General features: G+C 36.5%; 2 protein-coding genes across 4 annotated transcripts; one reads left to right on the forward strand and one right to left on the reverse strand.

Moving 5' to 3' along the window:
* Positions 1-6953: 6953 nt before the first annotated feature.
* Positions 6954-58171, reverse strand: LOC115424719 (disintegrin and metalloproteinase domain-containing protein 11-like). Of its 3 annotated transcripts, none has more exons than XR_003936125.1 (26): positions 57603-58169; positions 56669-56847; positions 50545-50621; positions 48978-49044; positions 45067-45149; positions 43149-43212; positions 42979-43039; positions 41931-42109; positions 36104-36169; positions 35642-35808; positions 35450-35534; positions 31745-31835; positions 28269-28320; positions 27596-27695; positions 25461-25532; positions 25208-25300; positions 22955-23035; positions 21982-22032; positions 21837-21900; positions 18459-18564; positions 16799-16918; positions 16540-16708; positions 12639-12750; positions 12124-12249; positions 8283-8300; positions 6954-7016 (listed from the first exon to the last, which is right to left on the reverse strand). XR_003936125.1 is itself a non-coding variant. In XM_030142123.1 (26 exons), the coding sequence occupies exons 1-26, from the start codon at positions 57661-57663 to the stop codon at positions 7001-7003; spliced, it is 2325 nt and encodes a 774-aa protein (XP_029997983.1). In that variant the 5' UTR covers positions 57664-58171; the 3' UTR covers positions 6955-7000. The 3 variants fall into 3 exon arrangements, 1 of the variants encoding a protein (XP_029997983.1); XM_030142123.1 differs by lacking the exon at positions 12124-12249 and adding an exon at positions 11149-11239 and having other exon boundaries at positions 6955-7016; positions 57603-58171; XR_003936126.1 differs by lacking the exon at positions 6954-7016 and adding an exon at positions 11149-11239.
* A 7122-nt stretch (positions 58172-65293) lies between these two features.
* 42sp43 (P43 5S RNA-binding protein) lies at positions 65294-70767 on the forward strand. Its single transcript, XM_030142215.1, has 9 exons — positions 65294-65428; positions 66104-66204; positions 67631-67727; positions 67868-67956; positions 68142-68215; positions 68388-68468; positions 68547-68776; positions 70237-70290; positions 70504-70767. Exons 1-9 carry the CDS (start codon positions 65294-65296, stop codon positions 70765-70767), a joined length of 1125 nt encoding a protein of 374 aa, XP_029998075.1.
* The last annotated feature ends 1322 nt before the right edge of the window (positions 70768-72089 follow it).

The raw sequence follows: 72089 nt of genomic DNA on the forward strand, positions 1-72089 counted from the left end.
AGCGCAAAAGTGTCCACTGTGTTGGCTGATATGAAAGTATCAAGTAAGTACTTTCTATCATCAAGAGTCTTTAGATCAGGGCTGTCAAAGTCATTTAAGTTCGGGGACCACATTAAGCCAAATTTGATCTGATGTGGGCCGGACCAGTGAAATAATAACACAATAATATGGAAATAATGTCAACTCCAAACTTTCCTCTATGTTTTACAGCAAAAAAGTTAAATTATGCGATGAAAGTTTTACATCTATCAACTATTCTTTAAAACAATGTGAATAACATGAACAAACTGAATTTAAGAAAACTAAGTGCAATTTTAGCAATATTGTGTCTCAGTTTAGCCTCTGCCCCATAAGGTTTAATAGGGATGGTACGTCATAAACTGTTCCCTTCACCCATTAATCCGAAAAGTCCCACTGTGACTTTTATGTGAGTTCCCAAATTAATTTTTCCTCTTTTTAACCTTTCTTAAGTAATTTATCACTGTTTAATATAATATCATCCTCCGTATTTTATGTTTTTAAAGTGAAAATCGTGTATTTTCCTATATTTAATTCATTGATCACGTCGATGTTCTTAAAAACTCAGATTAAATTGAGGGTTATTTGCGGTGGCCCAGAGGTGCAACAGCCCAAAAAATGATCCATGTAAGAAAAGAAAAGAAAACAGCCCAAAAACTTATCCACTATAAGAAAAAAAAAACCCATCATCCACCCTCTCAATTAGGGGGGCGCTGTTTACCCAAAAGGTCTCTTGCTTTAAAATTAAGGCCACCAGAAGAAAATAAAAGCACAGGCTGAAAATTTTAAGGCCTTGAGCTAATGTGGCTAATGCTAACGAAGTAACCCACCGGAAGCGGAGGTCGGTGCACTAAAAATAAAGTTAATTTTAAAAATATATAGTGGATAATTTTTTGGGCTGTTGTCTTTTTTTTCATACAGTGGATATTTTTTGGGCTGTTGTCTGTTTTTTCTTACAGTGGATAATTATTTGAGCTGTTCTCTTTTTTTTCCTTAGAGTAGTTCATTTTTTGGGCTGTTGCACCTCTAGGCCACCATAGTTATTATATCAAAAACAGAGAAAAATGAAGAAAAAGTGACTTTTTCAACAAAGCAATTAATAACTTAAGTTAAAAAAAAAAAAAAAGTGTCTCCATCCACTGTCATTGATCCAACTCCATGGGTTTTACTGGTGAATCAATGTTGTAGAAGATGACGGTGTTTCCACGGTAACTACAGAGCCTCTGAACATCCAAATGGGTCATATCTGATGACCATAAAATGTGAATAACTGTATTTTACACCAATTATTGACATGGATTGATAGGATTAATGGGTCAACAGGTATTAAACAGTTACATTAGTAGACGGTTTTGGTTGCCGGTGGATGTTTGGGTCTTCAAATGGGAATGTAAAGAGACAACTATCAGCTCATTCTCATATGTACATATACTTACCTCTGCCCCTAAAAGGACATGCACTAAACATCGCATTTTTGTCCTGGAAATACAGTCTTACGTATTAAATAATTATAAATAGGCTGCCCCCAAGAGGAAATATTGTTGGAAAAAGCAGATTTTTTTTCTCCCTTGGGTCAAAAATGGTCCTTAAGTTTACAAAAGTAGGTTTAAAATAAGGCTGCAAAGTTTTTTTTTTGTGTCTGGATATGATACGTGTCCTAAATTGGGAACATCTAAGAGAAATCTCATATGGGGATTTAATTTTTGACATTTTCAAGGGGTTGCAACTGAACCACTTTCCCACACCCATCTCCAAGACTCATAAAATATAAAACTGTACACTACTTCTGACACGTGCAAAGTTTTATGACTTCTGAAGCATGTTTATCCCCTCAAAAATGAAACTCTTGGCAGCAGAACAAGAAGAATAACCCTTGTGTTTGTGTATAATTCATACCCTCTGTTATTTAACAGTGACATGATTATGATATTTTTAACAAACGCTTTCAGAAGCTGCAACCTGAGGCAGAAAAACTCTAACCATCTATTAAAAGCACAAAAAACAACAACACAGAAATACAGCGAGATGTGAGAGTAGGAGGTGTGTTTCATGTTTTTAGTATTTTATTTTCCCTTCGTTTCAATCCATCTACAAGCCTCTAGTCTGTTTCATCCGTCTCATTTTCAAAAAGATAGTGTCTAAAAATACGGGGTGGGATGCATCTCATTTTCACTTTTTTTTTCCCTTAATGATCAAACAGGCTGTATTTGATACCAACGCGGTACATATTGTAATAATAACAATAGTGCATCTGCCGTAGTGCAAAGCTCAAACAGACTGAACTGACCTCATACACACTTGCAGTATCATCATACACGGTGCCTCCTCGACCCCGGACTAGATCTCTTTAATCTCATTTACAGTGGGGGGGGGGTCATTACAAAGTCTCTGGGCTGAGGCGTTGGCCCAGGGCTCGGGGCTATCAACAAATGTACAAAAAAAAAAACAAAAAAAAAAAAAAAGACTCTGAACTCCTCAGTGACGCCTGGAATGGTAACAAGACGGCTATTACCCACATTGAAAAGATGCATGGACAGGAGAGAGGGTTCCAGATGCAACTCGTGTTAAGAGACGGATATCTATATGTTGTACTGAAACAGATAAACTCATTATTTTAACATAGCTTTTAAATAAATTCTCATACAGTGCATTTAACATTCAGTATATCTTGCACGTATTTACAAATAGGTGTGCATACAGTTGGCTAGTGCTCATTTTCTTGAAGATACATGACATTAAAAACTGTTGGATTCTTATTAATGTGCTGCTTTTGGTTGCCATGGCTACAGCACACACAGCTTTTGTAGAAAGAGATGATATTCTAGAGGTAAAAACCCGCCTATCTAACCCGTGATAGGAGGAATGTTAAGGTGTAGATGGGCTCCGGTTGCCCCTAGCACTAATGTAAACACATACATTCTCCTTTTCTTTAAAAATCTCCACACCCGTACATTCAACATCGTGAGCACACATTCGGACTAAAACCTCCTAAACGTACAAACTTTTGGCCTGAAAAGTGGTGAAACACACACACAACACATACACATACACACACACAGACGGATATCGTGGAATGTATGTTGTTGGTCTTTGGTTGAGAACACTAAGTTACGGTCGTTGCTGCTATCAAAGTTCGGTGTGTAAAATGATCCCAAAACCAAAACACCTAACTTCTCTTTTTTTTTTTTTTTTTTCCTCTTGTACCTGAAAACCTGTGGGGTGCAGGTAGATGCTTCAAGTTAAAAGAACAAATAACAATGAACTGAACTGGCTTATCAGTGGCACATACAAAAAGTCGTGGGTTTTTCCTCAGCATTTTTTCTCTTACCTTTACTGGAGAGTTATCATGTTAACTTATCATCAAATCAATGGCCAGAATACAAAACTCCTTTCTGAAAAAAATCACTTTTTCAGGAAACAAAAAAAAAGTTTATTTTTATTATAGTATGGTCTTTGTTAAAGATATCCAAGCATATTCTACTGTTCTCAGACTCTCTTTCTATATTATGTGTTGCTATATTATGTGGAGTCATCCTTGTTGTCACCATTTAATGTGAAAACTCAAAATCGAAAAACTTGCAGATAGGAGGTTTTGTTTTTTGGCCATCGAAATGTTTCTTTTACGTCATACACCAAATATACCTTTCAGCTGGGGTGTCAAACTCATTTTAGCTTAAGAGCCATATACAAACCCAATTTGATCTCAAGTGGGCCGGACCAGTAAAATAATGTAAAAAAACAAGTAAAATTTTTAGTAAAATTACATTATGAAAGTGTTTACATCTACAGAATTTCCTTAAAAATGTGAATAATTGGAACAACCTGAAATTTCAAGTGCAATTTTAACAATATTATGCCTCAGTTTATTACAACTTACAGATCACAGTGGATCTACAAATGCACAAAACATTTAGAAACAGGCAGAATATTGGTAAAATTCTATTAAATTTCTTTAAAATTTCCAGGTTTTTCATATTTGTCAGGTTATTCACATTTTTCATTGCAATCACGTGGGCCAGTAAATAATAACATAATCATCTATAAATAATGTCAAAAATGGGCAAAAATTTGATAAATGTGAACACAAAGAACCAAAAAAAAAATCAACAAATATGAACAAAATAAAAAACAATAACAAAACATGCTCAAAGACAATTACCTGGGTATCTGGATTGATGACAAACTGTCCTTTACACCCCATGTGGAACATCTGTTAAAAAAGCTTAAAGCACTACTAAGCTTTTTTTTTTACCGTCATAAATGCTGTTTGAAGATTGATGTTAGAAAAAAGCTTGTACAAACTACATTTCTAAGTGTGTTGGATTATGGGGACGTCATTTACAGGAATGCAGCTGCAACGACTCTCCACCATCTAGACACAGTTTATCACAGTGCTTTACGTTTTATTACAAATGCTGCATTCAGGACCCATCACTGTAAGCCACAGGTGTCAAACATGCGGCCCGGGGTCCAAATTCAGGAATTTGGGATGAATTTGTGAAATACAAAAATTACACTAAAATATTAACAATTATTTTAGTTCAGGTTCCACATTCAGACCAATTCAATCTCAAGTGGGCAGGACCAGTAAAATACTATAATAATAACATAGAAATAATGACAACTCCAATATTCTCTTAGTAAATGTAAATATTTCATGTATTTACACTAAAACAAAGTTTAATTTTGCAAAAAATGTGAATAACCTGACAAATATGAACAACCAGAAATGTCAATGTACAATATTCTGCCTGTTACTAAATGTTTTTGTGTATTTGTAGATCCACTGTGATCTGTAAGTTATAATGTGCATGTGGAAATGATAAACTGAGGCAGAATATTGTTAAAATAACACTTATTTTTTCAGTTTGTTCATGCTATTCACATCTTTTGAAAGGATAGTTTGTAGATGTAAACCATCTCATAATGTAAATTTACTTTTTTCGCTCTAAAACATAGAAAAAAGTTTGGAGTTGACATTATTTATATATTATTATTTTATTATTTACTGGTCCGGCCCACTTCAGATCAAATTTAGCTGAATGTGGCCCCTGAACTAAAATGTATTTGACATCCCTGCTGTGAGCTGTATGCTCTGGTCTCATGGCCTTCACTAAGGCTCAGGAGGCAGCACTATTGGCTTGGATTCATCTACAAGTCTGTATTGGACAAACTATCCCCCATATCTCTGTCGCCTCTTGTCTCCGTCCACCAGTGGATACAACTCTTGCTCATCACATCAGCTCCTCCTTAGAGTCCCCAGAACCCACTCAGAACTTAATAAAACAGCTTTTTCCTATGATGGGCCTTGGTCATGGAACAGTTTGTAAAACTCACTTCAGCTTCAGCATTTCATTATCTTGGGTGAATTCAAATCTGTTCTGTCAAACTGTCTGACAGAAGTGTGCAACTGCTATCCTTAAACTGGTTTTCAGCTTTCTCTGTTTTTAGCCATTTTATGCTGTCTTAATTGTATGTAAGTTTTATACGCTGTTAGTTCATTTGTATTGTACTGATGTGCTTCTTGGTCAGGTACCCCTTGAAAAAGAGATTTCATTTCAAAGGACGTCCTGGTTAAATAAAGGTTAAATAAAGCTGAAAAAAACCAAAACAAAAACAGCAAAACAAACATATTGTGACTGTAAGAAAGAGGATTAGGGTCACTGGAAAAAAAAAAAAAGTCCAATATTTTTTTACTACTAGCGGCATTGTACCCGTGGTTCCTTGTACGATAGCGCCCTCCCGTGGTGCAACGCCCTTCCGTGTTCTGTGTTTGCAACATCGATCGGACATCGATGGGATGGACACCGGACACGGGGCGGGGCTGAAACGTGCATTATATAGTAGGATTATTCTGAGGAAAAAAGTCAGAATTCTGAGGTTCAAGTTAAAATTCTGAGATTAAAGTCAGAATCCTAAGAAAAAGTCAAAATTCTGATTTTTTTCCCATAGTAATAACAAAAAAAATACATATATAGGACTTTAATTTTTTGTTGATTTTTTCCCCCAGTGGCCCTGATCCTCTTCCTGTATATCAACAGCTGAAAGGTATATTTGGTGTACAACAGAACAGAAACATTTGGTGAAAAGTTAACGTGATAAAACTCCGGTAAAGGTAAGAGAAAAAATGCTCAGGAAAACCTACAAAAACCCACTCTTAGTACACGCCCTCATCAGTCTGGGCTCTGGTAAGTAGTGACTGGTTTTAGAGCCTGATTATTTGTCCTCTTTCAGTCTCTCTTTGGAAAACATGCGAAAAACAGTCCATTTAAGTTTTTTTTTTCTCTCTCTTCAAATAAAACCATTTTGCCAAACTTTGAAACAAATCGTTGTCCGTTTTGAGATGCACCAAGTCAAGGCCTGGACTTAGAGGAACATCGGTCCTTTACTTTGTTAAAAAAACAAAACTAGTCAACTCCTTCCAGATCAGTCTCTTATTTGACCAGTCCAGTCCTTTATCTGTGGACTCAGTCGGTGGCCAGATACGTTTGTGTGCAGGCAGGCAGGCATTGGAAAGACGTGTCTCGTATTAAATTGGTCCACCGTTGATATGTTCTTTTCAGACTGTCTGAGATATGAGAGGACGGACACAGAACGGCACACACCGAAGCGCATTCGTGAAGCCACCGGACTGGAGGAAGACCCCGGCGTCCTCCCGTAGAGAGAACCACCTGCTCGCTCAAAGCGTGGCCCAGACGCGGTCCTCAGCGGCCAGCTGGCAGCAGCCGCAGGAACATGATTTGGCTGGTCATAATGGGAGGAGCTTCACGGGCCCCAGGGTGGGCGGGGCCAGGTAGGAGGACGGACGACAGGAGCACACGGAAGAAAAAAAAAAAAAATAGACGATCGGAAGAGGTTTGGAGAGATCTGGGACAGGAGTGGAAGACTTTTTGTTCCCCTGTTCTCCGATGTGAAAACGACACAGTGCGAGGAGGAGACGGGAAAAAGACAGGACACCGAGACAGAAAGACAGACAGACAGCTTATCCTCCGCCAGATCTGGAAGAAAAGGAGTAGAAGACAGAAAATCAGACACTAAAACAACACAAATTGATTTACAATATCACTTTACAAACCTCAAAAGTCCTGGATAAAAAAACAAAAACATTTTCATTTCATCACTGCAACATTTTAGCTAAAACCTATTTCCTGTCGGAATCATTTCAATGGGACACAAAATAATGGATTAGCCGATAACAGAAGCTTCATTTATATAAAACCAAGTTATGATAAAAAAAGGCAAAGGTAAAACAAAATTCACAATCATTACCTCATAATTCAACAACTTATATTTGCTCTTCTTTGCCTCGTTCATTGAGTTTTAGTGGTACAGAAATAATACTAGAACAGTTGGATCGGCAACGTTTGTCTTACTGGTTTTTGTTTTATTAAATTATCCATGACATACACTAGTCTCGGACTATCAGCTTGTTTCAGATATTTACTAATTTAAATGCTTATTGTTTGGATTGCGTTCTGTTGTCCGACCATGGCTGATGTTCTTCTGTTATGTGGATGTATAGAATGTGTATGTCGCTACTAGCTGTTGACCCGTGGTTCTGGGTTCTAAATCCTCTGATCCAGTTCATTCCTTTACTTTATTTATTTTCATGGTAAATTCCACTGGCATTTTCAGCTGAATAACTTCTCCACTGGCATGTCTGTTTCTAAACATGAAATTTGACACCATGGCAATGTGGCCCTATAGAGGGTATGCATGTGACGTCACCGCGGTTCCGCCCACTGAGTGGCAGAAAGAGGGAGATGAGTGGCAGCATTGGCTTCAATACCGTCTAAAACTTAAAACAATATTTAATAAAAAATGGGCAAGAGCTGTTGTGAGATTGATTGTATGAACAGGTTTGAAAAGCAGTCGGAGCTATCGTTTTACAGGCACTGAAAACAAAGAAAAGAGAAGTAGATGGAGAAACAAACTGAACCAAAAACAATACCCCTTGCCTAACCTTTGGGGGGGGGGGGGGGGTTAATTAGCATAATCACTATAATCTGGCATATTTCCATACATATCTTCATTAAGGTGCATTGTCCCTTCAAAGTAAACTAATAAATAGAAACATATTGATGCACAGACGATAACAGATGAAGACATTTAACGAGAGGGAATTCAATAGATTTGGGAAAACGGATAACCAATTTTTTTCCATGTAATTATAAGGGAATAAAATGATGACATGATGTTCTGACGGGATGAGACATGGGGTGATTTTCAGGTGAATGTGAGGGTGAATTTAGTGAAGTGTATACCTTCCTCTTCGAATGTTCCTGCATCCCAGGGGAAAACGCAAAGGAAAAGAGATAAAGATTTAGACATATCAGAGGCAGCAGCAAAAGTAACAACAAGCTTCAATAAAAATATAAGTTAATTAATTCTTAGTTTCAGTTACAAATGTTAAATCCTTCTATTTTATCAGGTTTTAATGGGCTGGATTAGTCTGAGAATCTGAGTTTGAATTTTTTTTTTTTTTTTGGGAGATTTACCCCCAAAATGTTACTTTTAACTGCAAAATGGGTTAAGCACAATTCAATTATTCAGACGATTACTCATTTATCTGTCATCTTGTAACTATTACACACATTTATGATTAAATATATGATATCACATGCAGCAGGACTACAGTTGTCATGGCCCCGACCCTCTGTCCCATAAGGTTTAACAGGGCTCCCCATTATAAACTGTACTTTTAAGCCAGAAATTGGAGTGTAAAGAGAAAACTAACAGCTCATGCACACATGCACGGACACTTACCTCTGACCCTGAAAGGACCTGCTATTAGATTTCAGCATTTTGTTTATAAATCACCACAGTATCATTGTCATTAACCATTTAACAACGGTCAGCAGGATATTTTTGATATGATATATAGCAGGTAACTAAGATAATTTTCTGTATTATAAATTCTAAAATGCAAAAAGTACTGTTGATTATTCAAGTAAATAAAAGAAATGTTGAAATATTTTAAGAGAAGGGTTTTTTCCTGTTTTATACACTATATGGACAAAAATATGTGGACACATCACACCTACATCTTGTAGAACTTCCCACTGTAATACTATTAAGATGAAAATACCAAATATATATGATACATTTTTAAATTAATATTTCTTTTAAGTTTAAAACCTGAATTTTCTTCCAGTGTGATGTGCAGAAATGGCCAGATACATTTAATACATAATAAAGAAATCTAGAGATAGAACATTTAAAACAATTACAATGATTAATTAAATAAAATATGAAATCAAAACATGTGTCATGATGATATTTAATGCAATATAAAATTCTAAAGTGACATGTGCCATTCTAGCCCATTGTTTGCAATGAAACACCTGAATTCAACAGGTCCCAATACTTTTTTCCATATAGTGTATATCCAACCTGTTCATATTATAATATTTGGATGTTTTACTTCCTAATAATTCTCTTTTTCTCATCAATTTTCCCTGAAACAATTCCTCGCTATTGCATTTTGTGTGTTAAGTAAACCTGAAAAAAAAATGAACTGTTTAACCCTCAAAGACTTAAAACAAATCTACTGATCTAAACATTTTATAACTATTTGACCACTAATTCTATCAATGCATGTAAATAATTTATGTAAAATACAGCTACTCAGGTTTTCAGTGGTATCATATATGACCCTCATAGGACGTTCAGAGCCTCCGTAGTGAACATCATCTTCTGTAACATTTTTTGACCAATTACTGTGAATAGAGATGCTTGTTTTCACGTTCAGTTAATGGAAAATTTTGCTGAAAAAGTCATTTTTTCTCCATTTTCTCTGTTTAGACACAATAACCCTTGCATTTACTCGCAGCTTTTATGAACATTTACATGATCAGTGAATCAATCATCAGAAAATACATGATTTTCACTGAAAAAAATGCAAAATACAGAGGATAATATTGTAATAAATGGTGATAAATCATGTAAGAAAGGTTAAATCTAGAGAAAAAAAAATAATTTGGGAACTGCCGCAAAATTATCACTGGGTTTTTACAAATTAAACTAAAATTCAAGCACTTATCTGAAAATGCAAAATGCAGAGGATAATATTTTTATCTTTTCCTTTTGTTTAATGTTTTAATATCTATGTTTTTAATGTAATTTTATGCTTTTGTAAAGCACTTTGAATTGCCATGTGTATGAATGGTGCTATCTAAATAAATTTGCCTTGCCTAATATAATAAATGGTGACAGTTCGCTTACAAAAGTAGAGAAAAATGTATTTGGAAGTTGCTGCAAAGATACCTCTAGATCTTAAAGGGTTAATAAAAAGTCCAGTTTGAAAAAATAAATGACTTGAAATGTTCCAAATCTTCCAAATAAAAAAAGAATATGAGGTTTGTTCCTAAAATAAACATTAGGTCATTGATTAAATCCTATAAATTCCTCATTTAAGCACATATGATAAAACTTATGTATATTTACTATATTTTCTGGTGATTTTCATAGTTTTTGCATGTTCGATTTAAATTAAAGCAGTCCTTTCAGGTCAGAGTATAAGGAGTGAACAATAGCAAACATGCACAGGTGGAACAGTGCAGAAGAAACACTTCAGCGAGGGCATATGGGATTAGGGTGCTGCCTATAGGAGAAAAACAGGAGAATGCAGGCTAAAATAGCACCAAAGGCAATGCATATTAATAGAATGTATGCTAAAGTAAATCCACTGTAACACTGCACTTATTTTTACTGTGAGGTCGGGGGAAACTTCAAGATGTGGCACCAGTGGAGGAACGTCTATGATACATGTGCTGCAGTGGTGGTTTTCCTGGCAGATTAGCGTCTCGGTCCTGCCCTATCGCTTACTATGAAAGGGGGGGAGGTGAAGGGAGAGAAAGAGATGCAGGATGGAGCTCGGAGGGGGGGTTTAATCAACGATTCGGTCAAAGAAAACAAAAGAACCGGTGTGATGTTTCATATGGAGCTTAACGCCAGAAGCAGTTCAAGCATTAGCACGGCTCAGGCTTGACTCCCCGTTTCCCCTCCCCGGGAAAGTTGGGCGATGAGTTGCATACGGGCATCTATTTTAGAGAGAGGTGAGAGTGGGAGGGGCAGGGGGTCCTTTAGGTAGAAGCAGACAGGTACACAAAGGCATGCCAGAACTCTTACTTAAATCCCCATCCTGTTCCCCCTAGGACTATAGCTGCCAGGAGAATAGCACCTGCGATGGACCCTATTATGATATTGGTGCCACTGGGACCTGCGCAGAGGAAGGAGGGGAAGGGGGGGAGGAAGGGTGCGGAGGAGGAGGAGGAGGAAGAGGAGGAAGAGGAGGAGGAGGAGGGGGCAGAAACAAAACAACACCACTAAAAAACACACGTCAGAGGACAGCCTCAACACTGTACATCAACGACATCAAGTAGAGAGAGGAAGAGAGAGGCAGATGGTGTAGAATACTGCAGACAGAACGAGAAAGAGATGAAGAAAGGGAGGATGAGAGTAAAGAAGAGGGAGAAAGAAGAAGAAGGGAAGAGGAAGAAGAAGAAGAGGAAGAAGAAGAACAACAAGAAGAAGAAGAGGAAGAAGAAAAAGAGGAAGAAGGAGAAGAGGAAGAAGAAAAAGAAGAAGAGGGAGATGAAGAAGAAGAAGGAGAAGAAGAAGAGGGAGAAGAAGAAGGAGAAGGAGAAGAAGAAGAAGAAGAAGAGGAAGAAGAAAAAGAAGAGAAAGAAGGAGAAGAGGGAGAAGAAGAAGAAGGAGAAGGAGAAGAGGAAGAAGAAGGAAAAGGAGAAGAGGAAGAGGAAGAAGAAGAAGAAGGAAAAGAAGAAGAAGAAGAAGAGGGAGAAGAAGAAGGAGAAGAAGGAGAAGAAGAAGAAGAAGGAGAAGGAAAAGAAGAAAAAGAAGAAGGAGAAGGAAAAGAAGAAGAAGAAGAAGAAGAAGAGGGAGAGGGAGAAGAAGAAGTAGAGGAAGAAGAAGAAGAGGGAGGAGAAGAAGAAGAAGAAGAAGAAGAAGAAGAAGAAACCAGTACGTGGGGTGGAGGTGGGAGGTGGGAGAACGGGCGGGTGAGCGCAGGAGGTCAGGGAGACAACGGTTACAGAGAAATAAACCAAAGAAAAACCAAACAGAAAAAGGAGAGTGTTGTATTACTTTGTTCTCATTGCCACTCTCCTGCTCTTTCAGCTGGACACCCTCTTGCTCAGGGTGGCTTTGGCTCTTTTGGCTCTTTTTGGCCCTATGAGAACAGCTGCTCAATTGCTCTGTGTCATTGGCAGACTGCAAGAAAGTAAGGAAGACACTTGAAGAAAGGCAGTGCCTGCAAGAAGTACACACACTGTCCACAAGCACCGCACGCACACACACGTACAATAATAACATACTACACATGCACATATGCTCTAATGGGTAAACATGTCTTAACACACACCCACACACTCCATACACTGAAACCAAGACTCCACAGGAAGGAAGAAAACACTGTGTGGTCTAAATACTGATGTTCTTAAAAAACAATCAGGTGAACTACTGTTTTTCTTGTGTGTGTTTTTTTCAGGGTTTTGTATCAGTACATAGAGAAGCTACAGTGGTGATGGGTGGAGACTATGAGGGGGATATGAGAGGCGGACAGAGAGAGAGGTATGGTCAGTCTGACAGGGGTTATGGACCTTTCTTCTCAGGACCCGGGGGGACCGTGGGCTCAGGGATGGGGTCAAAGACGCTGCAGTCCTTGCCGGTGTAGTCCCGGTCGCAGATGCACTTCACCTCGTTGCTGCAGGTCTGAGGAATAACGGAGAGGGTACATCAGACAAACAGACCATCAAACTGTCATAAAAGCATCCAGTAAAACACTGGTTCCCAACCTTTATGGCAGGGGTGTCAAACTCATTTTAGTTCAGGGGCCACATTCAGCTAAATTTGATCTCCAGTGGGCCGGACCAGAAAAATAATAACATAATAATGTATAAATAATATCAACTCCAAACTTTTTTCTATGTTTTAGAGCGAAAAAAGTAAATTTACATTATGAGATGGTTTACATCTACAAACTATCCTTTCAAAAGATGTGAATAACATGAACAAACTAAAAAAATAAGTGTAATTTTAACAATATTATGCCTCAGTTTATCATTTACACATGTATATTATAACTTACAGATCACAGTGGATCTACAAACACACAAAAAAATTTAGTAACAGACAGAATATTGGTAAACCTATATATAATGACAACTCCAAACTTCTTTGTTTTACTGTAAAAAAAACCATTAAATTATGAAAATATTTACTTTTATAAACTATCCAAAAAAAAAAAAAAAACACCCTGAAAAAACTGAAATTTAAATTAAAAAACGTAAGAAAATTTAGTGCAATTTTAACAATATTATTCCTCAATTTATCATTTCTACATGTGCATTATGGATCAGATCTACAAAGACACTAAATTCTGAGGAACAGGCAGAAAAATTGTTAAAATTGTGCTTAATTTTCTTTAGACATTTCAGGTTGTTCATTTTTGTTCAGGTTGTTCACATTTTAGTGTTTCAGGATAGTTTGTAAATGTAAATATTGTCATACTTTAATGTTATTTTTTGCACTAAAACAAAGAAAAAAAATTAAGTTGTTAATTCTAGATTTTTTTGGCTTAATTCAAGATTTTTTTACTTAATTAAAGATTTTTTTTTTTTTTTGCTTAATTCAAGATTTTTGTACTTAATTGAAGATTTTTTTTGGCTTAATTCAAGATTTTTTTTTACTTAACTGAAGATTTTTTTGGCTTTATTCAAGATTTTTTGCTAAATTTGAGATTTTTTTTTTGGCTTAATTGAAGATTTTTTTTACTTAATTGAAGATTTTTTTTTGCTTAATTCAAGATTTTTGTACTTAATTGAAGATTTTTTCTGGCTTAATTGAAGATTTTTTTGGCTTAATTCAAGATTTATTTATTTTTTTACTTAATTGAAGATTTTTTTGGCTTTATTCAAGATTTTTTGCTAAATTTTAGATTTTTTTGGCTTAATTGAAGATTTTTTTTACTTAATTGAAGATTTTTTTTTTTTTTGGCTTAATTCAAGATTTTTTTTCCTTAATTCAAGCTAAATTTTTTTGCTTAATTCAATTCAAGACTGTGGAATTTTTGCACTTGGCAAAAACATCCCAGGGGTAGAACTGGACCCTTATAGCGGCAGCCGCTACAGACACGATGTGGAAACGGCAGGAGCTCTCTTCCCTTTATGCATATTCCTCCAGCCATTTCCACATTTCAGCCATTTTTTGCGTCGTGTTTCATCCATATAATACCATATGGTTGTACTGCTGCTGTCAGGTGGCTGTGCGAACCTCCGTTTCCCACAATGCACGTTGTGACAAAATTCCAAAGTTACCTCCTGGCTCAGTTTGTAAACAAATGGTTTTGTTTATGGCGGATGGGACTTCGAAATTGTTCACCATATTGCAAGAGATTCAGGTGAGTAATCACAAAAAGATTTACAGATTCCTGATACTTAGGCTATGACTGAGGTTTTACAGATCTGATGAAAAATCGGTCATGAAAGTCTCCCGCACCTTTAAAAGAGGTGAAAATTATTACAATCACGTCTGTGTCAAATTCATAGAGAAATCCTCAGCAACTCTGACCAGAACACGGATGGAAAAAGCTACAAAGACATAACTTCAGGTGTGTAGTCTTAATATGCAGGTTTTGTCACAGTTTGATATTTCAGTTTTACCACACGCCTGACTTTAAAGTGAAGACCATCGCATGTGGAAAACGATGCATAATTCAAAGGGAATCAGTACATTTTTCTCTCACTATTGACTGTAATACAACTTTTTTCCTGAAATCAGGTCTCATGGAGAAAAACCTGAAGGGGCGGGACTTCAGCTGTTTATTACCACAACCACGTCATCAAAATAGTGCAGACTGATCTGAGAGCAGCTTTCTCAGCTGGTGGGCTTCACACATTCATTTGAACTGGGTTTACAAAGAGCAGTGTAATTGCTTCAGACGCTGCCTGATGTCTTTTATTTTGACAGATGCATCAGAGGTGTGCAGTATCTGACTGCTGTCACACAACGCAGACATGTGATTGACAGGTGACAGGTGAAGTTCAGGTTGTATGAGTGTGTGGGTTAAATAAGGATTCACCAACAGTAAAAATAAGATGGGACTGAAACCCAAGAGTGTGGCATGTCAGAACTGAATAAATGTTGTTTACACTCAAAACACACAGTTTTCACTTGATGTGCATTAAGTGAACACAGACAGTTCCATAAACCTGAGTTTTTCAGTTGCCCAATCGTTTAGTCAGTTTATTATAAGAATAATGCACTCAGTGAAAATCTGTATAATTTGGTTTAATAGCCCACATCTTACTAAATAAATCAGAAAAAGCTTCAGACACGTAACGATATACTGTGGTTATTAGAAGTACTGTTTCACATGCAGTTCAGTCTTTCCCACTTTTATTTGGTCTAAAAAATTTCTAATATCTCTATAGTTCCATATTAATAATAATAATAATAATAATAATAATAAAGCTGAAGGTTAAAGAGACTACCATAAATTGTCCAAAGCAGTTTTTACTTTTAATTTAATGTTAGATAACAAGCACACGATGTTCTACTTTTTAGCAAAATAAAGTTTTTGGGATTTATTGCATGGTTTTACACCCACATTACTCTTTTCCACTGTGGGTGCTTGTTAATTTAATGAATTACCTAAGTCCAAATGATGGTTTTTGATCTTTCTGGTCTCGTCAGCTTTATTTTACATCAGATCTTAATACTCTCAGGTCCCTTTCAGACCACGAATCCCTAGAAAAAAATAATCTATTCATGCCTGTCTGGACAAAGTAAGCTTCTTATTTACTTCAAAGACTTCTGTTTTAATCTACAGCTAAAAACGTGACTGGGTAAATTCTAAATGACTATATAATACTGCAGTTAATAAAAATCGATGAAACAGAGACACATCTGTTAGTGTTAAAGGCACCAACTCAATATTTAACCCATGAAGTCCCAGAGCCACTTTGTGAAAGAATTTGTCTCTATATCTAACTTTTCCTAAGTGATTTATCACCATTTATTAGAATATTATCCTCTGTATGTTGCATTTTTTAAGTGTATATCTGGTATTTTCCTATGTTTAATTTGCTGATCATGTAGATGTTCATTAAAACTCAGATTAAAGTTGAAGGTTATTATGTCAGAGACAGAGAAAACTAAGTAAAAACTGATTTTTTTAAAGCAAAGATGTCAATAACTGAACATAAAAACAAGCATCTACATCCACTGTCATTTATCAACCTCCATGGCTTTTACTGGTGAATCAGTGTTGTAGAAGATGATGGTGTTTCCAAGGTAACTATGGACCCTCTGACCATCCAAATGGGTCATTTCTGATGACCACGAAAAGATGACAAACTGCATTTTACACCAATTATTTGCATGGATTGATAGGATTAGTGGATCAACAGGTATGAAACAGTTTAGATCAGTAGATGCTTTTAGTCGCTGGTGGCTGTTTAGGTCTTTATGGGTTAAAGTGAAACAACAAGAATCCTTTACCCCGTGGTCAGAACAGATGCGTCCAAAGTTTGATCCAGGGCAGGTGCTGAGGTTAAAGGCCACCACAGGGAGGCAGCGTCGCTCCAAACACATCATATTGGGACCGCAGGGAGTCCCGTCCTCCACATACCCGAGATCTGAGCCGTCCTCCAGCAGGACATGTCCTCCTCTGAGAAAAACATCCAAATAGGTCAAATGGATGGTGATGGGAGATGACAACATTCTAATACTGATGCAGCAGTTAAACCCGAATACTCACCGGCAGTCCAGGTACTTGTTCTGGTGGTAGAGGGTGAAGCTGGTCAACTCACCAAGCAGGTCTCCGAACTTTGGGTTCATAGTCACGTTGGCACAGAACAGAAAGCCGCATAAAACATCCCTAAACATGAAAAGTAAATAAACACCCAAATTACACCTAAATGCACCACTGAACGACACAGAAAATCATTCCTGCCTGTTTAACTGTTTCACTCCACCTTATAACCACATATTTATAATTACACACAACACTATTTTTGCGCTTATTATGTATATTTCTTTAATTATCATAATTACAATATATTGTCAAGCACATATACAAATTGCTGTTCTAATTTTGTGTTTTAATATGTATATTTGGTATATACAGGGTGGGGAAGCAAAATTTACAATGAACATTTAGTTGTTTTTTCTCAGCAGGCACTACGTCAATTGTTTTGAAACCAAACATATATTGATGTCATAATCATACCTAACACTATTATCCATACCTTTTCAGAAACTTTTGCCCATATGAGTAATCAGGAAAGCAAACGTCAAAGAGTGTGTGATTTGCTGAATGCACTCGTCACACCAAAGGAGATTTCAAAAATAGTTGGAGTGTCCATAAAGACTGTTTATAATGTAAAGAAGAGAATGACTATGAGCAAAACTATTACGAGAAAGTCTGGAAGATACTATTAAAGAAGAATGGGAGAAGTTGTCACCCGAATATTTGACTTAACTTGCGCAAGTTTCAGGAAGCGTGTAAAGGCAGTTATTGAGGAAGAAGGAGGACACATAGAATAAAAACATTTTCTATTATGTATAGTTTCTTGTGGCAAATAAATTCTCATGACTTTCAATAAACTAATTGGTCATACACTGTCTTTCAATCCCTGCCTCAAAATATTGTAAATTTTGCTTCCCCACCCTGTATATATGTTTGTATATTTAGAGCTTTATATATGTATATATTTATATCAATCCAAGATGGCGCAACGTACAGATGCCTCGGTGCTTTGCACTCTTTATAAAACTGTCTAATTTGCACTATGTAAAAAACTGTATTTGCACTACAATAATTTATATATATACATAAACATATATTGTTACAAACTGTATTCCTGTACATATCCACTCACTGTATAAATGCTTCAATTTGCACTTTCTGTACATATTACAATGTAAAAACCCACTGTAAATAATATACACATATACATATATTTTTAATAGAGCGGACCCACACACCCACTCACTGTATAAAAACTCCAATTTGCACTCTGTACATATCACACTGTAAATCCACTGTAAATCTCAACCCATTGTTGTCTCTGTCTCCAGTGGACTGTCTACATTGTGTCTCGGTCCACATGTTGTCTGGGTTCATGTCAGAACTGTATGTCGTGAGCATTGTAAAAACCGAAGCCAAATTCCTTGTATGTGTTCACATACTTGGCCAATAAAGCTGATTCTGATTCTATATGTTTTTTCTTTTTCTGTTGTATTGATAATGTCTTTCATGCTACTTTTTATTATACTTGAATGGAGTGACTGTAACACCCCATAATTTCCCCCCTTTGGTTAATAAAGTATTCTGATTCTTTAAGCTGAGGCACAGATTGGAGTAAACATTGTTGCATGATTTTATGAAGACATTTGATGCGGATGGTGTCACTTACGGCTTGTTACACTGCAGCCAGCCCTGACCGTCAGGACCGGTACCACAGTTTCCCTTCTCCGTCCCCTCGGCATTCAGCTTCTCGTAACAAAACCTGTCTGCAGAATCTGAAAGGGCAAACAAAGTGTCACAAATCAGACTATATCAAGCAGAATAAGTCTGGAATATTGATGACAAACCAATTGTGGTGTAAGTGCAAATTTGACTGTTTCCATTTTATGCAACTTTATACTTCTACTCCATTGTATCTTATGCTATGTTCACACTGCAGGTCTCAATTGATCAATTCCAATATTATTACTATTTTTTAAAATAGTAAATAAACACTTTAATATTTGTACATATTCGCAAAAAATTCAGTTGGTTCTGCCTCTTAAACTCAGATTATTGTTGAGAATTTATGTATTTATTTATTTTTAATATGCCATGTAATGTATAAGAACAAAATAAATTTCCTATGTTGAAAGGAAGATGTGAAAACAACACTGCAATATTGATGAATGGTTTTGGAAAAACATTACAGAAGTCAAGGCTGATTCAACCCTTATACACGACTTTTTTTCTCAATTCCAATTTTTTTGCTGAAATTTTTTGTGTGGTTGTTCACATTATAATTCAAATGGAATGTCTGAAGTGACCTACATGTGCAGAACAAGTGAATATACACTTTGCTGGGTTCTGTCACATATCAATGACATAAAATTCACATGAAAAGTCACGTTACAAAACATCAGATGTATTATGTATTCAATTTAGGTCTACATATGAAAGTGACCTGGAGCTGATTAGAAAAAAAATCAGGCTGTCATAAAAAAATTTAAAAATCAGTCACATATGAGCAAAAAGTCAGATTTGGGCTAATTTTACCAGCAGGGTGAACATAGCATTAGAGACAAATACTGTATTTTTTTATTCTTCAGACTGTAATTTTCTATTTCCTTTCCTGTCCTTGTGTTTGTCATAAACTGAAGAGTGAAGTTTTCCTTTATGGGCTAAGAAAATTCTCCTCCAATGGAAGGTAAATACACTCTTTAACCCTTTCATGCAAACTGGTCACTACAGTGGACAGCTATTCTCCTGCTGTTCTCTTCTACATTCATGGATTTTGTTGTTTTAGTTTCTTATCAGCCAATACAGTGGATGCTTATGCACCATCCCATACACTGCAATTCATACCATTACCATTAAACCTGATCTGTAGTAACATATTTAAGAGTAAATCAATTGCTAATTGTTATTAGACTGTAATTAACAGGGTTTTTTTTTTTTTTAAAGAAAAGTTGTTGTTTTTTTGCACGTTATCTGAGTGAGTAACAACTAGTATTATAGTATCTTAAAATGTGAGAAAACATCAGATTAGCAGCATTAAAAATGTTTTTATTTCATAGTGTGAAACTGCTGGCTGTAGAACAAATTGCCCCTTGGGGATAATAAAGTTTACCTTGACCTTGACCTTGATAGTTTTCACACAGTATGACAGTAATGCATATTTCTTTGCATCAAAAATTAAACACATGGTGTCCAGCTGAGTGGACATTTTTGGAACTCCATGAAAAATAGGTTCATAAAAAACATTCAATCACATAGTTTTTTTCATGCGTAAAGAAGAATAAAAACACTCAGGAAAAAAAATCTTGATTAAGGTTCTCCTATTTCATGCGTGAAAGGGTTAAAAACATGTGGATTCAGTGTAAAAAGTACAATGACGAAGCTGATAACAGGTGAAAGTAGCAAAAATACACTAAATACAGCGTATATCAACATAAATATTGATTTTTATGCGGTCATTTATAAGGTGGTAAAAGCAGTAGATAGACCAGGGAAGTGTCTGTACCAGAGGAAGGAGCTGAGACTAGATCTACTGTACGTTCCTACCTTCACCTATTGTCATGAACTGGTGCAGTGACTGAAAGAACCAGGTTACAGAAATAAATTTTCTCTGCAGGAACACTGGACTCCCCCTTAGAGACACTTCCAGAGGAGCCAACTGAGGTGGTTCGGCCATCTGGTCAGGATATGTCCAGGAGGTGAGATCCCAGGGCAGACCCAGGATACGCTGGAGTGATTATATCTCTGGCCTGGGAACACCTCAGTATCTGGGAACTAGAGGAGGCAGCTGGGGAGAGGGAAATCTGGGCTTCTCTGCTCAGGCTGCTGCCCCCACGACCCAGATAAGTGACGTAGATGGATGGATCTGGTACAAAACCTCTACGCCTTCCAGAGACTCATACGGTTCTGCATACCTGTGTTGAGATTCCCTGTTTTACGGATGTCCCTGAACTACTCCTGGATCACATCTACACCTGGACACTGACCACCATGTCAGTCTTTTTCTGATTTAAACATTTTGAGAATCATGTGGTGAATGGAGTTACAATTACACTTTTTATACTATATTTACCTCCGTCAAGTGTAATGGCGAAGGTAAATATAGTAGAAAAAGTGAAAAGGGGGGGGGTTGTCTGTCTGTGTGCAAGATTACTCAAAAGGTTATGGACAGATTTTGATGAAATTTTCAGGCAATGTTGATACTGGCACAAGGAACAAATGCTTAAATTTTGGTGGTGAACGGGGTAGGGGGGTGATCTGCCTTGGTGGAGGTCTGCGCTCTGCGAGTACTTTTCTAGTTTGTTATCACCTCTGCCAGAAGGTATTGTGATCACTTTGCTTTGTGTGTTTGTTTGTTTGTTAGCAACTTTACGGGAAAACTATTACAACCATCTTTACCAAATTTTACCCACAGATAGGCCTAGGCCCTGGGACGAATCCATTAAATTCTGGGCCAAGTAGGCCAAAATTCAAGGTCACAGCAAGGTCACAAAATCTCAAATTTTCCTAGCTCTCATCATTGAGCAATTTTCAAAAATTCATAAAAAATTCAAAACGACTCCGACTAGCCTCCAATTTGATACACCTGTAGCTTATAACAATATCTTGTATCTGTCACAAAATTGTCCACATCCACTGTGGAATGAGGACTCTGTTGACATTTCAATTTAACATTGAAAATCCCATTTACACATTTTTCATTTGACTCAACAAATACTGATTGGAATTTAAAATAATTTGACATACACATGACTGGTACCAAGCTTCAACTTTTTCGGCTGTATGGAACAACCTTGAAACTGTTTGATTTAGAAAGAAATAGTCGATCCACACATGCACACCGTTCAGGGTGCTTGGAGGAGGTTTGCGTTCTCTGAACACATGTTATATTTAATTATACTTTACATACTATATTCTGATGCTGATACACTTTGACTTAAATAAGGTTTTGAATGCATTACTTTTACTTGTAGTGGAGCATTTTTACCCTGTGGTGAATCTGAGCACTACCAAATATGTTATCGCTTGCATGTGTTTGTTGTAAACTTACTATAACCCCAGAGTCCTTTGCACTGTCCATCACGAGTCCTGCATCGCCCCCCGTAACAGCGTCCCTGAAGAGTTGAATAAACAATATTTAACATCATCAAACAGTGAGCAGCAGATCAGAAAAGATAACACAAATGCACTCCTACCTGAATGCTATCACACATGTATCCGTCCAGCTTGTGCACATTGTGTGGGCACTAAAAAAGAGGAAAATCCACACAGTAATGATACTCTAGATCACAGGTGTCAAACATGCGACCCGGGGGCCAAATCCAGCCCACCAAAGGGTTCAATCCGGCCCCTGGGATGAATTTGTGAAATGCAAAAATTACACTGAAGATATTAACAATCAAGGATGTTAAAATCATTTTAGGGCATTTCAGTCTAAAGTGGAGCAGACCAGTAAAATACTATCACAATAACCTATAAATAATGAAAACTGTAAATTTGTCTCTTTGTTTTAATGTCAAAAAGAAGTAAAATTACACAAAAATGTTCACATTTAAAGACTAGTCTTTTAGAAAAAATGTGAACATCTCAAATGTCTTAAGAGAAGTATGTGGAATTTTAATAATATTCTGCCTGTTATTTAATGTTTTGTGTATTTGTAGATCCACTGCGATCTCTAAGTTGTGATTCACATGCATAAATGATAAACTAAGGTGTAATATTGTGAACATTGCACTTACTAATAAATTTTCAGGTTGTTCACATTTCTTTATGTTATGTTCAAGTACAATTCGTAGATGTAAACATTTTCATTTCGGAATTTACTTTTTTCACTTGAAAGTTCTTATCCTATTATTTATATTATGGCCCACTTATTATCATGTTAGGCTGTATGTAGCCCCTGAACTAAAATGAGTTTGACACCCCTGCTCTAGATCATGGGTGTCCATTTCATTTTAGTTCAGGGGCTACATACAGCACAACGGGATCTCAAGTGGGCCGGACCAGTAAAATAATAGGCATAATTACTTTTACATACCTAATAATTCACATTTTTCACTTTGTTTTAGTGTGAAAAATGTCAAATTGCATAATAAAAATAAAAATAACCTCAATAACCATGTAAACCTGACATTTGACATTTTTGTTTTTAGACACATCTGGTCCTACCTGGCTTGAGTCTCCGGTGCAGGTTTCTGGGATATCACAGTCGTTCACAGCCTCGCGACACACAACACCTCTTTGCTCGTACTAAAAAAATAGAAAAGGTAGGTTATTAACAGCCCAAAATGTTGTATATAACCATAAACTTTTTTAATAAATCCAAACTTTTAATAAATGATGTTAAAATGTTCTTACTGATACTGACTAATCTATGGGTCTGTACAGTTTATCTCAGATTTTCTTGAAAACACTGTGTTAACACTTCTAGGCCATGAGACATAATAATAAAGTCATTATATGATGTTATTATTATCGCTAAGTTGGCGTTTGTTGATTCCTCTTTATATTCCTCTCAATAATCATCTTTGACTAATGCAATGATTACATTCTCAGTCCTAGTTACACCTTATCTAACAAGAACAAGTGGTGCCAGGCACAACAAGCCCCGCCCCTCGCACATATTGTAGCTTATTTTGACTTCAATCCAGCTGATGTCATCGTGTATATGCGTGTGATGATGTCAACATATCAATAGCCTCTGTATATGTGCTAAGTCTGAAGTAAACTGAAACAATGCTCATTTGAAATTTTGCCCATTATAAGTAAATGGTTAAAGAAAAAAGATTTTAAAAATTCATAAAAAATTGGAACTTTGACTTAATTTTCCCAAAATGTAACCACATCTATTCTAGGTCACTGGCAATCTATAAACCAAATTTGGTATGAATTCAACAAATAGTTTTTCTGCTACAGACATTTGAAATTTCACCCATTATAGGTAAATGGTAGAAAAAAAATTAAAAATTCATTAAAAATTTGAACTTTGACCTACTGTTCCCAAAATGTAATCAGATCTATTCTGGATCACTGACAATCTATAAACCCGATTTGGTATGAATTAAACCAATATTTTGCTGCTAGACAGTTAACAAACAAAGAAACAAACAAACCGATTCAAATTTCAACTTTCTGGCTAACAGTACTGATGGGCCTGGGGATTTATGTGACCACTAGAGGGAGTAGTGAGTCACTGGACACAGCTCCAAATGAAAAGAATGGAGTTTGATGCTGAAAACACTGTTTCTTCTACACAGGCGAGTTTGATTATGAGAAGGTATTATTATGGAATGTTATTATCTTTGCTAAGTTGCCGTTTGTTGATCCATGGTTCAGACTAAACTGTGACAGTAAACTGTGACAAACGAGGCCAGGTTTGGACGATTCATAACAGATCTTTAGTGCAGCTACTGACAACACAAACTGTACAGAAAACAGAGGTAATTTGTGGTTTTACTTTAGCTGTTTTCCATCTAAAAACAGAGCTAGACTAGCAGAGACTCAAAAACAGTCTCTATCCAACAGCAATAACCACCCTCAATGCCATAAAAAACAATCTCTAACACAACACATATATACAGTGACGGGATCGTGCAATGACAGAATGAATGGCTGTATGTGTTTGTTTCTGTATTTATTTATTATTGTGGTGTTTGTGTTGTTGTTTTTTTTTTTTACTATGCACTGATTGATACTTTTTTAAAATTTCGTTGTACATGTTGCATGTTACAATAACAATAAAGGACTATTCTATTCTATTCTAAGCTAACAGAGCTATAAAGTAAACTATCAGCTGATGCGGCACGTGAAGATTATAAGACAGTGTTATTTTGAACTACTGTTAAAATAAGCGGCTATAAGTTTTAGTTTGAAGATACAAACTTGATGATACCACAATACAGATGTGTGAAAACAATAAGCTTTAAACTTTTTTCAGTGAGTGATACAGTCTGTGGATACGTAAGGTTGATTTGTCTGTGATTTTGGTCCTAAGTGTGTTGTAGAAGGCGTTTTCCCTCCTGGTACTGAGAGTTTAGAATATTAATCCTACAAAGAACCACTCTGGGACTTTAACTAAGACCTCTTTGTTATTGTCTCTTTCTCTTAGGAGCATAGAAACTTACACTTCACTGTTGTTTTTCACACAAAATAGGAACAGATCTCCAATTTTTTGGTAAAATAATTTGTTTTTTTCTTAATTAGCAACACTGACCAAGCTGGATGTCAAACAAAAAACTCTCTAATGAGATGCAGAAATAAGTGTTAGTGAGATTATTTCCTGCCAACATCATTTTGTGACAAATGTGTTTTGATTTTGCTGTTAAATGGCCTCTTTATCTCCTCATGTCACAGTTTTTTAAACCCCTGTAAAGTACATCTCTGCTACAGTATTTATCTGTCTATCTATACAGGTCACCTCACCTTACAGCCGCTGCAGCAGAGTCCATTACTGCACATGGCGTCGTGGGTAAGCGTACATTTCTTACAGCATGCGCCTCCACTTCGTGCACACTCCTGCAGCAACACACATGAAAATAAGCTGTCGGCTGAGTTTGAACGCCATACCGTCCAGTACCCCACATGAAGACAGAAGGTGGAGGCTCCGCCCATCTGCATCAGGCTGCGTTTCATGCATAGAGATGTAAAGATACACAGTGTCCAAATGTGTACTCACCACCTGGGATCCACAATCACACTCCTCGCCTGCCTCCACAAAGCCATTCCCACACTCTGGAGGGTCAAACAGCTTGGAAAAAGAGAGGAGCATATAGAATACAAGAACATATATGAGTGAGCGACAGATGGGTGAGGAATGAGATACGTCTGAGAGAGAGGGAATGGCTGGCTGCTGATACTGTCGCGGAAAAAATTATTAGACTACCCCTTGTTTTCTTCAATTTCTTGTTCATTTTAATGCCTAGTACAACTGTTTTTACATTTGTTTGGACAAATATAATGATAACAACAAAACAGCTCAAAAGAGTTTAATTTCAGAGCTGATATCTATCCATTTTCCATGTTTTCTTGATAATAACCAACATCACTTAAGTTCTTACATCAATAGCTATGGCATTGTACTGACAAAAACAGTGCTTTTAGGCATTCCATGTTTTCTTTTCTGTCTGTTTTAGTCACATGATACACACAGGAGTTAATATCTGATTGCATAACCATTGTTTCTGATGACTTTGGATGGTCTAATAATTTTTTTCCGCAACTGTAGAAGAAAACAGGAATGTTACTGTAGGGCTGGGTGATAAGTGGCTAAAAACTAAATCTATGATCGACTGTAATCCATCTACGTTAAATTACAAAAATTATGTAAGTAGTTAAAATAAGTTGCAGCACTTACAAAGGTGTCATTTTTGGAAACCAAATTTGGAAACACCTGGTCTTCCATTTTTCTTTTTTTCAGAGAAAAATGCATTTTCCTATTATTTATATACATCAAATTAGATAATTTAATAGTATGAAGATTTATTTTGACCAAACAAATATATAAATGTACAGATACTGGCATAAAAATCTCTTCAAACAGTAGATTTTGAATAAAATATGTTGTTATGTCATGTTTTTCACAAGTTTAGGGACCATGCAAACTCCTTACAGTATATACATGTGGGTTAAAGACTGTGATTAATGCTGTGTCTGCGCTAAGGTAAATATTCTCCAAAAATAGATGATTTTTTTTTTTACATTTCGGCCTCTTGCCCACACAGAAATGGTATTTTAGGTTACAAAAACTGATCTTTTTAAACTTTCCCATGTGAAGACTATCGAAAATGTGTTGTGTTTATCTGTGTGAACATAGAAAGTAGAAAGATTAGAAAACAACTGGCATTGTGAGTAATTTTTCTCCTATCTGTTATTGCTTTGTGGACTGAAGCTGCACCTGAAACATCAAATCCAGGTGTATAAATCACCTATAAACCCATGTAAAGAATACAAATCATGTATCACTTATGGTAACTTCATTTTAGAATTTAACTTATAGCATTAATAATTAAATATCTGTTTAGAAAAATACCCATCTTTGTGTGAGTGTATTGATACATGAAAAACACTGAAAAAAATGTTATGGTGTTTACTTCTACATATTTTGTGTAGTTTTAAAATGTCACCCCCCCTCAAAAAAACCCCCCTAAATCTCTTAATATGAATGTAACAAATAACAGCATGCACATGTCTATCAGAAATGATAAAAGACAAGGTGTTTCCAAACTTTTGATAGACACTGTAATAGTAGTTTTAAATCATGTGAAACAACATTAGTAGGGAATGATTCCACAAACACATCCACAATGAATGCAAGACAACAAACAGCATCATTTTCTGGCATGTAAATGAAACTATTGTGCTGTTCTTCTGGCTAAGATTGTCTTGATTGTTGATTTTTGTATTATTATTTATGTTTTACTTGTTCACATATATGTTAAATTTCATTGCATGTTTGGAATAAACCATTAAATCAAAGCAAATCAAAATAATTTTGAAGCAGAAAAACCTCTCCAGAGGAAGCACTTATATTTGCAGTTCTTAGTGTTTGAGCAGATGGTGTAAATGTTGTCTGTACACACTCCATATTACATCCATTCATTAATGTAAAATAATCGTTAGCTGTACTGTTCTGTTTTTGATTATAACACTAAAGTGGAACATTTCTGACTGGTACCTACAGTAAAAAAGAGACTGAATCTGAAACTGAATCCCAGCCTTGTTTTGACGTTCTATAAGTGACTCTATTTTCTGGTGTAAACCTCTTCTGATAACCAGGCCTCACCACATCCCACATGCACACATGGCCCTCACCTTGCTGGGCTTGTTGAAGAGGCAGCTCCCGCCCCCCTGGAGCAGGAACTGGATGTACTCGTCAACACTGCAGCGAGAAAACTTTCTGGGCAGATTGTATCTGAATTCGCAACACACATAGAGACACAAAAATGATCCAGAGCAAGACATGAAGGAAACGAAAACAAAAAAGCACAATGAGTTTTGCCAAAGCCACTGTGGGTGTCTGTATCTCTTTGCAATCTGACAGAAATGTTACCATCTGTACAAGGATATTATTCAAATGAATAATTGAAATTAGTGTTGCTCCATCTGGAATGAGGAGCTGAATCTAAATCACTCATACAATAAGTACATTTAATTCAACATTTGTAGTGTTTTTCACGCTGGCCAACCTGCTGATGTCTGACGTTCCGACACATTTACTCTATGCATCAGATACAAGCTGTGATTATCAGCGGCTCGGCTCATTGCGGACTGAGTAAAAGTCACGACCTCCTTCTGTTACAGGTGTTTAATTGTCTAATTGAGTGAAATGAACGGAACAAATCACAGCTTAGAGGGAGCACGACAAGAAAACAGTCCTGCTGTCTGATGTTTAACTGTGTCAACAAACTGGGAGGAAATGCCGTGCACAGGTGCGTTATGCTTTTTAATGCCGCTCGTTTTGTTGTGCGTCGGTTCGGATATTTACCCCGTGTCTTCCATGATGCAGCCCAGCCAGGTGTCCGGACACCTGCAGTCTCCTGGGAAGAAGATCAGACGCAAAAAACACAGATAAGACAAGGAAAGAAGGAATGATGATACGAATGCATTGTGATTTGTATTTAATAGAGCAAGATACTGAACTCCATTATTATTTTTTTTTAAATACAGGATTTCGCCAATGATTTTCATTCATCTTTATTATTAATCCTATTATTTTTAACCCTTTCATGCATAGTGGTCATTACAGTTGACAGTTATTCTCCAGCTGTTGTCTTGTATATTCATGGATTTTGCTGTTTTAGTTCCATATCAGCCAACACAGTGGACACTCATGCATCATCTCATACACTGTAATTCATACCATTACTGTAACTTTGCTGTTCTTCATAAACATGATCTGTACTAACATGTTTGAGCGTAAATCAAGTGCTTGTTATTGTTATTAGACTGTAATTAACAGTTGTTTTTTTTTTGCTTTTTTTTTTAACAAAATGGTTTCTTTTTTGCATATTAACTCCATGAAGTGAGTAATGACCTGTATTAGTGTATGTTAAAATGTGAGAAAACATCAGATTAGCTGCATTAAAAATATTTTTATTTTATAGTTTTCACACAGTAAACCAGTAAATACATTTCTTTGCTTCAAAAATTAAATGCATAGTGTCCAGTTGAATGGTTATTTTTGCAACTCCATGAAAAATAGGTTCATAAAAAAATGTTAATCGCACTGTTTTTTTAATGCCTAGAGGAATAAAAACATCCAGAAAAAAAACCTTAAGGCTCTCATAATTCATGCATGAAAGGGTTAATGACAGCTTTAACTGTAGAAAATGTTGAAGACCTGAAAATTAAAACTAAAGATTTGTTCTGTAATTTTTGCTTGGATAAAATTGAAAATGGTGTCGAAAAATGTATTGTTTTTGACGCCAAGGTATCAATCTAATGTAGGAAAATTCTGAACAATAACTCTACCAATTTACTGAGAATACTTGCCATATTGTGATATCCCAAAATAATCACAAATATTTTGAACATCATAAGAAACATCTCCACTCACCTGAATAAAAGTAGTTTGCTAAAACTAACAAAAGCTACTTATTTTATCATTACTTCCATATGTACCCATTGACCTTTTACAGTGTGACTAATTATGGCTTATTTAGAGTTTAGAATGATTTTTGTAAATAAGTCATGTCACATCTGCCATGTTCAAGTGCAAACGGAATATTATTCATTAAAAATGTTTAACAAATCTATGCCAGTCAGTGACTCTTATTTGTAAATTGTGTGTAAAATGAAACTATCATTAGATTCATCCTCCAGTAGTGGAATAAAGTAATAACAGAGTAGACAATATTGACAGTATCACTGATTGTTATTATTTATGTTACGATTAATCGCCAACTCAAATTTTAGACCCCTGGCAGAGAACATGTTGTGATAAATCAGCTTTAAATTTCAAGTATAGTAGACTAAAATATAAGGTTTTTCTTTTTTGTTTTGTTTTGTTTTTTCCCATGCATTTATTTATTTTATTTTATTTTATTTTATTTTAAACTTTATTTTGCAGTTTTTCATTAACAAACATACAATTTACAAACATAGACACAAAAAGAAATGTATCCTCCCACCCCCAGGGCTCTTAAACAACAATAAAAAAAAAAAAAAAATACAAACATATAGTCAGACAGGAACTTCTCATCATATTGTGGGTGAATTGACATATTGAGCCTATTATAAGTAGTTATAACCATCAAGATGTATCATTGAAAAGAAAATTCTACAAATTCTATAAAGGGACTCCAGGTCAGGGGGAAGTTTTTGCGGGCTTTACATACACTACAAACAATAGTTAAGGATATTTCTTTTTTTTTTTGTCATTTTTTTGTTGTTTTTGCCATTTGTAAATAAAACTATGTCTGATCCAAGGTTATTATCGTTAACAAAAACTAACGAAATGACGATAACGAGAATTGAAAAAACATTTTCGTTAACTGAAATAAATAAAAACTATAATTAAAAGAAAAAATGATAACTAACTGAAACTGTATTGTGTGCTTACAAAACTAACTAAAATGTTTAAAAATTATGGACAAAATTCCCTTTGCTTTCGTCTTTGTCAATGTCGGATTGATATGAAATCGATTTATTTTGCTATAGCAATTGTAGCTAGCGGCACCACATGACACTTCACGACCTGTCACTTCTCATCACTTGTGGTTTAAAGTCGTCTTCTGGTTCCCACTCTACCTGGAAACATGAAGACTAAAGTTGGGAGAAAGCAGCAGAGTCCTGTCTGGGATTTATGGGAATATAATGGCGAGGAAGATAAAAGATTTGACAAAGCTAAAATGAATACTAAAACTAAACTAAAATTAAGCATTTAGAAAAAAATGAAAACTAATAAGAACTAGCAAACCTGCTCTAAAAACAAATTAAAACTAACTGAATTAGAGAAAAAAACGGCAAAACTAAATAAAACTAAACTATAATGAAAAATCCAAAAGTATTATAACCTTGGTCTGATCATTTAAAAAAATGTGTTTCAGTTCAATTCACACACAAAAAAGTAAAAAGGGCTGTGCAAGAATCCCAACTGAAAAAAAAAATAGCCCAAAAATTAAAAAATATCCTTAACATTTTGTTTGTAGTATATCTTGTATCTCAGTTTCTCTAAAGGTAAGAAAGACAGTACATCTGTCAACCACTGCAGAAATGATGGGGTTGAATTTGATTTTTTATTTTATTTTTTTCAGTTTTTCTCTCTTTTTTCCTTCCTGAAAAGGTCAGTTTGTTTACTCACTGTTCTTGTGCTGAGTACCTCCTATAGGCACATATGTATTTTAACTACTGCGTTTTTAGTACCTGTATTTCATCTGTTTTTCTGCTTCCTCTTTTGTCTTTTTTTCTTTTCTAACTCTCAAAAACCCACTGTGAGCAGGTGTTATAAATTATCCTTTTCCTCCAAACAATACACAGCATCTGGTGCTTGTGCATAATTGTAGGCAGCAGTTCCAATTCTATTGTTATGTCCAAGTTAAATAAACACAATCTAAACTAATGTAATTTAATCCTCCGCAGAGGTATGCGGTCTATAGTGCACTGTGCTCCTGTCCTGGCGTTGAATAATGGACCTAATGGCTCTTCAGCATTAATCACTGAGCCCATTGTTCAGTGGCAGTGATGCTCCAACCACCTCCACCCCCTCCTCTCTGGACGCAGGTGACTAATCACCTAATGGAGAAGTCTAATTACAGAAGGGAACTGTTGGACAGGGATATCAACACCCCCCCCACACACACCCAGATATCAACCCCTCCCTCACAATCGCCCTCTGCCTTTATCCTCCCCTCAGCAATCTCCTTCTAGTTATTTTGCAGATTTATTCAGCTCAGTGCTTGTTTTATAAATCTGTCAGTCCCTCCTCACTAGATAATAATCCCACTATCCAGAGTCTTTTACCTGCAGAGTTGCGTATATTGTTCCACCTCATCCCGATGTTCTGGCCCAGGCTTTGGCACAAAGTGATGGCCATGACACCGACATTCCCGTACTGGAACGGACATGTCAAATCAGAGGTTTTAATGAGAAATGTAAACATTAAAGCAATATTAACCCTTTCATGCATGAATTATGAAGAAAGGTACCTAGATTTTTTTTAGATTGATTTTACTACTCAAAATTAGGCTACAGTTGAAATGCATTTTGAATTTTCTTTTAAAAATATGGTTTTATTCAGAAGATATTTAGCCTCCTGAGACCCAGGAAAGTATAAGTTTAGGCATTTTTTCTTTAAATCATTGCCCATTTTGGAAACATCATGATGCAACATTTTTTAGATGCATTTTTAAAATTTTGTCTGTAATGTCCTTTGTGGTAGACAGTTTTGTTTTTTTTTTTGTTTTGGGTTTTTTTTTTTATAAAGCTGCGAAACTCTTGTCCACAAACATGGACAGAAAACCCATAGCTGGGTCTTAGGAGGTTAACTGTATGAGATCACAGCACAGTCAAAATATCTAAAACTAAGATGATACTTTTTTCATTGTATTGCATAAGGTCTATAGAGACTGCTCCCATGTGGTTTGGAGAATATTGCCTTAATAACCCTTTGAAAAGTGAGCTTAAACTATGTGTCCACAAATGTGGGCATCATGCATGAAAGAGTTAAAGTAATATATACATGTAGCAGAGCATGTCAGGACAAACATCAGGTTCACACATAGTATTTTATAGGACTGCTTTTAGATTTAACCCTTTCTTACGTGATTTATTACCATTTATTAGACTATTATCCTCTGTATTTTGTTTCTTTTCAGCGTAAATCATGAATTTTTCTATATTCAATTCACTGATCATGTAGATGTTCATAAAAGCTCAGATTAAAGTTGAGGATTATTACATCAGAAACAGATAAAACTGAAAAAAAGTGACTTTCTCAGAATATATACCAATAAGTGAACATAAATCAAGTGTCTCCATTCATTGTCACTGATCCAACTCCATGGGTTTTACTGGTGAATCAATGCTGTAGAAGATGACGGCGTTTCCTTGTTCACTACAGAGCCACTGAACGTCCAAATGGATCATATCTGATGACCATGAAAAGATGATAAACTGCATTTTACACCAATTATTTACATGTATTGATAGGATTAGTGGATCAACAGGTATTAAACATTACAGATGAGTGGATGCTTTTGTCATCACTCACTTATCTGTAGAGTTATGATAGTGTTTATTATATAGTTCCACAGATGTTCTAGTTCAGTTATCTGTGCATCAACTGCATCCATGTGTCTCCCCCTACTCCCCCAGTCTCTATCTATCTCTATCGTTCTCTCCTTTTCTCTTCCTTTACTCTCTCTCTTTAACCCAAACTGGTCAATGCAGACGGCCATCCTCCAGGAGTCTGGGTCTGCTCGAGGTTTCTGCTGTTAAAGGGAAGTTTTTCCTCGCCACTGTCACTCAGTTTATTTAAATCCAGGTTAAAGACCCACCTGTTCTCAGCTGCATTTGAATAGAGTTTGTATTCATCAGTTCAGATCTGCACTGTTCCTTATAAGCTAAAAGTTTTTATCTGTTTTATCTGCTTGTCTGTTTTATCTGTTTTATCTATTTATCTGATTTTTTTTGTTTTTTCTGGGTTTTTTTTGTTTGTTTGTTTTTCTCATGCCTATACTTTTTACTGCCTCTGCTGTAATGGTTTTAATGTTTTATGTAAAGCACTTTGAATTGTCTTGTACATGAAATGTGCTATATAAATAAACCTGCCTTGCTTTGCCTTACCAGTCATAAGTGTTTGCTCCTGGAGGACTCTGTTGGGTTTCTGTAAATTGGCTTAGAGTCTGGTTTTGACCAACTCTATATGTAAAGTGTCATGAGATAACTTTTCTTATGATTTGGAGCTATATAAATAAAATTTGATTTGATTTGATCTTTTGATCGCCAGTGGCTGTTTGGGTCTTTATGGGTTAATTATGACAGTTGCATCATTTTGATAAGCTTCTGCAGAGTGACAGCATTTCTTTCCATAGTTGAATTAATTTTTGGCCAAGACCTTGAATTGATGATGGGAGAGTCAGAGTGTTCTCTTGCACATCCCAGCTTGTCAATGTCATTCAGGTCTGGACTCAGTTTTGTCCAATACATGTGTGAAAATGACGTCTCATTCTCCCTGAAACACTCTTTCATAATCTGAGTCTGCACACTTGGACATGAATATTTCTTTTACTAATTTTACTGATAATATTTGTCTAGTACATATTATACGAATTATAGAAATTCTTTACTGTATTATTGAATATTTCTTTCCTGCTACTTTTTCTTATACTTGCATGGAGCAACTGTGACACACAACACTTTCCTCTAGGATTAATAAAGTATTCTGAATCTAAATGTAAAATCACAGTATTGTTATGTTGGAATATGCCGGCGTCATCAGCAAAGAAAAAAATCCTGTGTATAATTTCTAATATTTTTTGGTTTTCTTCCTCCTGAACCAAATGTCTTTGGGTTTGGGAAACACTTTTTTTGGTGTTTTGACACCAAACAATTAAACAGCAATATAATCAACAGTGAGTCCGTTTACATAACCATAAAAATGTGATAACTGCGAATAATCATATAATTGTAATAATCAGATCTGACATTTTGTTTCAGCAAATCCTCACATTTCTTTTGGAGCATATACATACAGTGATGATAGACTCATAACTTCCTATTATTTGACCATTTTACTTCCAGTTTCTCCCAATTTTTACACACATGCACAAATGTAAATTAATGAAAAATAAATGTGATTTTTTTTTTTCAAATCCAGGTGTGTTAATCTGATTTGTCATAATCAGATTACTGTTTTCTGATAAACTATATCAGGTTATGCTGTTTACATGATCACTTCAATGATCGAATTAATCCAGAAATCGGCTAATGATCAGAGTTTTAACCCTTTATTGGGCGAGTGAGTATTTTTGGTAATTTCCACATACATTACAAGACAGTGGCAGCAACAATTATAGTGAGGCAATAAATCTCAGGTCCAATGTGGTCTACAGGGTCTGTAAAGTCCACCTCTGCATGAACAGTGAGTGTACCTGCTTTGTTAGGTACCATGAAGTAATGGTACTAATGGAAGGAATGATGTTCAAAGGGATAATGTGGATGTGGCCAGTGTCTGGATGAGCACTTATGTTGTAATCTTCTAAAAGTGATGTTCTTTTCACCTTACATGTGTTTTTTCTTGTATTTTTTATGTATACTTCTTGGATTTGTATTTATTTTTTGTCACTTACGGGAAAGGAACCAAATATGGTAACTTCACTGACCTAGATTTTCTTCATGACAAGAAAAAATTTTGAAAAAATTCACAAAAGTAATACATTCTTGTTATGTCCTCCAATAACACACTAAGGTTGAAATTTTGAATTTCAGAATATTTCTGAGTGCCCTATAAAGGGTTAATGCACATGTAAAGGGGTTCATTGAACATAACCCTGGTGTGAGAGTTTTCTTAGCTTTTGTTGCTTTTCACAGCCTTTTGAAGTCTCATCCTTGACAAAAGTAATGATGAATCCACGTTTAAACCTAATTAAGGCTAAGATGAGATTGAAGAAATGTAAGAATAGAATAAAACTTAATACTATAAGAGTGGACTTAGACTTTCCTTACCTCATTGACGCCTCCGCCCTTCGTCAGAGAGCAAACCCCTCCAGTATAGGCCGTCCCAGTGCGACTACTATGAAAATTATGGCCCCTGTTGTGCACAAAAAACACAGCGCAATATAAAATACAATCTTGACTGTCAATAAAACATCAAACAGACCTAATGCAGACATGGGTGAAAGATATGTTTCCTCTTACGATAAAAGATGGACGACATCACACTGCTCTTTGATGTTGTCCTTCCTGTACTTCATGAAGTTCTGCAGCGTAACCAACGGGTCCTCCACGATGGGTATCATGTCTTTAGAGGACCAGGTCTCCATGGCAACAAGAACGATCCTTGTGTTCAGCTGTTCCTTGAAGATCTGCACATCAAAAATGCACAAATCCGGTCATTTTATTGCGTTTTTGGCGTGACTCCTGCACTGTGATATTTTTGGGCTATCTGGGATGAGCACATACACACTTTCTGATGTGTGTGTGGACGTTAACAGACCTCTCAACCCAATCTTAAGCCAACTGAACTACGTGAGATGTTTTGGAAATCAGGTTCACAGATGATAGAAGGTGTAATAAAGCTGTTCAGTGGCATTTTCTCTTATCTTTAATAGGTCACCCATCTATAATCGCATTAAAATCCCATAAACAAATATCCCTTACCGCATCTGCCATGTTGACCACTGCTTTGGCAAAGTTCTTGGTTTGGCTGTTGCGCAGCTTTACAAACTGTGGAGGCAAAGATACAAAGATGTTAAACTCTTTCACATAATTTGGAGCTTAAAATCAGCACATTGCAGGGTCAGTCCCCAGACACCTCCTGACTGACCATCTCTGATTTGGTTCATACTGTCAGAGAATAATGTTTTTAGTCCTTGAAAGCACCATACACAATTTCATCTTTACATTTTTATTAATTTTTGAAATTTGAACATGGGCTGTGATGATGATTTTACTGTAAAAACAAGCTGTGCATAAAAAAGATAAAGAAGTTCAAGTCATTAGTTTTAGGTTTTCAACTATTCACATTAGATGCAAGAAATTTTCAGGCGTTGTTTGACTGTAGGAGAAGTCTTTAACTTCTGTAAAGGAAGATGCACACTTGGACATTTCAAGATGCAAGATTCAAGAATGTTTATTAACATTATGTGCACATGATGACATTTTTCTTACAAGTAGTTCTTGGCTGGATAAAAGACAAGACAAGACAAGACAAGACAAGACAAGACAAGACAAGGTAAGATAAGATAAGATAAGATAAGATAAGATAAGATATGCCTTTATTTGTCCCACAAGGGGAAATTCCAGGTTACAGCAGTGAAGCACAAAAGCACACAAGAAAAGCACACAAGAGCAGAAGAAGTGCAAAATCAAAAAATAGGACAAATCAAAAAAGCTATATATACTATTTACAGCATAAAGTAGTAAAACAAAAACACTATAAAGTAGTAAAAAAAAAAAACTGGTAAAAAAAAATAAAAATAAAAATAAATAAATAAATGAATAAATAAATTAATATAAATAAATAAATAAATAAATAAATAGATAGATAAATAAATAAATAAATAAATAAAAACACTCAAGAATATGTACACTACAAACAAAAAGTTAAGGATATTTCTATTTTTGTCTTTTTTTTGTCATTTTTACCATTTGTAAATAAAACTGTCTGGTCATTAAAAAAATGGGTGTCAATTCATTTCACACACAAAAAAGTAAAAAGTGCTGTGCAAGAATCCCAACTGAAAAAAAAGCCCAAAAATTAAAAATATCCTTAACTTTTTTATTTGTAGTGTATATCAAGACTATGTACATTATACAGTATGCACATTTAGAATGCAATTTGTGTGCAATAATGTGTGCAAAAAGAAAATTTGTTTGTGCTTCATAGCAATTTTGGCATGTGTACTTCCACATCGAAGCACTACATGTCTTTTTGCATTTATTTGTCATTCTGCAGCATTATTGTGGTGATCCTCCAGATGACCACGGGGGTGCTGAAACCTATCATGGCTACATATGGGCGAAGGCGGGGTTTACCCTGGATGAGTCACCAGTTCATCATATGCCTGACACAAACAGAAGAACAACCATTCACTCTGACATTCACACCTACGGGTGACTTAGACTGACTGATTAACCTATTAAAGTGCATGTTCTAATAGCATGCAACATAACGTTTGTATCTCTAACAAGACTGTATTTACTAGGTTAACAATCAATTCATTGTAATTAATTAATTCTTTCCCTCTTGTTCATGTCGTGATGATTACTGATGCAACTGACATGCAGCGTAAACTTCAATCTAATGTTGAAAATATTAAGTTGGTATCTTCAACCAAACTGTATTTATTGTGAAATCTGCTGGTTTGTGTTGGATATACAGAGCAGAAACACACTATTTACACCATTAAAACTGTAGTGATTGCAGTTTGTTTTTGTTTCCCAAGGTTAAAAAAAAAGCCTAATTCCTTTTCAGCATATTATAATTAAGGAAGTCTGAGAAGAAACAGGAATTCTACCAACTTCTGTGGACTGGAAAACCCCAGGACACATATTTTCAGGTTAAATGTGTGACTGACACAGGCCTACTGATATTAAGATGTTAATTGTGGCTCAATATACGGGTTGGAAAAGTGTCTTCTCTTTTCAGTGTTTCAACTAAAAAGCATCAACTTCATCTGTATTTGTTTTTTTATCCCATAAAGACCCAAACAGCCACTGGCAACCAAAACTATCTACTGATGTAAAATGTTTAATACCTGTTGGTCCACTAATCCTATCAATACATGTAAATAATTGGTGTAAAATACAGTTTGTCATATTTTCATGGTCATCAGATATGACCCATTTGGACATTCAGAGGCTCCGTAGTTAATGTGGAAACACCATCATCTTCTACAACGTTGATTCACCAGTAAAACCCATAGAGTTGGATCAATGACAGTGGATATACACACATTTTTATGTTCAGTTACTGATATCTTTGCTGAAAAAGTACATTTTTCTTCAGTTTTCTGTTTCTGATATAATAACCCTCAACTTTAGTCTCAGCTTTTATGAACATCTACATCACAGGTGTCAAACATGTGGCCCGGGGGCTAAATCCGGCCCGCCAAAGGGTCCAATCCAGCCCGTGGGATGAATTTGTGAAATACAAAAGTTACACTTGGGATATTAACAGTCAATCATTTTACTTTAGGGGCCATAAAAGCTCTACTTTAGTCTCAAGTGGGTCAGATCAGTAAAATACAACCATAAAAACTGACAAATAATGACAATTCCAAATTTTCCCTCTGTTTTAGTGTAAAAAAGTGAAATTACATGAAAATGAGTAAATTTACAAACTAGCCTTTCACAAAAAATGTGAAAAAGTAGAAATGTGGTAAGAGAAGTAAGTGCAATTTTACTAATTTTCTGCCAGTTACTAAAATATTTTGTAAATTTGCAGATCCATTGTGATCTATAAGTTGTAATGCACATTTACAAATGATAAGCAGAGGCAAAATATTGTTAAAATTGCACTTAATTTTCTTAATAAATTTCAGTTTTTTCATGGTTGTTCATGTTATTCACATTTTTAAAAGGACAGTTTACAGATCTAAACGTTTCCATACTGTAATTTTAGTTTTTTTCACAATAAAACACATTGAAATGTTTGGAGTTGGCATTATTTATATATTATTATGTTATTAATTCACTGGTCCGGCCCACTTCAGATCATATTGGGGTGAATGTGGCCCCTGAACTAAAATGAGTTTGACACCCCTGATCTACATGATCAGTAAATTGAATATAGTAAAATACCTGATGTTGACGGAAAAAAAAACACAAAATGAAGAAGATAATATACAATAAATGGTGATAAATCACTTAAGAAAGGTTAAATAGAGACAAAAAATCATTTGGGGAACTGACACATAAGTAGCACTGGGTCTTTATGGGCTATTTATACATGTATTTAAATTTTACTCTATGATTTGGACCAAGAGCAGAGAGCTGCAGGATGAAGGCGTACATTTTCATATTCTGGAATTTTTCCTCCTTATTTCATTTCTAAGCGGATCTGATTTCATTATTTCATGCCACATACTGCCCATTACGACCCCAGCAGTTTGTCTGTACGGCCTCTGCCAGGTTTGTACCAGACTGAGGGGCCATCCACACAAGAGGAACGATAATGATAACATTCTCTAAACAGACGTTCTACACAGACACACTCCAGCTGTGTCCGAACCCCAACATGAATACTGATGACTTGTTACTGCTGTACACTGAGCTGGATATTTGTCCGACACAGATAGATTAGAGAAATGCATGTCTGTCACGTTGCTTTTTGAAACAAACAGCGTCTCTGTCCCTTTCAATGCCTCAGCACCCATCAGCGTTTCAACTTTTTCCTTTCATATATTCTAATTTCATCATTATCACTTGTCTTACTTAACAAGGAAGGACTAATTGAAACATACAGTACATGCACACATCATATAAATTACATGCCAATAAATAACAGCATCATGAAACATCAAATAATCAGTAAATGTTCATACAAAAATACTCAATATATCTACAGCAAAAATTTTCTGCCTCCAAGTCATTTAAAGTGACTCTGAAAGTGTTTAATGAGACCGGCTCCATGAAAGGGATACATGTTGTGCAGATATTTCAAACACTCAACAACAGTGCGACACATACCAGAACAGTTCCTCAAAATTACATTGAGTTTTATAATCTATAATCTGGGTCTATAATCACATGATGCATCAGATGATAGTTTACATTATAGCTCTGTTAGCATAGTTCTATTTTTAGACAGAAAACAGCCAAAAACCACAAATCACCTCAGTTTTCTGAACAGTTTGTGTTGTCAGTAGCTGCACAAAAGATCTGATTGGAATCATCCAAACAAGGTCAGAAATGCCACAGTTTAGTCTGAACCGTGAGTCATCAAACAGCAACTTAGCAAAGATAATAACATCACATAACAAGTGGTGCCAGGCACAGCTAACCCCACTCCTTGCACATTTTGTAGCTTATTTTGGCATCGATCCAGCTGATGTCATCATAACAACTGCCTCAACATATGTGGCAAGTCTGAAGTAAATTGAAACAAGTCTGATGTTTTTACAGACATTTGAAATTTTGTCCATCATAAGTAAATGGGAGAAAAAAAAGATTTAAAAAATTCATAAACATTTTTTAACTTTGACCTACTTTTACCAAAATGTAACTACATCTATTCTGGGTCACTGCCAATCTATAAACCCAGTTTGGTATGAATTCAACCAATAGTTTTGCTGCTAGCATGTTAACAAACAAAGAACCAAGGTTCTAATCGTTTTGGATTTTTCATTATAGTTTAGTTTTATTTAGTTTTGACTTTTTTTATCTCTAATTCAGTTAGTTTTAATTTGTTTTTAGAGCAGGTTTGCTAGTTTTTATTAGTTTTCTTTTTCTTTTCTAAATGCTTAGTTTAAGTTTAGTTTTAGTTTTTTTATATCTTTTCTCTTCTTCTCCGTCATATTCAAATAAATTCCAGACAGGACAGAACTTTAGTCTCCATGTTTCCAGGTAGAGTGGGGACCAGAAGATGACTGTAAACCACAAGTGACAAAAAGTGAACTGCCAACAGCTAAAATTGCTAGCGTGAAATAAAACACTTTCGTATCCGATGTTGACAAAGACGAAAACGAAGGGAATTTGATCCATAATTTCTATATGTTTTAGTTAGTTTTGTAAACACACAATACAGTTTCAGTTAGTTATGTTTTTTTTCTCTTAATTATAGTTTTTATTTATTTCAGCTAACGAAAATGTTTTTCAAATTCTAGTTTTCCTCATTTCGTTAGTCTTCGTTAATGATAATAATCTTGCAAAGAACCTCCTCATAATCAAACTCACCCATGTAGAAGAAACACAATGTTTTTAGCATCAAACTCCATTCTTTTCATTTAGAGCTGTGTCCAGTGACTCACTACTCCCTCTAGTGGTCACATAAATACCCCAGGCCCATCAGTACTGTTGCCCATAAAGTTAGAATAAAATATTTTTTCCTCTTTTCATGAAATGATTGTGACAATGTGATTTCTTCTCGATAGATAAGACTCAGTATGTAATCACTGCATTAGTAAAAGATGAATTATTAGGAATAAAAAGAGGAATGTGACTGAAAACAAAATTATTCCAACTTTATAGTCAACAGTGTCAATTCAGATCCTATCTCTACAGTCCAATACAATAGAGTGTTTGGCAGAATTCCCTTTTGACAGGTCTTTTTTTACTCCTGTTGAGTGACATGCCTATTGGCGGAGCCGGTTTAGAATCCGACCAACCATCAGTCTGACAGGTTACACTGGGCTACAGTGACAGAAATAGCAGGACCAGCACCCTGACCTGACTTATGTAACTCAGACATATCAGCCCACACAAAGACCACTGCTGCTATTCAAACATGCACCCAGTTAGTTCGAAAAGTAGTCATGTCACTCACCATTTCATTGTCGTTGACCACCATCAGCTCAATATATTTGGTCTCGGTCTGGACGGAGGGTCTGCGAACAAATCTCTTGGATCTCCTGAGTCCACCTGACACCTGTTGCTCCCTTATTTGTTCTGGTCGGTCGTTGTCGCCGTCACCTCCTCTGCTGTCCCACTTGTCCTCTGTACAGTCTGGACACATAGAAGATCAGAGCTGTAGTCAGTCAGAGCAACGTTACTGTTTTAACCCATAAAGACCCAAACATCCACCAGCGACCAAAACCATCCACTGATCGAAAATGTTTAATACCTATTGATCCACTAATCCTATTAATACATGTAAATAATTGGTGTAAAATACAGTTTGTCATCTTTTAATGGTCACCAGATTTGACCCATTTGGACATTCAGAGGCTCCGTGGTGAATATGAAAACACCATCATCTTTTACAACATTGATTCACCAGTAAAACCCATGGAGTTTGATAAATAACACTAGTTGTAGACACTTGTTTTACTGAAAAAGTCACTTTTTTCTTCAGTCTTGTCTGTTTTTTGGTATAACACTCAAGTTTAATCTGAGTTTTTATGAATATCTATATGATCTGTACATTAAATATTAGAAAATACCTGATTTTCACTGGAAAAATGCAAAATACAGAGGATCATTTCATAATAAATGGTCACAAATTACTTAAGAAATGTTAAATATAGAGAAAAAAAAAATCATTTGGAAACTACCACCAAAGTAGCACTGGGTCTTTATGGGTTAAAAAAAACACATTACAGTGATTACAAGTCAATAAAAAACAGTGAATGAATCTCTAGGAGTAAAGGAAGATGATTCATACTTTAATATTAGCTCCTCTGTCTGTCTGGCTTTTAGAATATACTGTATCTGCAATTTCCAGTTTTGGAGCATTCATGGAAAACAATACTAGTATATCCTTCTATCCTACCATTTGGGAACAACCAGGCCTCATTTATCTCAGTTAGAGTAAAACAATGTGATTAAGTCATGTGATGAATTAAATACCTTTTACTATAAATGCATTTGCATACCTGGGCAGTCGGGGGAAAGTCTGATATCAGGCATCCTACGAATTAAGTGAGCGCCATCATCCTGCAATAGAATCGTATCGTATTAGACACCAAAAATAAGCATCTGTATTCACACTGTTTAGCATATATTCTGTTACTGTCATTAAAACTGCAGTCTATGGATAATTTACCTGCGTGCTTCCGTTCTGAATGGGTTCAATCCCGTAAGAGAAGAAGCCGTCAGAGAACATACCACTGAGATGGAACAACAAGAGAAATGCAGTGAGATGCAGAACAGAACAATAAACACAGGCTTAAAAGAACAGTTTTAAAGCATAATTACTGGGACTGGGATAATTACACTTAACTGGTATTCAACCCTTTCGTGCATGAATTGTTAATAAACTAGTGGTATTTTTTGACATAAAACATGCCCGGTTGAATATCTTCAGTATACTACCCAATATTCATTGGAGTGGATTCTATGCATCAACAGTTTAACATGTAACGGTATTAATATTTAAGCATAAATGCATCCATAAAGCTCTTCCTGCAAAGATGTAAAATGTAACTATCCAGTGGTGAATGTCATGAATCAGTGATTATATTCTGGGAAACTTCAATCACTGACACAAAATAACAAAAACTATAAGAATTAAAGGAGTGATATTTTGCTTTTTTAAATGGAATTATGCATTTTAAAACATTTCCCTGTGGTCTACATAAACTGTAAATGCTATGCTTGGGCCTGAATTCTTCATTAATTCAACTCCACAGGTCCGTCCTCAACCCTATTTCTGAGTAATGACACCAGAAAGGTGGTTTTGAGCGCTGGCCCTTTAAATGCAAATGAGCCACTTCACGCCTTATATGTGCAAATGTCGTAACGTGACTAGTTATAGACACAACAATTTAACAAGTAATTACAACAGGTTGTAGAAATCCACTCGATTTTTGCCAAAGTGAATATAAAGATAGCTCTGCAGCACCTGGAGGGTTCACATTCAAACTTTATGAACTATTATTGTCCCCAAATACATAAAATAAATGTACCAAAGACTAATAAAAGTGGGTTTAGCAAAATATGACCCCTTTAAAACGTGAATTAAAAATTCTCTAAATTGTAGCTTATTAGAGAATTTCTTTGTAACCACATGTTTTGGATTCATTAAACAATATATGAGGATAAAATAAGACTTTATTCATGCCACATTGGGGAAATTCAAGTGTCACAGCAGTGTTAACAATAAAGTGAGCCTAACAAATATTACAAAATGCAATGGCACAATTAAGAGTAGGAGCATTTACTGCAAATAATGTAGCTATAATTGAAGACTGAATAACTGCAGTAACGTCATGCATGAAAGGGTTAATGTTATAAATGTGTCAGTATCACTATAAGGTGCCTTTAAGACTTCAAAAATGTTCAAAAATAAAACTTGAGATTTTGAGTTGGACCTTGAGTTGTCAAAGTAGATCATCTTTGAAGAGGACTGTGTAATATTCAACAAATATATTTTGAATTTCTGAAAAGTTTTATATTAATTGATATTTTGTGGTGACAGGGTGGACACACTAAGCTTGACCATATCCAAGTGCAAACACAAAAAAAAATACTAAATGCTCTCGTAGACTATGTTTCCACCTCCAATGAAGACACTCAAAATGATGATGATGTCATCAATTATGTCATCATTCAGATTATTAAAGGGATGATTCCCCCAAAGTGACAGGGTGGACCACAATTTTTAGAATGTGAAATATTATTATGAAAAGAAATATAAATGATCAAAAAACTTGTATAGAGTATAATGATTAATTTTTTTATTTTTTTTATTTTTTATTTAAACACTTACCAATCTCACTAAAGTTAGAAGGGCAGTGTAAGGGGTATGCACAAATCATGTACATTCTCTCAAAGAAAACTATAAAATCACATTTCAAGAATTTTTAAATTGTACTCATATATGTGTAAATGTTTGCTTTCAAAATAAAAGCCCAGAATTTCTTTATTTTGCAATGTGTTCATAGTGACAGTTAGATTATACTGAGGGATACTAAAGGCCCCTTATGATATTGACCCAAATAAAGGTTTGACGTGTGGCTCACCAAAGGCCGTTGCAGGTGGATAGAGCTGCCCAGGACTCTGGTAAACCTCTTAGTCGTCCCTGATAGTAGCAGTGCTCACCTCCCTGTGGACAGAACACACCAGCGTTTCATGTAACGATCACTATTGAAGCATCACAGGCTGAACAGGCACACGTTCATACTTCACTGGTTATCGTGATAGTTCAGCTCAGAGGAAAACCCACTCCCCTCTCTCTCCTGCACATGATGGCGATTACGGCACAATTTGTGACCTACTTGTATCCTGTGCTCTACTCTGGTCTACTCCATTGACAATGGAGGTGGAAGTAAACCTTGCATAAGGAGCTCCTCAATAAATCAACACATGTTGCCAGCTCAGTAGATCTCAGGATTAAACATTTAATAACTGTACGCTAGTCAAGCTGCGACTGAAGGGCAAATACAACTCAAAAATAGGTATAAACCTGGCTGATAAATTGAATTTTCACTGCCAATGTGATTTGAACATGCATGATAAAAACATCACAAATGACAGCCTGAAACAAGATGAATAAGAATAATAGTTGCATTCAGACTGAGCATGTGAACATTTGCCAAATTGGATAGAGTTATAGGGACCAAACATTTATATTTTTAGGAAATCAGACTGAGCCTCAACAAACTAATGCTGGTATCATTAAATTTTGTCTGATGTCATATTACTGCTTAAACCCTTCATTTGATTTTTCATTTAATTTTCTTTTTCCACTTGAACCACTTTCACAAGGTGAAGTTGTCACATGAGAGTTACCCCTTATGTAATGAAATCCGTTATCAAATGATGGCAGGAATTTCAATATCATACAGTAGTTAAGCAGTTCGGTTGGTGTCATAAACACTGAAGTTTTGAAGTAACATTTCTCTACACCTTCCTGTTAGCTTCACTCCACACTAACTGCTGCCCATTTGGTGACAACTGAGGTTTTTTTTTTTGTTTATTTATCAGAAAATATGTCATAACAGATTTTACTCATCTTGGAAATACGCTACATGTCACACACAAAATATTTAATTTCTTTGATTTCAGGACACATTTGCTGTATCATTGTTTCTGCTACCCAGTGCTTATTCAATGTCATAATAAATATCACATTTATTTCTGTCCAAAGTTGCATTCTTTTTTTTTTTTTTTTGCCAAGGATGGACCTCTGCATCAGTCTCCTCCCACAGATCCTGAACCTCACTGGGGTTCAGGCCTAGACTCAGATCTGAACCCCATTGAGGTTCATTCAGCTGACCTCATTCTGATCACCCGAACGAACCCCAGATCATAACACTGCCCCCATAGGCTTGTACTGTAGGCACTATGCATGATGGGTAACCACTTCATCTGCCTCTCTGGAACAGGTCCATCTGGACTCATCAGACCACCAAAGTCCAATCTTTTCACTCTTTACCAACTGATGGTTATTTAGCCCTCAAAGAATGACACTGCCACCTATGGCTAATGGGCCTGTTTTTCATTAGTCCCACTAATTTTACCCATATGCTTTAAAAAGTCAGGTAAAGTAGAGTTTCTCAGCTTTTCGAATGTGCCACATAGGTCTGATTTGGATGTTTAGAGAGTCCATAGTGTATGTGTTCATACTGTAACACTGTGCAGCAATGATCCATCAGAATTTCTTAATTTGTGTGAATCATTTAGGTTACACATCTCTGAGGGTTAAGAAATGAGAAGCTACGCTCTGCATCAGTTATGGTTGATAATGTGTTGCTAGTAATACATACTGCAGTATTTATAAAATGGAAGTCTCTTACCTATTTGTTTAATTATAAAGGTGGTGACTTTTTGGGTAGGTGGTGTATAAGTCTACTCTTTCCTGCAACTGCCTGTAACAAACCTGACTCACACAACGTCAACTTAGCTTTTGTTTCTGTCTAACACTCCCTCAAAAGTGTGTGCACGAGGTCACAGCGTTGAAGATGAATCTCAGGGAGAGGCGAGAGAAGTGCAAAACACGGATGCGCCTGAACTCAGCAGGGTGTTTCAGTGCACAAAACCATCTCAGGCAGGCAAAGGACACCGCGGTGCTCTGAATGGAAATGAAAGTGTGAGATCAGTGCAATGGCACATTGCCCTGAATGCATCGCGCCTGCAATGTCCAGCAGTAGCAGCATGAGGGGCTTCAGGTGAGGCCTCCGCCCAGCTGAGTGCCAATCTGGCCTGACTACGGGTCTCCATCCTTGATCCCAAAAACCACCTTTCCCTCCCACCAATCTGAAAACAAACCAGGTGTCTGTGAACACATATGTGAGCCCCAACCCTCCCAGAAGTGCCTCCTCCTGGTGCCAGGGCTCCGACGCTCACCCAGCCTTTGTATTAACACTGGCATTTACTCCCATTTTCCCCCCTCCTCCTCTCTTGCCGGCTCTGCTCTTCCCTTCCCTCCCTCTCGGTCTTCTTTCATTCTCTTCGCTGCCAAGAACTTAATGACACTGCTGAGCTAACTGGTTGCCATGGAAACAGGCCGGTGATTGGTCAGGAGGACTGAGGGAGAGTTTAGAACCGTTGTGGGTGGGGACACGGAGCGCCGGGTGGGTGGGCGTCTGCTGGGGGGAGACAGTGAGTGGCATATTTCTACAAAAAAAAAAAAAATAGTGCCACCATCCCTCCTGGCTATCAGAATGCAGTGACATTCCTTTGGTCTGCCCTGACAAGAACACATGACAATTAGATGGCGAGGCTTTCATCCATTTTATCTCTATATGATTTTCTTGCCGAGCGTGTGGTTCCACACCACAGGCATTTGCTGCCTGTTTTTTTTTTTCTTGACCACAGTCATACATAGGCATATGCAGGCAGTCTGAAGCATGTGCAGAAAAGTAACATGCAAAGTCGCAACAGTTCCACGGCAGCCTAGTTTTGAAGCACAGAGCACACAATGCACTTTCTAAAAATAGATAACACATCAGGAGGGAGATGAAATGTGATCAAACTTTGCATTTATGTAAAACAAAAAGAAAATCAAACAAATCTGCTGCTTTGAGGTGTATATATCAGACATAGAAAATATATTAGAAGCCCAAAATCATGCAACACCAAAACTGAAAACCAAAATGGAGACAATTCAGAAAGATCTAATATCTCACATACAGTCATGGAAAAAAATAATTAGACCACCCTTGTTTTCTTCAATTTCTTAATGCCTGGTACAACTAAAGGTACATTTATTTGGACAAATATAATGATAACAACAAAAATAGCTCATAAGAGTTTAATTTCATAGTTGATATCTAGCCATTTTCCATGGTTTTCTTGATAATAACCAAAATCACTTCAGTTCTTACATCAATAGCTATGGCACTGTACTGCCAAAAACAGCGTTTTTAGGCATTCCATGTTTTCTTTTCTGTCTATTTAAGTCACATGATACACACAGGAGTTAGAACTTGATTGCATAACCATTGTTTTTGATGACTTTTGATGGTTTAATCGTTTTTTCCGCGACTGTATGTCTAGATATGTATCTTCACCATATCTCTTAGAATACAAGATTTTGCATAATTGCATCAACAGATTTTCAGGTAAACGCATACTATATGAGATACAAAAAATGTGACTATATCATCATCATAATCAATCATGAAATAATGAAAAGATCTAGGATGTGACACATGGGATAACACATTTCCTAATTTGTCAGAAAAACACATTTTATAATTTGTCACTTAATTTGTACGATTTCAAGTTTGAGTATCAGCTGCAGAGGATATTACAGACTTTCTTTCTAAGGCAGCGAATTAATCTCTCTGGTAACTGATAAAGTCACCGACCAAATGTTACATTCTCACCCTGGTCATCTCATTAATATGCTGTTTTCTACAAGACAACTTCACTTGTGACATTCATTCTTGGCTAAATCCTCATCCACAGCCCACGCAAACAGGCTTACCACTGACTGCGAGGGTCTGCCGTCCTGGTTAAAGTGCCGTTCCACATATTCTGAAGACAGGAGGTGACTGCAAAGGAGAGGTGAGATCCTGTGAACATCTCTAAGACCATTATATGTGTCTGTCATCTTGTAATCAACATTGGTTTTACTAGGAACATTTCCCACCTAATGCGTATAATCAGAATCAGTGTTAAGAACTTCACAAACACCCGACGCTGTGTTGTTTTCTACAGTGGTATTCCCTCAATATCATGTGACTTTGAGGCATAAATGTGTTCATTCGCTCAAGTTATGGGATATGCAAATGAATAGATTACTAAAGGAGTGATATTTTGCTTTTTTAAATGGAATTATGCATTTTAAAACATTTCCCTGTGGTCTACATAAACTGTAAATGCTCTGCTTGGGTCTGAATTCTTCATTAATTCAACTCCACAGGTCCATCTTCAACCCTATTTCTGAGTAATGACACCAGAAAGGTCGTTTTGAGCGCTGGCCCTTTAAATGCAAACGAGCCACTTCATGCCCCACCCCCTCCAGGTTGTTGATAATACTTTCAGCCACTTGTGTTCATTAATACAACCAATAACTGGACATTTTAGGTAATTGGCTTGAAGTTTGGACATATTTTCAGTTTTGTTTGTTTTTTTTTCTATAATTTTTTATTTTGGAATAGCAGTTTATATTACAGAGCATAACATGTATAATATCAAGAGCAGTTTTGGACCCACTGCCATGCACATATTTAATAAATTTCAGTAACTTTATACATATTGGGGTGAGAGAACATGTGTACAAATTGACAAAAAAAATAAAATCAGGGAGAAAGGATTAGATGAGGTTAAAAACTATATAAATGTAAAAACAATAAGAATGCTGTGAAGTCAAAGTTACAGCTCAGGATTCCACAAAATCTGGTTGTAAAGGGTGAATATACTTGACCCATTTGGTCCAGAGTTTAATAAAAACAGTTTTCTAAAGATGAAGAGAAAAAGTAATCCTTTTCCATTAAATAAATGCCATTTACTATATCTCTCCACTCATGTATATTTTCAGTTTTTACTACAACCGCTGCTGATAACAAACAATTATGGCATACTCGGAGAAATGTTCACTGGAAGTCTTGACCTTATATGTGCAAATGTCATGATGTAACTAGTTATAAAATGTAACAAATTAAGCAGGAATTGAAACAGGTTGTAGAAATCCACTAAATTTTTGAATATAAAGATAGCTTTGTAGCACCTGGAGGGTTCAAATTCAAACTTTTTCTTTTTTTTTTTTAACATACAGTATTTATTTATTTTTTGGTGCAGATTTAAGTTACATTGAACATTTGAATATTCAATTTCAGAGGCTTTAAGCACGTCCCATTCTTCCCTCCCACTCCTGGTCCTACATAACATACTTAATGATAGTAATAAAAAATAGTAAAGTACTTTATATTCAAACTTTTTCAACGGTTAGGGTCCCCAAATACACAAATATAGGTACCAAGGACAAATAAATGTTGGTTTCGTAAAATATGACCCCTTTAAAAGATCTGAACATTGTGGGTGATACTGACTGATTTAGCTCCAGGTCCAAGGTAAAGGTGTGTCCAAAGGCTTGAACTTGAAAACAGCTCTGGGCCAAGTGAACAGGCTGAAAAAGAAAAGAAGAAAAAAACACACACACAGTAACAGAGACAGATTTTATTAGCAATTAATCAAAGTGCAACAAACAATTCTGCTGATTCACTTCTAAAAGCCGCGGAGTGAGTCTTATGAATAATTCAAGAAAATCAATAACGCGTATGCTCTAAAAGCATCTCAGCAGCTGAAATAAGATGATTGATAAAGTCGTCGCTGATCGATATTGTTCAGAGAGCTACGGCAGTTTAAGAGTGAGGCAGGACTTTGGTGATAGAGATGGATGGAGAGGAGCTTGACAGAAGGAGGGGAGGAGGAGAAGAAAACTTTACTGATGTCGTCTATATTGGGCTGTGCTGTGCCAATGTCCCTAATGGACGGCTGCCAGAGCTGGGGAGGTGAAGAGACCGACAGCAGGGCCAGGAGAGGGAGGGAGGGGAGGAAAAAAAAAAGCAGAAAGGCAGCGAATTTACTTTAGATAAACACTGTGTCTTTTCAGCAGCTCAAACTGTGCCAACGTGGCTTTCATCTCAGTCTGGAGGAACCAGGCAGCGGTGAATCATTCTACAATAAAACGCATCACTATCCAGGAATAATTCCCTCCAGTGAGTACGGACAACAGATTTCTTACTACTGTCTTGGAGAGGCTGAAGCATGGCGGCCATCAGGGCTCTGTTGTTGTACACTAACACTTGTTCCTCTGCTTTTCCCTTCGCTGCGTTTGTGGTGTGATCCTTGAAAGCTCCATGTGTCTTCTCACAAAACCAACCTGCTGGATCTTTTCGAGTAGAAATAACGCAAATATGCAGCTTTCACGCTATGATAGTAATGTTGGAAATAAACAGCAACAGTGTCTATATTTACCTCCCATACCAGTGACTAAAAGCATGTTTAATAACCCCTGAACTAGGGATGCATATTATCGATTAATTCATTAATCATTAGTTGGTTGACCTTGTCGATTGATTAACGATTAATTGATAAGCGGTGATTTTCCTCTGAACCTCAATTTTTCTTTCAATAGGGTCTATAAGAATAAAAGCTAAATATTGTTTATATATTTTATGAAAAAAGCATGTCATATTCCTTAATGACTGATTTACTGTACCATTAGGGATACACTATAGACAATGACATTTATGCAGTAGAACTAAAGAAATTCTGCAGAGAAATTCAATAAAATAAATGGATCTGAAGAGGGGCAGTTCAGAAGAAATGGGCATTTCTGACTTTGCATTACTATGTGACACGATGGAGCGAGGTTTCAGCTGAGGAGGTTCACGCACGGAAGCCTAGTTTAGGCGGTGGCACCTCCTACTGTCGACACCACAAATACCGCCATGGAAAAGGGCAATTAACTGACAATTACTGTAATTTAATCGAGCAAATTCTTATCGACAATTGATTGATAGTCGATTAATTGTTTACATCCCTACTCTGATCCACTACTCCTATCAATACATGTAATAATTAAGGTAAAATGCAGTTTCTCAGCTTTTCAGCGTCATTAGATATGACCCATGTGGACATTCAGAGTGTCCATAGCGAACATAAAACATCAGTATTTTCTGTAACATTGACTCACCAATAAAAGAAAACATGTTCAGCTGAAGATGTGGTATTTGTATTTGTATGTATTTATTTAGTTACAGGACAATGTATATTGGCATTAGCTAGTTGCGAAGAACAAGATGCATGCACCAGATTTAGCAGAGAAGCTAATTTCCATCCGTTGTCCTGAACAAACGACCCATAGTAGCCAGTTATTCTTCAGTTTTTGCTGTTTTTACATAATAACCTTTGAATTTACTCTGAGCTTTTATGAACATCTACATGATCAGTAAAATAAATATAGGAAAATACCAGATTTTTACAGAAAAATGCCAAATTCATTCAATAACATCAAATTCAGTTCACAGTAGAGCTGCACAAAATATCATTTGAGCATCGACATTGCGATGTATGTGTGCGCAATTGTCACATCGCAGGTCCAGAAATGTAGGAGGCAAATGAACTCGACGTGTTCTCATCTAATTTCAACCTAGGCAACTGACACAAAATGCACGTAGCGATCCACCATTCACAATCGTTCTTAATCAGTTTGCCGAAGCAGACCACGCCCCTGCACATGGATTGAGTTGCTGGTGACAACATTGAAAAATGAGTAACAAACAAGACAAAATCACCAAAAAAACGAAGATTTGGTCCCAAAAAGAAACACAACGTCAGTTATCTGGAATTATTTCGGCTACAAGACGGATGATACTGAAACACATGTTCTGTGTCGATAGTGCCTTGCAATTGTTGCCACAATGAGAGGAGACACAGCTAATTTGTTTGACCATTTGCGTCGGCACCACACAGCTATTACATCCTCCTGAGTACTTTTTCATATTGCAATATATATCGCAGGGTTAAAAAAAATTGCAATGTCAGTTTTTTCCAATATTGTGCAGCCCTAGTTCACAGATATCATCACTCTTAAGGTCAAGATGCACTTCAAAAACTTATCATGTGACAACCGACAAGAAGGAAGAAGCGAATGGATAAGAAACGTGAGGTAAAACGCTGAATCATCTGTTGTCAACACAAGGAAAAAAAAAAACTGCAGCTCATCCATTGCTTGTTGTTTCTAAATTTATCATGTTCCTCATGTCAAGCCTCTTTTACTTGATCTGCTTGTAGGTTATGGATGTATTTTAAGTTAACCATTATTGTTATAGCATCGCTCTTCCCTCTAGGGATGACAATTATCTCCATCTTGACTAATGTACTCTCTTGTAACAATTATATGAGCTACATCTCATTGGTAAAGACAGACAGGGTGGGAAAGGGGATGAAGTGGGGGTGGGTGGGTGGGGGGGTGTGCTCAACACTCTTGGACCATGCCGCACTTCTCACACAGGCCTGTTTCATAATTAATGGGGACATACTTCAACACACCACTGAATAATGAACAAGTCCAGGACTCAGCACGGAAGCGGGACGATCTTACGTTATTATGCCTGAATATTTGAGGAGGGGGACTAAGCTACGTCAGAAACACGCAACAAATAAGTTTGTGTTTCATATCAAAACGCATTTCCAACTGTGTAAAAACCAATGAAGGAAAGTTGTGGATTTGTAACTGGCTGCCAGATGTTAGAACTGGAATACGACAGCTTGTCTATCCTACTTGGACTTTTTTCTGACATTATGCACGGTTGACATTTGAGGAGGAGGGGGTGTTGATGACTAAATGGGTCAAAGTCCTGCTGCAAGACACCACCCTGCACTGTCATCTCTGTAAATGAGCTGCATGAGTAGCAGAGATCTGATGAGACGCTGCACTGTTATAGTACGGATGCAACTTATACATAGTGACATAAGTGGAGTAGAAGTCACAACAGTGGAGGTTTTTCACACAGCAATGCAGGCTGAGAATAGAATAGAATAGAATAGAATAGAATAGAATAGAATAGAATAGAATAGAATAGAATAGAATAGAATAGAATCTGTGCTGGTGACAGTGCACTTACACTAAATAACAACACAGTAAGATACACACATATATTGAAAAAGTATAAAATAGTGTGCAATCAAAAAATATTCTATTAATATTTAAATACTTCCACTATTAAAATGTCAGTGATGTTTTCATTAAAACCCATGTCACACGTGGACATGGAAGAAGCACTACGCTGCGACTCTATTACATGCGACTTAATGTTAATCGTTTAATCTCCGCTGAATAATTCTGTGAAACTGACACCTTTTTAGGAGTATTTTTTTCCTCAGTTGCACAGGTTTTTTGATGTACCAAAGAAAGAAGCTGAATAGCTGCCATAACCCCTTGTAGACTACAATATTCCACTGTTATGTTGGTAATGAGGTGAATGTACGTATGTTACCTGGTTACCTATGATCCTCGACGTTCATGGATCAAATTCAACGCCCTGTTTCAGTAAAGGTGTTATTAATTTCATGACATTCTACAGATTTTGGATCATTTTTGTTTTGTTTTTGATTGTTGACAGGGATAACTGAGCAACAGCAGCATCAATAAAATAATCGACATACCTGAGACTGGAAAATGGGTTTAATTACTATTACGACAAAATTAACAATAAGATAAGATTTGACTTTGATTGAAATTGCTGTGTTTACAGCAACAAAATACAAAGAACAAAGTGCAGAAGACAGGTAGAACATCCAGGAGTAAAATATCAAAGGAAATATGTCTATTTATATTACTTGCTCTGCACATATATGGGTGCTTCTATGAAACTGGTCCCTAAAAACAGGACATGGGGGCTAAAAATTCAAACCAGATGTAGACTAATGTTATGAAGCAAGTTTGGAAGTACTTTTGAGTCTATTTTAAAATAAATATTTACTGAGATAAAAAAAGAAACTATTTTTCAGTTAAAACACATTTTCATATTACTTATACATTCTTTTTTAAACAAAAATCTGCAGGTAACAGTCAAAAGGAAATGAAAATTACACACAACTATTTGAGTATCTTTTTAGTCTCTCACAGGTACATTTTGGGAATCAAACTAATTATGCAAGGCAGAGTGTTTCACAAAAATGACCGCTGTTGCAAAATCACTTCCAATTTATTTGTATTCAACTGGGCAGGTTCTGCATGTAACGCTAGTGGACACGATGGGTTACGCATGAAACCTGGAATTAGACTACCAATTCATGAAAAATCCACGTCTGGATTAGAAAACCACTAGGATCCTCAAATTTAACACAGTGTCTTTATTTATAGCGGTATGTAAGACTATTTACAGCCATGCTTTCCAGATCAAATGCACTGGCACCTAGGTAGCTTTTCATGTCCCAGTTTTGGTCCTTTTTTTGGCCCCAATATTTGATCAAAAATTCATTAATTTTGGGATGGCTCAGGACAATATAATATATAATTTTTTTGCATTTATCTGAGGTCACCATTAGGTACATCCTGGGGCGAAATATGTCTAAATTTCTGTTTTATTATTGGGTCTAAAAAGCTGGAAAAGTGCCAGGTACCAAAATGAACCCAGTTTCATAGAAGCACTCATACACATATTATTCACATATTTGCAATGTAGTTGCACATGATGTCGATACTGATATGACAAACTTACTGTTGTATAGTCTACTGCTGTATAATCTCCACTTAATTTAGGATCTACATCAAAGCAACAAGATGAGCCATTTTTTTTTCTATTTTGTAAATAAATGTAGGCAGTAAGGGGATAATCATAGCGCTGTTGGGTGTGTATTGGATTGTAAATTACTGGGATTCCATGTCTAATGCTGAGTACTAGATTGATTAGTAATGAACCTATTGACCTGCACATGAAGCTGCATCTCCTTGTTATGACTTCGACTCATTAAATATATATGAAGTGACGCTAATGCTGAATCTCCAAGAGTCATTCTCATACCATTCAAAAGAGATATTTGCTTTTTAATGTGACCAAAATAACTTTAACCCTTTCATGCATACTGGTCACTACAGTGGACATCTATTCCACAGTTGTTCTCTTATATATTCATGGATTTTGTTGTTTCAGTTCCATATCAGTCGACACAGTGGATGCTTATGCACCATCCCATATACTGCAATTCATTGTTCTTGATAAACTTGATCTGCAGTAACTTGTCTGAGTGTAAATCAATTGCTTGTTATTGTTATTAGACTGTAATTAGAGTTTTGTTGTTTTGTTTTTTTACAAAAAGTTGTTTTTTTTGCATATTATCTCCATGAAGTGAGTAGTGACCAGTATTAGAATATGTTAAAATGTGAGAAAATGTCAGATTAGCTGCATTAAAAAAATTATTTCATAGTTTTCACACAGTATATCAGTAAATATTTTTTCTTTGCTTCAAAAATTAAATGCATGGTGTCCAGTTGAGTGGATCTTTTCACAACTCAAACAGGTTCATAAAAAAAATTCAATCGCATTGTTTTTTAATGTCTAGAGGAATTAAAACATTCAGGAAAAAAAAAATCTTGATTAAGGCTCTGATAATTCATGCATGAAAGGGTAAAGACCGGGGTAACTCTCCTCGGTCAGAACTCACCGATGGGTGTGCTGTGCTGTTCTTCACCCTGGTATCCAGGTGCTCATGAGCCATTTCCCCCTCAGACTTGCTCTGCTGCACCAGCCTCTTCGGATAGGTGACTTCAGTTCCTGTGTCTCTGCTGTCCGCCTTAAACCAGTCCCACATGTCTCCATCCTGCTCCGGACTCTGGTCCACACCTGTACACAAACACCAGCAGAAGCATCTCCACCAACCTGTAGGTGTGCAGTGGGCTCGGACAGGTAAACACACACCTGAGCGCCTGAGCTGAAGGGATTCTAAATGGGATTATTTTTAGGAGCAAAGTCAGAAATAGCAGAGAAAATCTGCCTTTTTTTTTTTTAGATCAGATCATGGTTTTCTATAAACTGATGGATAGCTCTGTGACCTAATTTATCACACTGACCAGATGCTAATGTTCCATCACATCAATCACTGGTGCAGAATCTAAGTGGATATGATGGAGTTGGATGTTCTGATATGACATAAATGTAGGTGTTTGTGGTGAACTTACAGGTTCTATAGTAGACTAACGCCCATATGGACATAAACACAAGGGCTGGTGCAGCTTAAATCAGCAGTCAGCCAAAAAAAAAAACAAAAAAAAAAACAGTCCACTCACTGATCCACAGGCTGCAGTATTATGGGCTTTTAGATGTTTATTGGACAAACCGCCTTTTAGATGGTTATGGATACGTTGGATATATAGGCAAATGGGGCTGCGGCGGAAATGTGTTGATGCAGCAAATCCACCGCATCGAACGGTGCTTTCAGGGCCAGTAGGTTGGCAGAGAGATACTGTAAAAATTACAGCCCACACCCGGGATGGAAAAAAAAGTGCTGGTGCAAGTGGAAAAAAATGTGGATGCAAGGGAAACGACAAAGCTTTGGACTCTTTTATTCCAGCCCTCCGTCTTTCTCTGTCTTTTCTTACCTGAGACTCCGAGGCGCTCGCCCACTGCAGCAAAGACCATGAAGCACCACACCGCCAGCATGATCTTCACATATTCCCCCGGCTTACAGCATCGAGAGCCGCAAAATGTCCCGAACTGGCCGATGGAGGGAATAAGGAAAAAAAGAGCAAAAGCGCAAGATGATGGCGAAGATCCGAAGTGAACCTGCTAAACATCTGACGGTGCGCGTCTTTTCATGTCTCCCCCCCTACTCTTTTACGCGTCTCCTGCAGCCGGAGAATTTTGGATTTGCATATCAGATTGATGGAAAAAATGAATCATAGTCTTATTAGGCCTGCGGCTGAAGTGATCAACACGGGCCCGGAGTCTGATCAGTGAGGATGTAGTGAGGACGGGGAGAGTGCGCACCGCGGATGCATCGCTCCGCAAGGCGGGTGCGTATGGGTGTATGGATGAGGTCGTATCGTATGTGTGTGCGTATCTGCGGTATGCGGAAACGAAGGATGGGGAAGCGAAAGAGAAAATGCGATGGGTCTGCGGTGAGGAGGACACGTGGGACATGTGGTACCCTCCCTCATCCCTTAGCAGCCTCCTCCCGTTGCCATGCAGCTCTGCGCAGGGGAGGATGCGACAGTAGAGAGAGAGAGAGAGAGAGAGAGAGAGAGAGAGAGAGAGAGACGCGCGGCCGAATAAAAGCCGCGGCAAAAGGAGGGGATTCGACATTAATTGCTCATTCATTTTCACACTGCAAAAGGGTAGTCTTTAAATGGTGAGGCATTTCGGGAATGTCGTGACATGGAGATAACAGGTCTGCAGAGGATGAAGCCATGAAGGTGTGTCCTGATCTGGGAAGCACATACATCCCAAATTCACCCTCATAAATACACTGATGACCACGAATGCACTGTAAGGTTTCTGTTTCTGTGGTAACCTGCTCAAACATCTTCTCATTTTATATATTTATCAGTTCTGTGATCAGATTTGCTTCGAAAGTTGCTTTACAATACCCTTCCGCTGCATGCAACACCTGCAAAAATACACACATACAGCACACATACACCCTTGTTTTCTTCAATTTCTTGTTCATTTTAATGCCTGGTACAACTAAAGGTACACTTGTTTGGACAAATATAATGATAACAACAAAAATAGCTCATAAGAGTTTAATTTCAGAGCTGATATCCAGTCATTTTCCATGTTTTCTGGATAATAACCAAAATCACTTCAGTTCTTACATCAATATCTATGGCATTGTACTGACAAAAACAGTGCTTTTAGGCATTCCGTGTTTTATTTTCTGTCTGTTTTAGTCACATGATACACACAGGAGGTAGTACTTGATTGCATAACCATTGTTTCTGAAGACTTTTGATGGTCTAATAATTTTTTTTACACAACTGTATATTGGCTGCACATGTATCAGCTCATTGGTATTAAACAGTAACAGGTGAAAACAGACAGCGATGGTCGATATCAGCTCTATCACAACCTCCTGAGGCCCAGCAATGTATTTTTGTCCTCTGTAGGGGACAAAAGTTTGACAGTTTTACTTAAAAAAAAAATGCTGTCCATTGTAAAGGACATTCCATTGAAAATAAATAAATAAATACATTTAAAAAATGAAAAAAGAAAAAAAATCTGAAAAAACTGTTGCATTATGCAGTTTCCAATCAAAGCAATTGTTTAATGTAAAAAAGATACAATTTTCCCTTTCCTGGGTCTCAGGAGGATATGGTATCTGTTATAAATACTGAACAAACGTAATGCAACTACTTGACTTGTTGCAGTGCTCAAACATTTTGTAGTTATGGAAACAGGATTTGACAGCTCACTTGGGCAAAAATATGACATTTATGCTTCCATAGTTTACTGGATGCACCTGCAAAGTGGCAATGTTTAACCCTTTAAACCAGGGGTGGCTAACCCTGATCCTGGAGAGCCACTATCCTGCATGTTTTAGATGTATCCCTCTTCCAACACACCTGATTCAAATGATAAGCCTATCAAGCTCTGCAGAAGACTGATAACAACCGGCAGGTGTGCTGGAAGAGGGAAATATCTAAAACATTAAGGTAGTGGCTCTCAAGGACCAGGGTTGGCCACCGCTGCTTTAAACCCTAAGCCTAAAATGGTTCATCTGACCTTTTTTTCTAATTTTGACAATAAAAAGGTTAGAAAACATGCTGTGTGTGAGTCCTTTTGCCTATTTTTCCAGAACACTTACAACTTTCAAAATCTAGCAGTCATTTGCTATTTAGTGCATGTATAATACTGCTAATGTGGCTTCTTCTCCAGCTTCTACTACAGGTGTGATTACTGTAATACCCCAATAAAACCTATAAAGCAAAACATCTCAGGGTTCAGAAACTGTTGGAATTGTTCCAGTTGCACAAACCATGAAAGAGTTACAGCCATCCAAACTGCAGATGCACAGGGTGTATCAGGGATGACATGTCAGGTTTTAAAGAGTTAAACATGTTTCTGCAGAAGTAATGCTGTTTTTCTCTGACTCTAATGCTCTTAAGTGAATGCGGCAGTCAGACTGTAAAAAAGTTGTTGTCCATGCATTGCACATCAATAAACAGCCTTGCACAAAATGAGTCTTATATGTGTAATAACTGTAATGATAATGGGAATCCAGCCAACAGCGAGAAGTCACAAAATATTGGCATGTTAAAAGCTTTGAAAAGATAAGTATCAGTATTAACCCATACAATATTTCAAGCTTATTATTTATGCAAACAGGGCATTTCTGTTGATGCATGAATTATGCTTTAATGCAACCAGCACCGGTTGACTCTAGAAAATAAAGAGTTAAATGCATGGGAGACCTGCAGTGGCCTATGTTCTGCAGCCTGATTCCTGAGACCAGCAGGGTTTGCTCCTCTGATGCAGTCGAGACTCAGAGCAGGCATCCCACTACACATCCCACTAATGGAGGCACATTGTGCACTGACAGCCCCCTCTGAATATTTCATCTACCCCCCTTTGAGACTAACAGGAAGCGAGAGATAGTGGGGAAGAATGGAGCAGAATGCAGCAAGAAAGAGGAGTGAAACATCAAGGGCCAACACCACCAACCCTCCACCTCCTCCTCCTCCTTCCCCTCCTCCTCCTCTTCTAAAATCCCTGCAATGCTGGGAAAGTGAGTGGTTTTAATTAAACATAAAAGCTACTGATTGTGTCCAAACAGTTAGAAATGCTGATGCACTTGTGGTGAACATTCTTTAGTGGTCAGCTGAGTGAATGCAACGGTCGTTTTTCACAGCGGACGTATTGATTTAAGGCAGAAAACACGCACACACACAGGTGTAATTGGTAAATGGCTGCATCTGGAGCATCGGTTTCAGGCCTTGAAATTGTGCACGGTTCACTGGCCTCCTGGGACATCTAAATGGAGCAGAGCCATTGTTAATGTTATCAGTAACACCTGTGCTTTGCCTGTTTTTACAAGCCTACAGGTCCGTCAGTACTTTGCAGAGACGGAAGGATTCTCTTGCTATTTTCTGCCTCATAAAACCACACGGGCAATATGACATTTATACATTTTTATCTACAAAATGGAAATTACACTGTAAAATCTATACCAGTTTCTGAAGACGTTTTTAAAAACATCAGTTTCACAGTAAAACCACAGGGTGACATTATGTAACAGGCTATTTTTGCTGCAGATAAAACACACATTAGGGATTTATCTTCTACTACTTTATCATACTAATGGGAAAAGCTGAAAACTATAGTGTGTGTGAGAAGGTAAACCTGTACTGTGATAGAGATGTTCTGCCACCTGCTGGAAAAACAGTTAAGTCACAATTACAGCTGACTATAAAACAGTTACAAGTTACAGTATTAAGTGAAGAAGATTCAAGACAAATGAATTAAGTCTGAAAAGTGCAGAGTGAAGTTAGTCATTTATGGAAATTTATAGGAAATGTTAAGATCCTCAAGATGAAGATCCACAACACACGTGAATGTTTTATTGATAAAATATCCTGTAGACTTATCATGCAGCCTAAAGGTTTTACTGCTTTAACTCTCATTTTCTTTTTATATTTATTATGAACAGCTCAAAAAAGGTTGTAAACATTAACTCAGTTGATTATTTCTCCCCTTTAATAAGAAGGGTACAATTTTTTTTTTTTTTTAGAAATTATCTGACTCTGGAGTTACATATGCTACATCTTACATACTCTAATAAAATAAACTGGGAAACAAGTGGTGGTTAGCTGATGTTTTCAGTGTATATGATGTTATTGGTGTTATTACACATATTATTTTATGTACAATACTTATTTATACAATAGAATTATAAATGTTCCAGAATAAAGAAGGGATGGGATATTTATAATATGGTCATGTGTAATAGCAACAATGGGATATTTATCATATAATCATGTGTAATAGTGGCAATGGGATATTTATAATATAATTCATGTACAAACTTTAACCAGTTTTTGCTTGGTGGCTGCCTTGGTCCCTATTTTTGTCTATTTGTGTGCACTATGTGTTGTTGCTTGTTTGTCTTTTTGTACGTCTTACTTCAGTTATGATATTATGTTATTTGTAAGCTTTTTTTTTTGTTTTTTTTTTACCTGCCAATGGGACTCGAGATGGAAATTAGCTGTATGGCTATAATCTCTCGTATTTACGTGTAAATGTTCATTAACACGAGCTGTCCCGTTTTAAAAATAAATAAATCATTCATTCATTCATTCATTCAAGAACCTGTTAAGTGAATGTATTTTAATATACAGACAGTATTTTGAAGTAGATCTGATAACTCTGAGACAAACAGTTCTTTTCAGTTAAATCTATTCTCTCAGTAATTAACAAAGTTTTCCCATTTTGACCCAAGACTGTATCTTGGAAACTAAACGATTCCTGACTTAATATTTCTTTATTAGTGACTCAAACTTGGTGAAATTGATCTGCTTTTATTCTGGATGTACTTTACCTGTAGACCAGTGTGATACCATTTGGTGTTATATTTACATCATTGGAAAACCTTTACAACAACGTAATGAGCAATACAGCTAAATGTGTAGAGTACCCCCAAAATTGTGCCAAAATCTCCTGCAAGAAATAATAATTCCCTGAGAAATAATTGACCAAAATAATGTTTCAGAAGTTTATTTAAAAACTTAAGATCCTCAGGTCACAGATGATGTCTTTTATTGATTAAAAATACACTGTAAAGCAAATAAAGGCCTATTCTACTGATAATCTGATCATGTGGATTAAAGGTTTTCCTGCTTTAAGTCCTATTTCCTTTGTAAATGTATTATGTTTTTTTTTTTTTATGTTAGGTTTCTGTTGCTTTTTATCTTCACTATTTTCATGTTTTCTCAGTTAGCCTATATTGTGGTTATAAGGCAAGGGTGTCAAACATATGGCTCCAAAGGGGTCAAGCCAGCCGTGGAATGAATTTGCAAAGTGCAAAAATTATACAGAAAACATTGCAAGTCAAAGCTAACACTGAGTCTTAACAAGTTATTTTGATTATAAGGTTTAAATACTATATTTTCATTTTAGAGGCATGTAGGTTAAATGAAAAGCTAATATATATGGCTAAAATTTACTCAGGGGGTCAAATGAGTGGCCAATTATGTAAAAAAAAAAAGTTGTAAGAAATGCATAGAACTGTGTTGAAATAATGCTAATACATTTGTACACAGACTACTGATATTATTTGACAGTGGAAGCTATATTTTCAGAAATATTGGATTTTGAATAGCACGTGTATGTGAAAACTTTTGCTGGTGGACGGACGTGACATTACCCATAATGCTCTGGTCAGTACCAGTACTTTATTAGGAATAAACTTATATACTTACTATTGCTAATTCTCCTCTTATTCATAAATGTTAGTATTGTGGATCTAAAACAATAACAGCTGACACAAAAACACAAAATGTGGCAGTGGACGGATGTGACATGGTTGTTACAGATCCTATCATACTGATGCTCGGCAGCCATGTCACCGTTTCCACAAATGATCCCTGTGCAAAAACTAGGATCAGAATTATTTATTGTATAGTTTATCATCATACTAAAGAGTAAATAACAATATAGAATTGTTATGTCTTTATAAAAATGCTTGTTATTAGAAAACTGTTGATTTCAAAAGTGACGTGTGACATTCTTAATGTATGTATTGGCGTAACATAAGCAGGATGGATCAGCACCATACTCCATATTGCAACCTGTAAAAATAAAACGTGATATGTAGGATATAATCTTGTAAGAAAAACTGGGGAATCTAAAAGAATAGAATATTTGTTTTTCAGGTAAATTCAGTTCAAATATAACTTGGCCATTTATGACATGAAAATATAGCATTAATTGTGATGAAATTGGACATTTTTGACCTGAAAACATAGTTCATATGACCATCAACATGTTGCAACAGAACTGAAATCCTGTAAATCTGCATAACTTGCATTTACCAACACAAAGTTCCTTTGGGGATTCACTTCTATTGATTTCATATGCACAAAGACGTAAATACGACATTGTAAAAATTGCACTTTTTAAAAAAAGAAATTTTAGGTTATTCAGGTTACTCACATCTTTGTGAAAGGATATTTGGTAAATGTAAACTTTTTCACACTATATTTTTACTTTTTTGCACTGAAACAGAGAAAATTTGGACTTGTATTTCTAAATTATTGTGCTGTTATTTGACTGTTTTGGTTTGTTTGAGGTCAAATTGGGCTGTATATGGCCCCTGAACTAAAATGAGTTTGACATCCATGTTATAAGCCCTTCAACTCAACATATTCTGAAATAAAATGTGTTTAACCCTTTCATGCATGAATTATAAGAACCTTAATCAAGATTTTTTTTTCTTAGTGTTTTTATTCCTCTTCAGGCATTAAAAAAAACCAATGTGATTGAATTTTTTTTTTTTTTTTTTTTAATTAACCTATTTTTCATGGAGTTACAAAAATGTCCACTCAGCTGGACACCATGCGTTTAATTTTTGAAACAAAGAAACATGTATTTACTGACATACTGTGTGAAAACTAGGAAATAAATGCTTTTTTTTAAATGTTGCTAATCTGATGTTTTCTCACATTTTAACGTACTATAATAGTAGTTATTACTCACTCAAATAATGTGCAAAAAACAACAAAACACAACGTAAAAAAAAAAAACAAAAAACTATTAATTACAGTCTAATAACAATTAGCAATTGATTTACACTCAAATATGTTGCTGCAGATCAGGTTTATCAAGAACAGGAATGTTACAGTAATGGTATGAATTGCAGTGTATTATGGGATGGTGCATAAGTATCCACTGTGTTGGTTGATATGCAAGTAAAACAACAAAATCCATAAATATACAAGAGACCAGCTGTAGGATAACTGTCCACTGTAGTGACCACTGTGCATGAAAGGGTTAAATCTCTTACTTTGCTGCATATTTCAGTCTTGGCAACCAGTTGGAACATGTGTTGACTCGTTGCGTACATTTCACATTAGTTTCCTCACAGCTGAGCTCATCAGGCTAATTAGATTGATTTGCCTCAGCTGTATTTGAACAGTGTTGGAACTGCAAGTCACTATGAGCGCGTGCTGACTCACTGCCCGGTCACGCGCCGCGGCCAATTATCCAATTACGCACAAAGCTATAAAACGGGCTGACAAAAGCGGCGGCCTCCCCAGTACAGACTTCGTTTGCATGAGTGTTGAGATATCCGAGGAAAATGAGTAGTGTTCGCAGTGGGAAGACCGCCGTGGGTCCGTCTGTGCAGCGGTTCAAATGCACCCACGTGGACTGTGACGCGACTTTCCCCAGAGAGTGGAAGCTGAAGGAGCACGAGACGGTGCACACTGGAGCGGTACGTCACACATGTGGAATAAGACACATTAAAAGGCACTGATATGCGTAATTATTTAACCCTTTCATGCATAGTGGTCACTACAGTGGACAGCTATTCCACAGCTGTTCTCTTGTATATTCATGAGTTTAGTTGTTTTAGTTCCATATCAACCAACACAGTGGACACTTATGCATCATCTCATAAACTGTAATTCATACCATTACTGTAACTTTGCTGTTCTTGATTGGTTCTTGAGTGGAAATCAATTGTTGTTATTTTTTGCATATCATCTCCATGAAGTGAGTAATAACTAGTATTAGAATATGTTAAAAATGTGAGAAAACATCAGATTAGCTGCATTAAACATGGTTTCATTTCACCGTTTTCATATCACTTTATGATATTGGATTTTAAATACATGTTTCTTTGCTTCAAGAATAAAATTCATGGTGTAGCAGAGTGGACATTTTTGTAAATCTATGAAAAAAAACAAACAAAACCTCAGTCTCATAGTTTTTTTCATGTCTAAGGAGGAATAAAAACACTAAAAAAAAACAAAAAAACAACTCAACTAAAGTTCTCATAATTCATGCATGAAAGGGTTAAATAGACATCACTACATGCATTTTGTGTTGAAATATCCTTATAAAGTTGACTCTTACGCATGCGTATTTACCTGTTAAACATCCACAGCGTCCTTGTGTGTGCACATTTGCCGGCTGTGGTCGTCGTTTCACCAGAAAATCCCACCTGCGTCGCCACATACTGAAGCACCAAGGCGTCAAACAATTCAAGTAAGTAACATTTACCCAACTTTATATGCCAAATATGTAACTTTTGTCATTCTTACTCTGAAAATATTCTACACTTATTCTTTTTATGTGAACATTCTTTTAACCCTTTCATGCACACTGGTCACTACAGTGGACAGTTATTCTACAGCTCTTCTCTTGTATATTCATGGGTTTTGTTGTTTTAGTTCCATATCAGCCAACACAGTGGACACTTATGCATCATCCCATCCAATGTAATTCATACCATTTGTGTAACTTTCTAGATAAACCTGATGTATAGTAACATGTTTGAGTGTTGAAGGAGTGGGATTAAATAATTATATTTCCTCCCACTCCCTTTTCGAATGTGCAAATGAAGTCATGTAGACGTATAAGTTTTGTTTTGTTTTCTTCCATGACCTCTCACTACCTGTTTTATTTCTAAAGACTAAGTGAGATTACTTTGTCTTGTTGCATACTCGAAATGAACTAAACTAAAAAAAAAAAAAAAACATACAAAAAATCAGTTGCTTCTTATTGTTACTAAACTGCAATTACCTTTTTTTTTTTAACAAAAAAATTGTTTGTTTTTTTTGCACATTATCTCCATGAAGTGAGTAATGACTAGTATTAGAGTTTGTTAAAATGTGAGAAAACAGCAGATTAGCAGCATTAAAAATGTTTTTATTTCATAGTTTTCACACAATATATCAGTAAATCCTTGTTTCTTTTCTTCAAAAATTAAACTCATGGCGTCAAGCTGACATTTTTGGAACTCCATGAAAAATAGGTTCATGAGAAAATTTTCAATCGCATTGTTTTTTTTTCACGCCTAAAGAGGAATAAAAACACTCAGGAAATAAATGTTGATTAAGGTTCTCATAATTCATGCATGAAAGGGTTAATTTCTGGTCCAAAATTGAAAAAAGTAATAATAAAATAACTATAACATCCCAAAATGTAGTTACATATTTTAAACCTGATATTCACAATTTAGAATTTGTTGCAAACTTGTTCATCTTATTAGAAAAATTTCATATACATAAAAGTAAATACACTAAAACACTCCCAAATTTTAAAATCTTCCTACTGGAATTTGAAAATTATATTAAATCATTAGAATTTATCCATAATAAAAAAAGCTTTTAACACCCTGGCTATTTATAAACAATTATTTAATATTGACTAAACTCTTCGTTGTATTTATTTATATTTGTTAGATCTGTTATTTTTATTTATTTACTTTTTTATACTATTTGTATATTATGCTTTGTATCTTTATTGTCTTAAACTTATATGTTCAAATGCTTTTTCCCTTTTGACATCTTGTTTGTTCAAATTTTTGTACTGTATACTTAAATGTTTTCAGTAAAGTTGGAAAAAAACAACTTTATATGCCACGCCCCCTCAGGTATGACTTAATCCCTCTTTTTTTTCCCCTCTTCAGGTGTAATTCTGCAGGCTGCACGAAGAGTTTCTTCAATGCAGACCAACTAAAAAGACATGTTGGTTATGTCCACGGAGACAAAAATAAGTACTTTAAGGTTTGTGTTAACTGCGATTACAAACTTTACCACGAGATGGAGCCAAAATGCTACTCTATCCACGTGTACCTTCAAACGCACAGCACTTAATGTCCAACAAAGATCTTTTTAACCTCTTGTATTTATTTATTCCTCTACAGTGTAACCACCCCATGTGCTCCTTAACCTTTAAAAAGCGCAGAATGTATAAACTGCATTTAAAGGAACATCAAGTACCTGTTAAGTTCAAGTACGTCATTTCATTCTTGAAGCAAAGTCTTGGCAGCTTTGTACAACAATCTAAAATCTATCTTAATCCTTCCATCTTGGATACTTAACATTCAAGTGGGAGATGAATGAGTGGCTACAGGCTTAAGTGGGTGCAGGCCGTGTGAATTGGATGTATTTTTACCTCTGTCTCTTGTGGGGTGTTAGGTGTTTGAAGGACGGATGCGGAGCCACGTTTGACTCCCATATCGCCCGTAAAGCCCATGAGAAGAAGCACACAGGTTGGTCTATTTAAATCATAACAGAGATTATTCTCATTTACATCCAATTAAAATGTTCGCGGTCTCTTTACATGTAACATCCTTGAGCCGAGTAATTCCTAGCAGAACAAATGTTATGCATGGTATTTGAAGAGCCAGATGGTGATGGTTATGTGTGGCCTTGTTGCTGCAGGTTACCGCTGTCCTCATGCTAACTGCCAGGTACTTGAACACACCTGGGGAAAACTTCAGAAACACATGGCCAAACACCCAGGTAACTGCGATCAGCTCGTAACATCTGTTTTAACTGACGTACCGCTCATTAATCATCTTCCCCTCTCAAATGTTTCAGCCACGTTTACATGCCAGACATGTAAAAAGGTGTTCAAGAAGGCCAACGCACTTCGGAGACACAAACGGATCCACGCTTCTCATAAACCGGTACTGGTTTGTCCTAGACCCGACTGCCAGGCCTACTTCTCCACGACCTTTAACCTGCAGCACCACATCCGCAAGGTGCACCTCCAGCTCTTCAAATACAAATGCTCCTTCCCTGACTGCCCACGCATGTTTGCTATGCGGGTAAGTAACACGTGTCCTAATACTCATGTAAAAGGGATATTTGGAGGAGATTCATTTATTTTTCTTTGCATTTCAGTTGCAGGGGTGTCCAATCCTGGGCCTCGAGAGCTACTATCCTGCATGTTTTAGATGTATCCCTCTTCCAACACACCTGATTCAAATGATAAGCCTATCATCAAGCTCTGCAGAAGCCTGATAACGACTGTCAGGTGTGCTGGAAGAGGGAAACATCTAAAACAGGGGTGCAAAACTCATTTTAGTTCAGGGGCCACATTCAGCTAAATTTGATCTGAAGTGGGCCGAACCAGTAACATAATATATAAATAATGTCAACTCTAAACTTTTCTGTGTTTAAGAGCGAAAAAAGTAAATTTACATTATGAAAAGGTTTACATCTACAAACTATCCTTTCAAACAATGTGAATAACATGAACAAAACTGAAAAAATAAGTGTATCTTAACAATATTATGCCTTTATTTATCATTTACACATGTACATTATAACTTACAGATGTCAGTGGATCTACAAATACACAAAGCATTTAATAACAGGCAGAATCTTGGTAAATTTGTACTTAAGACATTTCAGGTTGTTCATATTTGTTCATGTTATTCACATTTTTTGTGAAATTATACTTTGTTTTAGTGTAAATACATGAAAATATTTACATTTACAAAGAGAAACATTTGGAGTTGTCAGTATTTATGTTATTATGATAGTATTTTACTGGTCCTGCCCACTGAAGATTGAATTGGTCTGAATGTGGAACCTGAACTAAGAGGATTGTTAATATCTTAGTGTAATTTCTGCGTTTCATAAATTCATCCCAAGGGCTGGACTGGACCCTTTGGTGGGCCAGATTTGGCCCCTGGGCTGCATGTTTGACACCTGTGATCTAAAACATGCAGGATAGTAGCTCTGGAGGACCAGGATTGGACACCCCTGGTCTAGTGTAATGCTTGAGTGTAGTTTGCGTCATGCTGCGTTTATTTTAGTAAATACATTTAATATTCCAGTTGGAAGACCGGGTTTATCTAATTTTATCACTAAGTCTGTTTACAAGACCATAAAAATCAGATAACTGGGAGTAATGTGATAATTATAATGATCAGATCTGATGCTTTTACATATACTACAGCAATACAAGTCCATTATTGGATTTTTTTCAGAGTACCTACGTAGTGATGGCAGACTCAAGCTTCCTGTTATGTAAAAGAGCGAAATCATAATCAGATTGATGGGTATACATACATGAAGACATTGGGGTATTGGGTGTGTTAATCAGATTTCTCATAATCAGATCAGATTACGCCGTTTACACTTGATTAATCTGATAACTCCAAAATCACATGATTGGCATATTGGTGTGTGTGTGTGTAAACAGGCTCAGTGTGGTTAAACTTCTAAGAACCATGTATTTTCAATGTTAACGTTTCAACTAAAGACTGTTGTTTCATAGGAGAGTATGACCAGACACCTGCTTTGCCATGATCCAACCATCAAGTCTCTAAAGGTAGGTCTGACATCTGTATCCCACAATGCAACTATGACCTTGACCTGCTACCCAGCAGTGAGTTAAAGCAGTCTGACTATGGGGTGTATTGATCCTGAAACTCTTCAATAGAGCTTTAAGCCTGTTCAAAGTCAACTCCTTTGATGTGTTGAACAGTAGGTAGGGTTTAGGTGAATTAAAAATGTATTGTCCTGAAACCTCCTGTTGCCACAGAAACGACAGCGGCCCAAGAAGTCCTGGCAGAAGCGTCTGGACGGATACCATCAACCCCTGGTGGAGGAAAACCTGCGCCGCCTCTTCACCCTGCGCATGCGCATTTCCCGCCGCGCCAAGGTGGAAGCTGACCTCAAGGGTCTCTTCAATGAGCGTAAGATCCCCCACTACGTCGATCCAGAGGTCAACCTACGCGGCCTCTTCGGGATCAAACAACCTCGTCCTTTAGAGGAAAAATCCGAGGTTGTGCCACTGAAAGCTTAAATGAAACCACTTCATTTGCATTTTGAGTGTTTTGACCATTTCCTTTTTAGTCCTTCAGGCTTTAATGATTATACTGCTTTACTTTTTTGGGGACAAATTGGGTCGTTTTGTTTTATGGACCTTTTTTAATGTAGCTGAGATACATTTTAAGTTTTTACATCTAAAAGTAATCAAGTGTATTTTGACAGATGATGTCAACTGTTGAATTTTTGTTCTTGAAGACAACCGGTGTTAAATGTGTTGTAAATGTGTGCTTGGTGACCCAATAAAATAAGTTTAATTCTGCAGAAATCACTTCTAGTGTTTCATTTTTTTTAGTGCTGCATGTTCAGCTGCACTGGAATCATTATCTACTTCACCAAAATTTGACCTCAATGCAACATCCAGGAGACTTAATTCACTGCAGTGGAAAAACATCTAATTGTACAAAACAGCTGTTCTCTTTCACTGTGCTTTCTGCTCTGGCTGCACACTTCACTTGACATTTGCTGAACATGTTAGAGCTCATTAATACGAACAAAGGGCTGCACATGAGTAAGAGCTGACTCACAAAAGCATGTCACTTTGGGGGTGGATGACACTTTGAACAAAGTGGAGTCTTAGCTGTCAGATCAGCTCATTTACTGAGGTTAAGCTTCTGAAACGTAGCTTCTAGCTTCATGAGTACATGCAAATGGGTAATGTTTGTGTATAATTACAGAAACGTGAACTGAAGTAGGTCTACACTTTGATTAGTCTAATTTGGCTTTTAGGTATCCAAAGTGTTTCTTAAAGCTGCACATTCCTTCAATATCTGCAAAAAACAATTTCCTCTTAAAACAGTGGTTCTCAACTGGTCTGGCTTCAGGACCCATTATCAGCCCTTAATAACAAGCCATAACCCAAAATGATGAAAGTTCAACTTCTCAGATGTATTTAAAACAAAGATTGTTCTGATCCTGAGATAACACAGAATATGACAGTATGCCAACAGAAGACAAGTTTAACGATAAACCAAACTGACCAGCAGGCGGTGATGCTGGAGAGGGAAATATTCCATTTAACACTAAATTAGGTACATTTTAACCAAAACTAAAATGTGCACTTGGTTAAAACTTAAAAGTGCGTTTAGTCACTCGAGAATTAAACACACTGAGGTTTTTGTCTTCAATGTAGATAAAACAAGTGGTGCCAGGCACAACAAACCCCGCCCCTCGCACATATTGTAGCTTACTTTGACATCGATCCAGTTGATGTCATCATGTCTATGCACGTGCTATCAGCAAATCAATTACCTCTATGTATGTGCCAAGTTTGAAGTAAATTGAGACAAAATTTCTATT

This window comes from Sphaeramia orbicularis, chromosome 8, assembly GCF_902148855.1.
Source record: "Sphaeramia orbicularis chromosome 8, fSphaOr1.1, whole genome shotgun sequence".
Classification (NCBI taxonomy): Eukaryota; Metazoa; Chordata; class Actinopteri; order Kurtiformes; family Apogonidae; genus Sphaeramia; species Sphaeramia orbicularis.

Bases quoted from the DNA above. Each gene is read 5' to 3' on its own strand.
- LOC115424719 (XM_030142123.1), bottom strand. From the start codon at position 57,663: ATGCTGGCGGTGTGGTGCTTCATGGTCTTTGCTGCAGTGGGCGAGCGC. The intron at 56,848-57,602 runs GTAAGAAAAGAC...GTTTGTGTACAG, and splicing joins CGAGCGCCTCGGAGTCTCAG to GTGTGGACCAGAGTCCGGAG. The intron at 18,565-21,836 runs GTAAGTTTACAA...TTGCCCTTTCAG, and splicing joins CAAAGGACTCTGGGGTTATA to ATTCTGCAGACAGGTTTTGT.
- 42sp43 (XM_030142215.1), top strand. From the start codon at position 65,294: ATGAGTAGTGTTCGCAGTGGGAAGACCGCCGTGGGTCCGTCTGTGCAG. The intron at 65,429-66,103 runs GTACGTCACACA...AAACATCCACAG, and splicing joins AGACGGTGCACACTGGAGCG to CGTCCTTGTGTGTGCACATT. The intron at 67,728-67,867 runs GTTTGTGTTAAC...ATTCCTCTACAG, and splicing joins ACAAAAATAAGTACTTTAAG to TGTAACCACCCCATGTGCTC.